Here is a 71,635-nt window from a genome sequence, read left to right as displayed (position 1 = left end):
CGAGAGTGTAAAACTGGTATACTAGCCGTGCTCACGGTCATGAGCGGCACAGATCCTCCGTCTGATTAGTGTGGTTTACCTTTGGTGATTTGGCTTGATTTTCAGTAGTCTCATGATTAATTTTGATTAATTATTATGTAACGTGGGTCTTGGTAATTCATCCACTTGTAGTAAATAGCTTTAATAAAATTTGCCAAGATTAAAAGCTAACGCAGTTGAGTCAGCTAACCTTAGAGCCTCATCATTCATGTTATACTTGTTGAGTACAAGTTGTGTACATGTTATACTTCTCTTTGGGATATCTTCGACTGCTGCTCAGTTTTAGGCGACGTGAAGGACTACATCAGTGGACTCGACAATTTCTAGGCGTTTGTCTCCCAGCTGACGTCCCTATGGCGCCCTGTTCTTCATGTATTTATTTTACGCTTCCGCATTCCTTGAACTGATTCTTGGTTCAATTGTAATAAAGATATTTATTTATAAGTTATACGCTTTTATTTCGAGATACATGTTGTGATATCTTGATGATTCTGTTGTATATATGCGTGACTTGATCCTGGCGCATATATGATTGCTCGATTTATTTTCTTATAAATCGGGTGTGATAGAATTGGTATAAGAGCCGTGTCGACTGTAGGACGAAGCCTAGATAGAAATGGTCGAGTTTAGGGAATTCCTTTCTCTTGCCTTGCTTCCGCAAAACTCAACATTCGTTTCTGCTTCTATTCCTTGAGCTCTAAACCTCGAGTTTGCTAATCCTCTCTGCATTTTCCGAGAATTAGTCTGATAGTTTTTGTAGATGTTGGCCTGCAATTTTCTGACTTCCTTATAAGTCTAGGATACCTTTGCAAAATACGCTAGAGCTCCTGTTTGTTTTAGTCGGGTGGAGTGATAAACTCGACTAACGTTTGAATATTGAGTGTTTGTGATTTTGCAAAATGTTTGATTTGGATCTTTGGTTGATTGCATAGTCTAGTAGTTAAACTTGCATATGCAAAATTGATTTTTAATGCAAACTTGAGTTAAGTAATAAAATTGAGATAGATCGTTGGGGGTTAAACCGTACACTCTTTCTCTCTACATTATCCTGCCAGAGTTCTCCTTCCAGAATCATACAATATCTATCTCTCATAAGTTTCATTCTGCTGCAAACAGATGGTTAACACCAGGAGCACCGGCACCGGTTCTGGCCAGCAGGGGCAGAACAACCAGAGTACCGACCAGCCGCTGCCGATGCCTCCACCTCTGACTCCGGAGCAGTTCTTCCAACTCCAGATGCAGATGATAGCCACTCTAAACAATATTGTTCAGGCTCTGCAGCAGATCCATGCTCAGCCACCACCTCCTCCACCGCAGCAGCCCCGCGATAGGCGCGCAGACTTTCTGAGGGGTCACCCGCCGACGTTCTCCCATGCAGCTGATCCACTCCAGGCTGACGACTGGCTTCGTTCGGTGGAGCGCCAGTTGGATGTCGCTCAGTGCGACGACAGGGAGCGAGTCCTGTACGCAGCAGGGCAGCTGCGAGGCTCAGCTCTTGATTGGTGGGAGTCCTACCCAGCTCGGGACCGTGACGCTTTCACTTGGGTCCAGTTCCGGGAGCATTTCAGGAACCACCACATCCCTGTTGGAGTGATGAAGATGAAGCACAAGGAGTTCCTTGCGCTTAAGCAGGGAGCTATGATGGTGACTGAGTACCGTGATTGTTTCCTCCAGCTCGCTCGCTATGCCCCCGCTGAGGTCGCCAATGATGGCGATAAGCAGGAGCGCTTCAGGGAGGGACTAGATGATCACCTTGAGTACGTGCTCATGAACCATCGCTTCGCCAACTTCAACCAGCTGGTTGACGCTGCCCTCAACACCGAGCGCAAACGCCGGGAGATTGAGGACAAGAAGAGGAAGATGGTTCCTGCTGCGTCTGGCAGCAATACTCGGCCTCGGTACCAGTACCAGCAGCAGCAGTAGCAGAGGCAGGTCCAGCCGTACCAGCAGCGACAGCAGTAGTACCCGCCTCGTCCTCAGCAGCAGCAGGCGAGACAGGGTCAGAGGCTTCCAGCGCCTCCGGCACACTCTGCTCCACCAGCCCCACCAGCTCCACGGCAAGAAGTGCCTACTCCTCCTACCGGGCAGCAGGCTCCAGCACTCCCATGGGTGTGCTTTCACTGTGGCGAGCAGGGACACTACGCCAACGTCTATCCCCGGAAGGCGCAGTCTGGACAGCAGGGGCGCCCAGCTCAGCCCAAGGCTCCATCTCAGGGCAGGGTGAACCACGTGATGGCCGAGTCAGCGGTCGAGGCTCCCAACGTGGTTATTGGTACGTTCATGGTCAATACTCACCCTGCTACAGTTCTTTTTGATACTGGTGCTACGCATTCGTTTATTACTCGGTCATTTGCTGAGAAACATTGTATACCGGTATCCTGCATGAGAACCCCTATGGTAGTTACTATGCCTGGAGGCAAGATCCATACCTGCTCTATCTATTCCAGGATTAGTTTGATCATAAGGGGGGTAGAGTTTTGCACCGGGCTTATCATCATTGACTCGGTGGGTATTGATGTGATCTTGGGAATGGAGACCCTTGTTAGATGGGGTGTCAAAATTGATTGTGCTCAGAGGACTGTCCATTTGTCAGCACCGGATGGACAGGAAGTCACAGCCAGTGCTTCGGAGCTGAAGCGTCCCCCCCCCCATCAGGGAAGACTTAAAAGTAATACTTTATCAGTCCCAGGAGGCTGATAACACTTTTATTACATCAGATGGTACATCACCGTACAACTCTACGCGATAATGGGCCGTGAAGCGCCACTATCGCGAGGATTACAACTAAAACCCACACTACTATACTAGCTACGAAAAGAGGGTCATCAGAGTCTTGTGCCATGCGGAACTCCAGCGGTGGCCCTAACCACAGACAAGACTGGGTGCAGGACGAAACCCTACTCGACGTCTTCAGGGAGGTAGTCTGGGTCTTCTACTGTAAAAAGTAAGAATGGGGTGAGTACAAACGTGCTCAGCAAGTCCAATCACACCCACGGAGGGGGGATGACAGAAATCAATGCACAGGACAATCCAAGGGTACGGTTATGGTTCTTTTGCGGAAAACTCGGTTGTATGCAACGGTTCGTTTAAAAACATTTTCAAAACAAGTTTTCGAGTACCAAGGAGCACATGATGTTGATCCACACAGGATCCAAGTTTTAAGCCGCTACCGGACTCCCCGTCCGCCGTAGCACACGGCACAACTGCCGGACACTTTCCAAACAACCCACACCAGTCCAACCATTCCCGGAGAGAAACACTAGTTATGTGACCACACCATAACTTACCCAATACCGTGGGCACGGCTAATCGAATAGATTTTAACTCTGCAGAGGTGTGCAACTTTACCCACAGGTGGGGTACCACAGCACGATCACCTTAGTGTCGGTGCAGATCCCAACAAAGCCATTACCCACCTTAGCTAGACCTGACTAGCCACCACGGGATCCATCAAGGGGTCATTCGACCTATCTCCGAGGTTTAACCAGGGCATAAGTCACACAGAGCTTATCCCTTCTCCTTGATCACCCGTTGCTCTCAGCTCTCCTGATGGCTATCAGACTAACTAGTGGGATTTCTGCTAAGCCGTTGCCCATACAACGGTCAAGTGGTTTGCACGACAGGAAGCTAAGTGAGATGACACATCAACTCGGTCCTTAGGGGTGACAAGATGGATATCTCCCTTCCTCGCTCTACCACACAGGTACGAGCACACCAACGGCAATTCACACAGAAATGCCATCCATCCCGTCTGACTCATCTTTCAAAACCACATTTTACCCCTTCCCACACACGCATTTTCTTTATAAAAACAGGTGGTCAAGGTATGGTTATCACGAACAAGGGTGGCTATCTTACCGTGTTTTCAACAAGCAAAACCATGCAATTTATAAAACAGGCCACTGGGTTGTGTTTATAAAAACTAGGACAGAAACATGCATCAAAGGGCAGGATTGAACTTGCCATCATCAAACCCTTGCGGGAGGTCCTGATCGAAGCACTGTCCCTCGGGCTCGGGGTCGCAGAACTGGTCCTCGTTCGCTTGATCACAGTTGGGACCTTCCTCGTTCACTCCGTGTCCTACGACGCAAACAAACAGGCACACAATCAAGCGAAAGAACTAAAAGTTTTTATCGTCGAGCTTAAATCGGAAATAATTTAGTTATGGAGATAGTGGTAACATTTTTGGGTGGTTTCTTAATGGCATGGTTGGAACTATACTAGAAAGGGTGTGGTAAAGTTTCAGGCCGACCGGAGATCGTTTGGCGCATAAAATGACGAGTTAAAGAGGGCTCGGGGGTTAAACAGGGGTCCAGGGGCTTATTCGTAATTATCTGGAGGGAGTAAGGGCCTATTTGCAAACCCTAGAAATACTCAGGGTATGCTAAAGGGTGTCGGGTATATTTAGGTTTATGTAATGGAGGGGTTTGGTTTGAAATGCTAGAAAGAGCAGGGTTTCCTTTGCAAAAGGAAGTAAATAGGGGGGTCCTCATTTTAGGGAAAAAAGGGAAAGGCCAGGGGGTCTTGTGGCAATTTGCCACCTCCTTCCTCCTCTCCCCACGGGAAACAGGGGAGGGGGTGGGAGCGCTCGGCGCCGGCCGATTCCGGCGGCCCGGAGCTCGACGGCGGCTCGGGATTGGGGGAAAAGGGAGAGGAAGAGGAGGGGATTTGATTCCCGTCCTCACCTCGGGCCAGGGCGGCGTGAGTAGGCCGGTCGACGGGAGCGGGCGGCGGCGGCTCTGGAGGTTTGGCGCGGCAGCGCTGGGAGCTCGGAAGGCGGCGGGCGGTGGCGGTGGAGGCCGTGGGGGAAGGGGAAGCGGGGCGGGGGCCTATTTATAGGCGGGATGAGGCGGTGGGGAGGCCGGAGGTAGGTGGAGACCGGCGAGCGGCGAGGGCGTGGGCGTTGAGACGTCGTTGAGCACGTGGGGGAGGGACGCGGTGCGAGCACAGGGGCGACGAGGGCGGGGCGCCAGCGGCGGGCGGCGCGGCGTGCTGTGCAGCCTCGGGTGCGTGCGCGCGCTTGGGCAGGGGCGTACGCGAGCCAGAGCGCGCGTGCGCAGGGAAGACGGGGAGCAAGGACGCGTGTGTGCGCGAGCAGTGTTGGCGGCGGGTGGCACGGCGGCTCGGGGCGGAGCGTGCACGGCCGGCCGGCGTGCGCGGCCAGCGACGGGCGGCACGGCGGGTGACGCGGCACGTGGTGCACGCGTGGGGCGCGGGTGGCCTGGCACGGGGCGCGTGCGCACGCGAGGGAAGGGGCGGCGTGGCTCGGGAGCCGGAGGCCGGGCGGTGCTCAGGAGCAGGGGAAGGGGAAAGGAGAAGGGAGGAGAAGGGAGGAGGGAAAAGAAAAAGGGGAGAAGAAATGGAAAAGGAAAAAGGGGAGAAAAGAAATGGGAAAAGAAAAATGGAAAGAAAAGGAGAAGGAGAAAGAAAAGTAAATGGGGAAAAGAAAAGGAAAGAAAATGAAAAAAGAAATGACGCGTACCGGCGGGATTCGCGGCGGTGACCGTGGCCGGTCAGCCACGCGCGCGCGACGCTCGCACGCTGCGCGAGGAGGACGAGGAGCGGGGCCGCGGCCGGATTCGGTGTCGGCTCGGGGGTTAGGGTTTCGACGAAAACGTTTTAGCGTGTGATTTTCTTAGCAAATTTTCGGGATGTCACAGGAGCCTTCTGGAATTCTTTGTCAGATGGAGGCTAGACCCACGGATGGTATTCGCGCGGTGTCCGAATTCCCGGATGTCTTTCCGGATAATTTGCCAGGTATGCCGCCTGATCGCGACATTGAGTTCTCTATTGATCTCTTGCCTGGCATAGCTCCTATTACCAAGCGGCCCTATCGTATGGCACCCGTTGAGCATGAGGAAGTTAAGAAGACTATCGACGAGTTACTAGCCAAGGGCTATATTCGTCGCAGTTTCTCTCCTTGGGCTTTTCCTGTATTGCTTGTAGAGAAGAAGGATGGCGCGAAGAGAATGTGCGTCGATTATCGGGATCTGAATGCAGTCACCATCAAGAATAAGCATCCATTGCCACGCATTGAGGATCTTTTTCATTAGCTTCAGGGTGCTTGTGTATTCTCGAAGATTGATCTGCGTTCGGGTTATCACCAGTTGAAGATTCGTCCCGAGGATATCCCGAAGACGGCATTCACCTGCAAGTATGGGCTATACGAGTATACGGTCATGTCCTTTGGCTTGACCAATGCTCCGGCTTTCTTCATGCATCTGATGAACAAGGTTTTCATGGATTATCTGGACACCTTTGTGGTGATATTCATTGATGATATCCTGATATATTCCAAGTCAGAAGCAGAGCATGAGAAACATCTGAGGCTTGTGTTGCAGAGGCTCAGAGAGCACAAGCTGTATGCCAAGCTCAGCAAGTGCGAGTTCTGGATTGACGAGGTCCCATTCCTCGGTCATGTTATCTCCAAGGGAGGTATTGCTGTGGACCCCGGGAAGGTGAAGGATGTACTGGACTGGGTGGTACCGCAGACAGTGAAGGAAGTCCGCTCTTTTCTGGGCTTAGCAGGATATTATCGGAGGTTCATTGAGAATTTCTCCAAGATTGCAAAGCCCTTGACTTTCTTGTTAGAGAAGGGTGTGGATTTCTCTTGGACTGATGAGCGCCAGAAAGCCTTCGAGGAGCTGAAGAAGAGGTTGACTACGGCGCCAGAACTTACCTTGCCAGACCAGAGCAAGAGGTTCACAGTGTATTGTGATGCTTTGAGGGATGGTCTTGGTTGCGTCCTGATGCAGGAGGGCAGAGTTATAGCTTATGCTTCACGGCAGTTGCGCCGGCACGAGCTGAATTACCCCACTCATGATCTGGAGTTAGCCGCAGTTGTGCATGCTCTGAAGATATGGAGGCATTACTTGTATGGGCAGAGGTGTGACATTTACACCGATCACAAGAGCCTCAAATACATTTTCACTCAGAGTGAGCTGAACATGCGGCAGAGAAGATGGCTAGAGTTGGTCAAAAATTATGACCTGGGGATTCACTATCATCCGGGCAAGGCCAATGTTGTAGCAGATGCCCTAAGCAGGAAGAGCTACGTCAATATGGTTGTGGCTTTTCAGATGCCTCAGGAGTTATGTGAGGAGTTTGAGCAGTTGAGCCTGGGTTTCTTGCATCACACCTCGAGTGCATCATTCGAGGCAGAACCTACTCTAGAGGCAGAGATCAGGCAGCATCAGAAAGATGATAAGAAGCTGCAGGAGATCCGCGAATTGCTCAAGATTGGCAAAGCACCCCATTTCAGAGAGGATGATCAGGGTACCTTGTGGTACAAGGGTCGCATATGTGTGCCAGATGTAGAGGATCTCAGGAAGCTGATCTTGAGTGAGGCTCATGATACGGCGTATTCCATTCATCCGGGCAGCACGAAGATGTATTATGACATCAAGGAACGATTCTGGTGGTATGGAATGAAGCATTCCGTTGCGGAGTACGTGGCTATCTGTGACACTTGTCAGTGTGTCAAGGCAGAACATCAGAGACCAGCGGGTCTATTGCAGCCATTGAAGATTCCAGAGTGGAAATGGGAGGAAATCACTATGGACTTCATTGTGGGATTGCCTCGTACTCAGAAAGGGTACAACTCCATATGGGTAGTAGTGGATCGGTTGACGAAGGTTGCCCAATTCATTCCGATGAACACTACCTACTCCGGTGCTAGACTCGCAGGGTTGTATCTCTCCAGGATCGTCTGTCTGCATGGTGTTCCAAAGAAGATCATATCTGATCGAGGATCTCAATTCACTTCACGGTTCTGGGAGCAGTTGCATGATTCGTTGGATACGAAGCTACGTTTCAGCACTGCTTATCATCCTCAGACAGATGGGCAGACAGAGAAAACCAACCAAGTGTTGGAGGATATGCTTCGAGCCTGTACTATTCAGTATGATACCAGCTGGGATAAATGCCTGTCGTATGCCGAGTTTTCATACAACAACAGCTATCAAGCCAGTCTGAAGAAATCTCCTTTTCGAGGCCCTGTATGGTCGGAAGTGCAGGACTCCGCTGTATTGGGATCAGATTGGTGAGAGGCAGGTGTTTGGTCCGGATATTGTTGAAGAGGCAGAACAGTTGGTGCAGCAGGTGCGAGAGAACCTGAGGGTCGCACAGACTCGTCAGAAGAGCTATGCGGATGTTCGTCGTCGAGACCTGACCTTTGCAGTAGGTGATCATGTGTACCTGAAGGTCTCGCCGATGAGAGGAATCCGCCGGTTTAACGTGAGAGGGAAGCTAGCCCCTAGATACATTGGTCCGTTCAAGGTGTTGGAACGGAAAGGCGAGGTGGCATATCGTTTGGAGTTACCTCCTAGCCTCTCGGGAGTGCATGATGTCTTCCATGTATCTCAGCTGAAGAAGTGCTTGAGGGTGCCAGAAGAACGAGCACCGCTGGAAGGGTTAGATGTGCAGGAAGATCTGACCTACATCGAGCATCCGGTGAAGATTCTGGAGACGTCTGAGAGAGTTACCCGAAACAAGAAGATCAAGATATGTCGTGTTCAGCGGAGTCACCACACGGAGGATGAGGCTACTTGGGAGCGAGAAGATGAGCTGAGGAAGACATATCCCGATCTCTTTGTTAGCTAGCCTATTCGAATCTCAGGACGAGATTCCTGTAAGGGGGGTAGGTTTGTAACACCCTAATGTAAATTTCCTAATTTTTAATGAATTTATTTTGGCGTAAATAAAGTTTCTAAGGTTTTCTTTGATTTATCTTGCATTTAAATTAATTTTATACCACAAGTAATTAAAATTTATTTTAGGGTCAACATGTTTGTGCATGCATGCTAGTGCATCTCTTTTGTTTTGTTTGAATGGTTAAGTTTGAATTCGAATCTCATTTGAATTCAAGTAGAAGGGAGTTAGCTTGAAAAGGAAAGAGAAGGAGATTAGGAAAAAGAAATCAGCCAGCCCACATTGGCCGCCTAGCTCCACCTGCGCCGAGGCCCAGCTCACTCCACATCGGCCGATCTCCGCTTTCCATCGGCCGATCCCCGCCTCCACATCGGCCGCCAGTTCGTCTCCATCGGCCAGCCCGAGCCGTGCCTCCTCCCCTCTCTTTCTGGCTCTCTGGCCCCACCCGTCAGCGCCTCCCTCTTCTCTCCTCTTTCTTCTTCCTCGCACACCGGCCGCCCGAGAATCCCGGCGAGCCCCGCGCCCGGCCCGCACGCCGAGGCCGTTCCGCCGCCCTACAAATAGAGGCACCTGAACCCTTGGGAACCCTAACCCTAAACCCCCCGGCGCCATTGAACCCCTAGCACCCCTGCCGCCTGCTCCGCCGCACCGCACCTCCTGCTCCGCCGCGGACCCGTTGCTCCGGTGCATCTCAGCTCCGGCCAAGGCCCGCAGTAGCTCCGCCTCGCCGCCAGGAAGCTTTCCGAAGCTTCTGCCTCGACCCCGAGCCCTGCCCGTGCCGGAATTGAACCCGAAGCCACCGCCGGTGAGATGCTCCGCCCTCACGATTCCTCACCGCTGGTAATCCCCGGACCCCCCTGACCCTCGTGGCTCCTCCGCAGGTACACCCCGAGCCGATCCGTGGAGATCAGAAGCCCGGAAGACCCCTGCAGCAGCTCTCCCCGCGAGCGCCGCTGTTTCCGCCGCTCGGCCCTCATCGCCGACCAGCTTGCGCCGCTCCTCCGATCCGTTCAGGCCCTCGGTGAGCCTCAGCATGTCACCTTGGTTTTTTTGAGCTAGATGTCGTAGACTTTTAGCCCCCTCTTAGATCGGAATGCGCGCGCCGGTGATGCACCGTCGTGCAGATCCGCCCCGCTGTCGATTCTTTCTCCCCGAGCCTTCCCGAGCCCCGCCTTAGTCCTAGGCGGTTTACCCATGTCGCACTGATCTTCCTTGACCCAAGCTCAAGTTGTTTTGATCCCCGGAGCACTGAGATCACCCAGCTCCGGTGACATGCCGCCGCGGAAACCAATCCCCGGCGACCTCCCCGTCGCCGGCCGCGTTCTTGTCAGATCGGACCGGTCCGATCCAGATCGGACCATCCGGACCCTCGCCGTGCAGGTCGGACCATCCGAACTGGAACGTGTCCGAGTTGTCAGATCTAGATCCAACTGTTCAGATTAGAAGATACCCCTTCGGCCTAGCTATTTTGTTAAAGAGCCCCTGGGTTTTCCCGAAATCAACCCGCAGTCCGGCGCCGTTCAAAAGAAATTCCATCTAGGTCCTGTTTTTAGCGCCGGAGCCCCCTGAGCTTTCTGGAAATTGAGTCTGCCGTCCATGCCCTATGTTTTTATGAGTTAGACCCTGGATCTACCCTTTAATTATGTTTAGATCCCTAGTTTTTGCCCCGAACGTCCCTGGAAGTTCTGATTTCTCGCAGAAAGGTCCCTGGACCTTGTTTTGGCCCTAGATTTAGCGTCTCAGCTCCGTTTTAGGTGATTCTCGCGCTCACGCGATCGTTGTAACGCGTAGAATAGTTCTACCATAGTTTTGTGTGCTGTTTTCATGTAATGTTGTACTGTTTCTTATCTTTTGTCCTTATTTGCATGTATGTGTATGTGCTGGACCATGTTTTAGCGTTGCGATCGTGAGTAGACGCTGAGCCTTTGGACAAGTACCAGGAGCCCCTTTCTGCAGAGCAGTTTGAGCAGCAGCAGGAGAACTTTGAGGAAGGCAAGTGTAACATGAACATCCTATCACTTTTAAATACAATTTCATACTGCATTCTAATTCTGTATGCCTATAAGGACTTCCTAGCCACCTATTATCCTTATTATAAATACCTTGGGTTGCATTTTGGTTAGTTGTGCTAGGTGCTGCGCTCTCACAAACCTCGGTCCTTTTTAATTAAATTTGATTAATGGTTATATGCAACTTAATTCTGAGAGTGGCCCTCTGTGCTGTGTGCTTGAGCGGCTCACGTCTCGTTAAAATATATTTTTGTTAGAAACATGGCTTAGAGGGCCAGCACGGTGCTTAGTGCTTGGTTGGCCACTCTCCATAAGGACCGGTTCATAGAGCGACAACCTGGGACAACCGCGCAACCACAAGACTGGAATGGGACGGTCTTGACTTACTAATTAGGTCATTTTGGTTTGGGAGTAACTTACCTGCGGGGCAAGAGGGGTGGTAAGCTTCTATGGCCCTCGCGCTACGAGGCTTGGTCTGTGCTGTGTGCTTGTACCCCCTCGAGGCTTGCTCCATAGTCGCTGATTCAGAATCCTTAGCGGTTACACCTTACCAACGTGTCCTTTGTAACGGTCTCGTAGTGTGCTTGCTAGTCATCTCACCTAAGGAAGTGTGATGAACAACTAGCGTAGCTCGCGACTTGTGGGTAAAGTTGTGCAACCTCTCGAGAGTGTAAAACTGGTATACTAGCCGTGCTCACGGTCATGAGCGGCCCAGATCCTCCATCTGATTAGTGTGGTTTTGGTGGTTTGGCTTGATTTTCAGTAGTCTCATGATTAATTTTGATTAATTATTATGTAACGTGGGTCATGGTAATTCATCCACTTGTAGTAAATAGCTTTAATAAAATTTGCCAAGATTAAAAGCTAACGCAGTTGAGTCAGCTAACCTTAGAGCCTCATCATTCGTGTTATACTTGTTGAGTACAAGTTGTGTACTCACACTTGCCTTCTCTACTCTTCTGTTCTCTTTGGGATATCTTCGACTGCTGCTCAGTACCAGGTGACGTGGAGGACTACATATCAAGAGACTTGCCATTGTGTACCGATGCAGGAAGGGTATGCAGTGGTGCAACCTACTTATGTGTGGTCCAATACGAGTCACTTCCGTCTGCCTGTGCCAGTAGGGGGGATGAGATAACAACCTTAGGTGAGGCTCTCGGTACAAGGATCCAATGGTCAAAGTACAGGATCCTTATACCACCCAGGACGAGACAGCCCAACTCTGTAACCGCATCAGGTAGCAGGGGTACAGCATTAGATGCAGGTACTGCAGCTCAGCGTCCGCAAGAGAAGGCTCAGCAGCAGCAGCAGATCAGCAAAACTACGCAGCAGCAGCAACAGCAGGAGAAGCAGGAGTCACAACAGGAGCCTCGACGACAGGAGGAGCCTAGGCAATCTCCGCCTAAGCATCAGCCACAACCGGAGCCTCTACAACAGAAGGAGGGAGAGCGCAGCCAATCTCCGTCTGAGCAGTAGTCACCACGGGAGGAGAAGCAGGCCAGGAAACCTCTGCCTAAAGATGAGCTTGTTAACGCTATTTGGACAACACAGAATCCAAAATACAAGCCTGGTGTGCCTATGTTGTCAGAAGCGGATTTAGATGCTGCTGGACCAAATTGTGCCAGGTTGCATGCTTACGTCATGGAACACAGTACGGATAAATTTGGCTTTCCAGCAAAGGTGGCTCAAGCCTACTTTCAAGGTGATGGTGATTTAATGTTAAACGTTGCATTCAATGACGTGTACGACCTTATAACCTAAGGTGCTCTGGATGTTAGCTTCTTGAGGTTGTGGACATTGTAAGTCCCTTCAAACCAAAAAATATATTTCTTTAATTTTGACCACAAAGTTCATGCATGCTAACAATTGGATTATTTGTAGGAAAATGATGCAGAATGCAGCAGAGATGCAGTGCAGTGTTGGGTTTTTGGACCCATAGGTTTTCACCGCTACAGTGATTTCTCACCAGCCTAGCACTGTAACACAAGCAATTAAAAATGTTATGAAGAACAACTATGTGGTGGGTGCCTACAACACCGGTGGCCACTAGGTAATAGTGATCATCTCTATGAAGTACAAAGAGGTTTGGTATTTAGATTCTGCTAAACTATTTCCCGATTGAAAGTTCACGGACGTCCGACATATTGTGAACTGGTCAGTATATTGTAGGTTTTGTTCACAAAAAATCAATCTCTTACTGTTTCTAATCGGTATTGCTAATCATGCAAGTCCTTTGATGCGCGCATGGAAGAAATGATGAAAGCAAATAAGAAAAAGCCAAAACCAAACCTAAACTCACGCACAGGATAGATGTTAATATAAGACTGAGGTTTTTTTATGGTCCTTTCATACCTATTTGGTTACCGCATTAACTTGTCATTTTGGTACCTTCTTGCAGTGCGCTCAACAACCATCGGGGACCTTTTTGTGTGGATTCTATGTGGCATTCAATATGCTAAAACTAGTCGGTGACATACCTATAATGACAAAGGCTGTTGTAAGTATATACTGCTCAGCCTTGTCTCTGCTCATATTCTCCATTTGATTTTAGAAACTGATTTGTACTTGTATTCTCATAATGATTGTATTTTGCAGGATTTCAAAGCTGCCCTAACAGTTTCTATAGAAGATCTAAAGCCGGTCCGAGAGATGCTGTGCGAGTTAATTCTTAAGGAGACTCTCGACCCAAAGGGCAACTTCTATAGCGCCTTCTATTTATGATGCACCGTGAGTTCATTGTAGCCAAAAACTTGAAACTTGTTGCATTCAGGGCTTTAAACTTGTTGCATGTCTGATGAGGAATGATGTGATCTTGTGTATATTCGTGATATCTACTTGCTTGTGTATATACGCGATGAGAATGTGTTTGTTATGTCTACTTGCTGGTGGCTACCAAATTCTAGCTGGTTCCAGGATGCAGCCAATGATCTGGTGGCTGCCTGGCTGGTACCAGGATGCAGCCAGAAAAAAACCTGGTTACTGTAGGGGTGGCCTACGTATAGGTAACGGGCGTTAACTAAAGCACGTTACAACAACTGATCAGAGAGTAATGGGCGGTAACTAAGCACGATACTATATGAGATCAGAGAGTAACGGGCGTTAACTAAAAAACGATACATACTGAAAGAACCGTTACAGATATGGTCCAAAGGTAACGGGCCTCGATTCAGGACCCGTTACGTGTAACATTTGTAACGGGCTTAACTTACGGACCGTTACGGATACTTCTTAAAGGTAACGGGCATTACTTACAGGCCGTTACAACTATTGACTAGTGGGCCCAGAAAGAGACGTGGAAAAATATATTTGTAACGGGCAGCATGCAAAAGACCGTTACGTTTCTTTGGTTTCTGTAACAGGCTGCGTGTCTGTGCCCGTTACCAAAGGTCCCTGTGGGCCTAGAGAAACAGCCATTTAGGATGACCGGTAACTACATCTGGTAACGGTCTTTGTTAGATGCCCGTTACAAATACGTGTTATCAATAACGGGCAATTGCCCGTTACCTTTGTTCGCTCATTTGTAACGCTAGATCGGTAACGTCGCTTTGCCCGTGACCAAAGGTCATCTATACCCGTTACCAATATACATGTTTTCACGTAATGTTTTCACGTAGTGAGTCAGAACTCAGAAGCCATATGACTACCTGACTACCTCATAATTAATTAAGAATGAGGAATACATTTGTGAATTGAGATCAAGCAGTGGAGCGCCATCGGGATATTTACCACGATGTCGACGCTGCCCTAGAGCACTGCCTCCTCCCTTCCCCTTGGCCTCGCATCCCGCTCCGCTGACTTCACCGCCCTCCTCGTAGGCCAAAGGACAGAAGGATCCCGAGCTCGCCGCGAAGGATGATGCGGCGGCAAGGGCATGGGCGTCCCCTATGTTTGAGACTAGTTCAAAGCTCCGAGCTAAATCTCCAAGACCACGAGGGAGTCAACACGAAATTGAAACCTAAGGAATTGCAAGAAGATGGATGCTTACTTGTAGTTGATCTCCATCTGGTGGAGTGACAGGAAATTGGCCATCCCCCTGCCATTTTGGCAGCACCGCCGCCGAGACTTCCACCCTCATGAGAGAGGTGCGATAGAACAAAAATATGAAAGGAGAAACGCACGGATCCAGATCAGAAGGATAAGATTGGGTGGACATAGCTGCGCTTAATCGTGATCTGGGCAAGTGTAGGGGTAGGCTTAGAGAAGAATTATTGTGTAAATCTATATCTCAATTCCATATATATCTCTATTCCACACTACATACTATAAAGATCGAAAATTTTTAAAAAAATTTCCCATCTATATTAGGTCCGCCGTACCTATCATGTTACGTTCATACAAATCGCACATGTTCGACAAGATCTGTGCTAAAATAAGAAAACTGAAGAAGGATACATCCATACAAATCGCACATGTTCGGCAAGGTCCGTGCCAAAATATTTTTTTCCGGTTACTTACCCGCCGCCCATACCTGCTTGTCAAGTCCCAGCAATCGGCGCTCACCCCCGCCCGCGGCTGCCGTTTCTTTCTCCCTCCCCTCCGCTCGCCGAGAACCTGCAGGCTGAGGCCCGGCCCACCCACCCACTCCGAAGCCATGGGCTCCTCCTACGACCCGTCCCCGTCCCCCCGGCACCGTTGCTGACGACTTCCCCTTCTACCTCTCCGACCTCGGCCCCGCCTCCCCCTCCCCTACCTCGACCTCCCGCCCACCCTGCAGCACGAGAAACCTCCGCAGCCGCAGCAGCTGCAACAGTTCCCCCAGCCCAACGGCGGGGCCGCAGCATCGCCGGAGGACATGGTCCTCCCCTTCATCTCCCGCATGTGTACCGGTGCCGTCTCCCTCGTGCGCCGCTCCACCCCGCGCTCGTCGCCGTCGACGATGTCGGCCTCGGGAGGGCCGACGATGTGGGGGATGGCGAGCAGTGGCGCCTAGCGGTAGCCGACCTCTCCCGGAGGCTCGCCGCGGCCACGCGCACGCGGGACGAGGCGCTGGAGGATATCACGTGCCTGAGGAACTCCGCCTTCCCCATCGACGCCTTCCTCCGCGCCGTCTCCACCGCGCGCGCCGTCGTGCGGAACCTCGCACGCGCTGTCCACGCACCTGCACAGCCCCACCAGCCCCAGCCCGAACCTCGAGAGCTTCCTCAACCGCGCCTTCCACGCCGACTTCGAGCTGGACACCGACGCCGAGGCCAAATTACTTTATGATCCGAACTGATTTCCCCTCCAGGTGTTTGATCCGAACTTATTTCCCCCTCCAAATTGCATACGACAATTTCGACAGATATAATCTTTGATTAGAACACTAGGGACCGGTGCGTGCTCCCGCCGTCCGCCCGCCCATTTGGCCACAGCTCCAACACCGAGGGCATGAATCTTCAGAACACTAGGGACGTCGAGATCAAGAGCACGAGCGTCGGCTGCGGTAAATCCATGCCCTGATCTTGCGAATCCCTAGCCCAAGTACATATGGGCCAGAAAGCCTGATCCTCACTGCCATTGATTTTGTAGGCGATGACTGCGTGTCGATAGAGACTGGGTGCGCAACTGTTCAGATTAAGTTATGAAGAACATTGTCTGCAACCATGCCACGGAATCAGGTGTGTGAGTAAATAATAGTACTACTAGAACCAACCGCTTGTGCTCAGATTCAGAGACAATGTTTGGGACAGTTCAGTTAATGCAGTTCAAGAAAACATATACAGTTCTGAACATGTGACCATTTAGCTTGTAGAGCATATTTATCCTCAAAATTATTATTAAAACATGTAAGTAGTATGATGATAAGATATGTGTACTGTAAGTGCAATAATAAGTTTAGCTACACATTTATCCTCTGATTTAGAATCTGAGGTTGTTTTGGTTTCACAACATGCCAAGTAGCATTGCAGTCTGAATTCTGCTTCTTCTTCTTTTGGAACGTATATGAGCTCACAGTCTCACACTGATATCATTTGGTTTCTGCAGGGAGCATGTGGGGAAATTATTTGAGTTAGGGTAACCTCTAGCATGATCAGGTAAAATTGTAGCAAATCTCTCACTCTATGATTTTAGGTGGTACCTGAGCATCTCATGCCTTATAGCCATTTTGTATGATGTCTTGTCTTTTGACTTGCTTCCATGCTAAGGTTAAATTTGTCTGTTAACCCATCCGTGAAATGTTGACGAACATATCCGGCCGTTGATCATCATATAGGAGTCGGTGCGCCAGTTAAGATTGTTGATACGTAGGTAATGTGCACAAATATTACTGAAAGATCTCAATTGCATTAAGCTTTTTGCAAAGGCTGACGATTCTTGCTACAAAAATATTGGTGGTTCAAAGGGCAAGTGTATTTCACTGAGTACAATGTCACTATGTTAAATAGCTACTGTATTATTTTGTTTTAGACTATCTTAAGATTTGGTGGCCTCAAAACTGTGAGCTTTTTCTCCATTCCATACCTTTGTCCCTTCTTTCTTCATAGAATAGTGAAAAGAGAGTCCTCTTGGGTAGGGGTGAATGGTGAAAATAGTTAGTGGGTGCTGAAATCTTGTAGCCTTGTGTGTTGGCTACAATATAATAATTTATCAAGCTACCGAAGTTAGAGTTTATTATTCCTTTTCTGCAATTTGTGAATTTCGAGCTGACCACACTCATGACTATTTTGCTATGGATTTAAAAATTCTATCTAAGAACTGAGATGACTGATTGTTAGCCGTTTTATCTCATTAAATTTGGACAAGTTTTAACAACACTAGCTTATGTACCTTCCTGTTTGTGAACATACTTGTTGATGGTTATAACCGAGAATGGTTTGTGTACGTGAACAAACTCATGCTGTTTGCTATATCGTCCTGGATAGTTTTTGAAAAAGATTTAGAGAAATGACATAACATTTCTTCAGGACAGAAGGATAGAGCACACGCCAAGTTGAAGAGCCAGTCTCAACTCCACACTATTCCTTTGGCTTGTGCTGCCTGGAACAATATGCTATTTTTGCAAAAGTTTCTTTTTTACGTGCCTTTTATTGATGTGTAGATACACCAAGAAAGGAGTTACTGTTAATTGGTGTGCTGAGCCACACATATCCTTTGCTTCCAGAATAGAATTCATCTGAATAAGACCATCGTTGGCTACAGGCTATAGACATGTCTTTTGTTTGTCTGGTAGAGAATAAATAGATAATTCCAAGGATCATGTAGATAAAGGCACAAACAAGCAAGTTATGATGCGGATGAGATACAGTGTTGTAAACAAACATTTGGATATCCCTGGATGGACGCTAACTATACTTCATTCTTGTGTATTGCAGTGTGAATTCCTTTGTACGGTAGAGTTAGTTGATGAGAATCTTGCTTACAACATTAGTGAAGAAGTTTTGCTTGTGCATCAATATGAATTTTCTTTCCTTTATAACTCCAACCATTGTTCTCTTTTCTGTAATTATTATGATGTGAGCGATGTGAGCTCATGGTAGGAAAACTTTTATAATGTTTTGCTAATTGCGATATGATGGAGAATGAGCAAGTTACTACAGGATTTGATTATTCACTATCAGGAAAGTGAGATTTTCTTTTTTTCCTCTTGAATGTGTCATGAAAGTGAATGAGTGGTCTAGTAATGATTAATGATTTTTTAAATACGTGCGTACCGCACGTACATTTTACTGTGTGCGTTGCTATGGGAAGATTTTCAAAATCATCAATTCATGTGAAACCACATACATCAATTCTTATTAACTTGTCGTAGCGCCAAAATGTTCTATTTTCTGATTCATGTGATCGTGTAAAACGAAACATGGCCAAGAACAATTTAACAAGTACTGATCGGGGTATACGCTCAATCTGGTAATCATCTTGTGCGCCTAGGACCGCGTGGCAGCTTCCCGTGCTGGTTAATCAGCTAGCCTCTCTACATGATCACATTACTACGTACATGATCGATGAAAATGTTAAAACTTGACACATGAACCCCAATGTCAAGTAGCTAATTTTTGGCTAAAACAAAATCACCTAAAATTGTAAAAATAGTTTGTATCTGGGACCAAAACCAAATGCTAAGGATATTTGCGATCGCGAAAACAAGGTAGCCATAACCAGGTTTGTATCTGGGATCAAAACCAAATGCAAAAAAAAAAAACCATAGAAAACACCAGGCTTACCATGTTCCTCTGTTTTCAGTCACTGCCGAACATATGGCATGCTAGCCCTTCAACCTATTCTGCGTGCAGCCTTGCTCCCTCCCGATGATGAGCCATAACAAACAGGGCACCACGGCAAAGTCAATGCAATGGGAAACTACTACAACATGCCGGCTGTCGGTTGGTTGGGAGGACGAGCAGAGGGCCTACGGGGAGGCAGGGGAAATGAAGCCTCACGGAGATGCAAGCCTACGCCCTACGCGTACCAAAAGTGAAAAAATATCAAATAGGGAAAAATATATTTTCGTTGGATACCGTTTGGTTTTTATCATGTTTAGACAACAAAATCATGGTTAGACGACAAAACCGCCGAAGGAAAATCAGTAGTTCGAGACAAACAAGGATGACGCCTGAGTACGTTAGTCGACGTTTAGTTTGCAAGAATCTTGCAGCAAGATTGGCTCGAAGTTTGTTTAGATTGCGTTACAATTATGGTGGAGTCCGTTTTACTTTTTTTTTAAAAATACAAAGAACAAAAACTTTTGAAAATGTTTTTCATCCAAAACAGGTTCACCGTAGCCCTCATATTAGACCCACCTATCAGGATCAAGAGAGGTAGGAGGAAGAGTACACCCATAGAAATCGCGAGCTAGAGAATGTTTTTGCCAAAACTAAAATTTTTTCCTTATCGCGCCTCCCACATACCCGCCACCGTACCACCCGCGAATCGTTTCCCTACCCCAGCTCCCTTTCTCTCCACGCATGAGAACCTCTACCGCCTTCCTTCCCCATCCGCATTGCGCCGCCCTCCTCCGCTCGTACCCGCTCGTGAGTAACGTTTCCCTTCGCGCGTGAAAACTTCCGGGCCCCTCTCCCCATCCGCATCGCGCCACCCTCCGCATCCTTGCTCCCCATCTCCACGCTCCCTTCCTCGGCGGAGAGTGAGCATACGAAACCATCAGCAGGGGAGGAAGCGGAGCAGCAGAGGTGGCGCCCAAGCAGAGGCGATGCGTTCATACCGGCTACTGCAAGTGGATGCGGCCTGCCATCAGTGGAGGACCTAGCCTTCGCCCCTAGGTGTGGACCAGATCGAATGCCCGATGCTGCAGGCCCCATCCTCATCGCGCCCGCGACTCAAAGCGCAGGAACGCGGTGCATTCCGCGCTGTTGAAGCGGTGGCTTAGGACTGCTTATGTCGGTGTTTTACCGCCACGCCCACCGAGGGATACCCCCAAGGTGGTGAGTTTGTAGGTAGGGTGTAGCCGAGATCAGGAAGTCGAAAGTGCAAGGAACATAAAGTTTAGACAGGTTCAGACCGCCGAGAGCGTAATACCCTACGTCCTATGTGGTTTGTATTGCCTTAGATGTTGATCGGGGTGATCTCCTGTTTGGAGGGGGTTCCTGCCCGCCCTTATATAGTTTGGAGGGATAGGGTTACATGGGAATCCCAACCAGATACAAGCTCAGGAGTCCTACCCGAGTACTTTTCGGGGAGTTTCCTTCTGTTCCGAGTAGTTCTACTACGTTACGAGTAGTTACAACTGGTATAGTCCGTGGGTCATGTCCCACCCCTTATCCTATAAGATGTAGGTTATGTGCGCAGTCCCGTGGACCCGAGTGTGACAAGCCCCGAGCTCTTCATAGTCGAGTACTGCAGGCTTCCGAGTACTTCTGAAGGCGTCTTCAACTTCTCCCACACTCCATCTTGAAGATGTCTTCCGAGTACTTCCTTGGTTGCATCGAGGCTATGAGGTGATCATGCCCCGAGTAATTGTCATGTCTTCTTTTATATGGGGTGCGATTAAACTCATACTCCATATGGAGTAGCCCCCGAGCCTTGGGTTGACTTGTAGAATCAGGCTGAGGGTCAATTTAGTCTTAAATCTTCTGTCCCTATCTTCCAAAAAATTTGAAAAATAAGTTGCTGATGAGACGTGTCCCTGCAGCCCCCGAACTTTGAATCCAAATCCTCAAGGTTTTGAATAAAAGATCCAAAGAATCGTGACATACAATATATGACGGTAAAGATTTGATGGTTAAGATGCGCAAATTGGTTCACAAATTCGAAAACCGCTTTTTCCGGAATGACTTCCCTAAAAAATGGTTAAAAATAACTTCTCCAAAAAGCATCCTAAATTACCGCTCAAATCAAACATTGTTCGCTGAGAGCCTTGTTGTATCCAGCCCCCGAGCTAGGAGCTAGATGAGTCGCACAAGATACACCTAGTAGTCGGTGGTGCCAGGTCCCGAGCCTAGGCATTGGCCAAGTTATCGCTGGATCTTGAACTGTCGATGAAGCCGACTAGTCGGAGTCAATTCCGACTAGTTTTGTAGGCGAGACGAGTAGTCGAAGTACCTGACGATGCATAAAACTAGTTGGGAACTAGTAAACGCAGTGTCATGGGAGTGAGGCCCTTCAGTAAACTGCACATAGTACTAGTCGTGAATCAGTAAACGGAGTAGTACTGAAAGTATAGGAGTGAGGCGCCTTCAGTAAACTTGCACGTAGTACCAGTCGTGAACCAGTAAACGGAATAGTACTGGAAGTATGAGAGCGAAGCCTCTTCAGTAACATAGAATACTAGTTGAGAATTAGAAATCTGAGCGTTACTGGAATCATAGGAGCAAGACCCCTTCAGTAAACTAAGCTTATTTAGAGAAGGGCGTCCTCATCCAAATGTAGTCCGCTTGTGCTGGTTAGGATTCTGCCGAGTAAATTGTTAGTCTCTATGGATTGATGGTACTTTTCAATTATTTGCACTTGTTTGCATCTGTGTTTGCGGTGCAGGGGGTTGACATGTTTGGAAAATGGGAGAGCTTTCTCAAGTTTAAAGCTGACATCATTGACAAGGAAACTAAAACCATGGAGATTGACTGGAATGTTACTATTAATGTGATATTGTTGTGGGTTTGTTTGGATCTTAGAAACTATTAGACTGAAGATCACTTATGACTAACAATAATGGTCTGGGCAGTCCAAACTTCTTATCAGATCTTGCTTGGTAGTATAGGAGTGCTTGATAGTAATTTCCCCTTTTCCTTTCCGATTGTTAAGGACTTAAGGTACTGGGTGAGGAACAAATGAGTAGAGATAGATGGGTGCTTCGGGTGGATGAGGCGGGACTGAGAGAAATGTGTATTTTCTGCCAGGCTTTATTTATGTTGAATACTTTACCAGAAATCAAACGGATGCTCATGATACTTTGCATGACTGTTATTATATATTGGTTTTGGAGACACAAAGCACTTGGCAAGTGCACGAGGTAACAAAAAATCACATATTCATATAGTATGTTCGTACATAATAATTTCAGCTACTTGTAGTTCTTCTTTCATACATTGAAGTGAATTTCATATATAACTGCTGTGGGTTCGCCCAATTACAGATATTTCGGACAAAGAACTTATACGAAAGCAATTGATATTCTCAGGCCCTGGTGTTTTGCTGATAATTGATGAGAAACCACTTATGTTCCACATTGAACTTCAAGGAGCAAGAGGTTGTCATGAATAATTTTTTTAATCCCCATTCCCTTCTAATGTTTGTTATGTGTGATGCATCAAAGTTGCTACAACCTACAAAGTATATGGTATGTAAAGTTAAGATACTGGTGGACTCATCTATTGTTATCAGTTAAGGTTAGACCATTTAATTGGTTAGTGAAGCCTCTGTGTTTGGTCAGTAGCTCAGGGCAGTAGTGTTAACTGTCGAGTCCGCCGCTTATTGTTTCAATTTGATTCAGAGAGTCTAGCGTAGAATTCAGAAGTCAAGATTAGTAGGAGGTTATTATAGCCAATTTTAGACTAGGCCATTATCAGTTGTTACTTTTGCCTATTTATATGCTTGAATAAACAAAAAAAATTGTAATGTTACGAGTGATGCTTTTCGACAAATTTATATGAACAAGATTACTACAGCACATTATATCAAAATTTTAATTATTATCATGTCACTTGTTTCTTCATCCTCCTGTCTCCCCATGATCCCCTCCCCATTCTTTTTTTTTTTGTCGCAGAACTGCCGCCGCGCACGCCGCATGCTGCCACCTCCTGCCCATCCTCGCGCCCTGCGCCTGCAATGCATCCACGACCACCCCTCCGCGCCCAATACGAAACGCCTGCACCACCGCAGGAGGCCGCCGCTGCCAGGAAGCCGGAGTAGCCGGCGAGGCCGGAGAGGCCGTCGCTTAAGATGAGGGCGGCGCAGTTGGCTGGCATGAACTAAACTTGCAATGGGGAGGGCCTGGCGCTAGGGCAGTTCGTCGCACTGCTCATCACCTCCACCGGCTTCGCCTCCTCCAAGCTCGCCCGCCGAGGTGCGTACCGTCCATACACGCATGCCCTGACGCTGCCCCCACGCTAGATTGGTTTAGTTCATGCCCGCCCCCACCGCTGCCGCCGCCGCCGAGTGCTCCTTACTGCTAGCAACCATAGTAGTTCCACGACAAAAGCTTGGATTTTTTTTCTTCCCTGATCCAGTTGTTTTTGGGAGGTACGAGCACTTGCATCCTGCTGCAGGAATCTACTATGTGTTGTGCCCACCATGGGTTCGATCAAATGCCTCACCAGATTGGCAAGTTGTATAACTCAGATACTGGGCAATGTGATGCCATAATTTGGTTGTCTGAGAGTCAAGTAGTTCCAGGTTTCCATGAAGTGTTTGAGGAAATGCCTGTCGAGCTGGGCTAGGATGAGAACGTGCAAGGCATGCTCGACTAGCATGGTTTACTGAAGCAGCTAGCTCTAGGCAGAGATAACTCTGTTGGTGAGGATAGGGTGTCTGCAAAGCAAAAGCAAGTGCCTATCCAATCTTAGTGGTGTGGGATGATGCTGTACAAGAGGGGCTTGATGAACTGACTTGTTTTGATGTGTTTGGGATGAAGGGATACTGCCTGACGGGGACATGCATGGTGGCTTATTGGAGCAACTAGCCATGGGCGTAGGTTACAAGGATGATGAGAAAAAAAAGCTACTGATTGAACTCAGCACAAATGAGGTGCTTACCTGTGTTGGCAGCTCGTCACTATTTTTAATTTGGAGCTTGTTGTGGAGGCTCCAGTTGTTGTGGTGGCTGCAAATCACATTCTGTTGGAAAATGCATAAGCATAGTGTGTTTGATGCAAGCCAAGTCATGAATAAAAGTTTCCCAAAAGTATGGGAAAGGAGTTCCCTGGACTGATGCAGTGATGCTACACCATCTCATCTCACAAGCTTATGAAAAACAATTATGGCATAGGAGGGAATGTCTGTTTTACTGGAAAAGAGGTTGGCACCTGCAAGCTTCATGTTGAGGGACAGCATGTTGGCACTTGGATGGAGCTGCTGAGGTTTTTGGGACATGGGCTCACTCAGAACAAAAGGAGCACTGGGAGAAAGTATTTTTTTTTAGTTTCAGATTGTAGATAGAAAGTATTTTTGTTAGTTTCAAATTGCACATTATCAGGTCTGATAGTCTGAATATATGTGCTTCCCGGGTAATTTATACGGCTTCTAATCTGAATAAATGCTTTCTTTGTAAGTGGTCTGTAAATCAAAGAATGAAGGGGGTTCGGGTGTTCCACACCTAACTACTCAAAATGATCTTTTTTTCCATTCTCTAAATCTGCTGGCTGCGATTGGTAGAGTACTTGTTCTCTTTTGAACTATGTATGTTACCAATAACCGTTTTTCACTGTTATTCCAATTGGCTGTTCCAACTTGCAATTGGGCACTTTTTGATCATGACATGAGGAAAGCATTAGAAAATAGCCTTTACAAAGTTCAATAGAAATTAAAAGTGCAAACGATTTTGGTCAATTTCCTAAATCAAACATGTATGTTCTACAGTACATCATCTTTTTTTTCATGTAGCCACTTTTCTTCCCTTGCTTTGAAAGTCACCTACATTATGGTTAAAGCAGATAGCTTACTGACTAAATCAACAATTATTCAAGCATTGCATGGAAATTAGAACAGCAGGTAGCGATTAGTATAGCAAAATCTGGAATAAAAAGATTATTGTTGTGAACTTGACACGATATACTTTGAAAATAATGACTTATTCATTCTTTTTGAAATTTTGATTAATATGTCAAGATGTAGCACGTGCGTGTCGCACGTGCACGGTTACTGGTAATTAAAATTAATGACCTGTTTGCTTTAAGATTTTATGCAGTTCTCATGGAACAGACCACAGGACCAAAACTCTATTTTCTGAACCAAATCTTGTCTCATCTAGTTGGACGATATGCTATTTTTTTTTGGGCTGAATGGAGTTCTATGAAACAGCCTTCAATTTCAAGGTCAAACATTAAACTAGAATATAAATCAGTTGAAGTGCAAGTGCTCAGTTCTTATGATTCAACCATTCTTAAGGAACTTGGGATTGTTCAACAAAGAGTGCCTTGCTTGTGGTGTAATAACATGGGAGCTAAGGTATCTTTCAAAGCATCCAATGTTTCATGCTAGAACCAAAAGTGTTGCAGTGAAAGTTGCTACCAAAATCATTGAGTAAAGATTTATTTCCTCCAAGCATTAGTAGGCTGATATCACTCTTAACTCAGTTCTTTTATGCATATGCAATCTCAACATGGGGTTTGTAAAAAGTAAAGATTCAGAGTCACAGAGAATATACATAATGGAGGGAGTACATATGTAGCAAACATCTTATCTCTTGAATAAACCCCCTAAACATCAAGTTCTATTTTTTTACCAAATACAAATAAGAAGATAGGGTCCTTAAAAGCATCACTCCCTGACAATATCACAATACAAGCCACTGAATCCTTTTTTTTTTTGCACCTAATTTCTCAACTAGCCTCTTTATCTTTTAAATAGACATCTCGATAATTCATTGCAAACAAAAGCCCTAAACCTAGCTAGGCACTACTGCTGCTTGTGCCGGCGCTACAGAGCTCGTAGTATGGTATGGCCACTGTAAGTGTCCAAAAGATGACAACATTAACACCATGGTGTGACATTACTTTTTCATAAAAAAAGGGCATAATAGAACTGAAGCAACATTAAACATCATGTGAGGCATTAACTATATGTTTTTTCCGAACAATAAATATTCAGTCTAAGATCCAAATAAATATTGCCCTCACAAACTTCTGGATTCTGTAGAAATAAGCCAACTGCTGATCTGGTAACTGTGGACTGAAAAGAATGCTATACTAAATTTTTGCAGAACCTGAATAGTGTGTTTAAGCTAAGAAGTCTTCCTTTATATTTAGTTATTTATCATGGTAACTCAGAACAATGCAATTTTAGAACAGTGTCGCTCCTTTCATTTGCATATCCTGCCACACAAAATGTTTTAATAATTTTGTCTAAAATATCCAGTGGTATTTCAGTATTTCCCCATTTCAATTGAGTAATATGCGTGGCTCACTCCATCTTACTTGCAGCTGCAAGAAACATTTGTATGGTTCAATTCAAACTCTAAACAAAAAAATCCCCGCATGTTCAGTAAGTCAGTTTGAAATAGATGTATTGATTGATGTGTATTGATATACCATGTTAAGCTTATGTGAATTTGAAGTTTACATGGCCTTTTAGCATTGGTGCAAAATTAGTTTGCATGACTTCCACAATTTTGAGAGGTAGATAGGAGACTAAATAAATACTGAGTCTAGCTCTCCGCAGCATGAACTATATTGCAGTGAGGCTATCGAAGAACATCAAGTGCTATGACCAAGAAGATATACATGATTGAACAATGACAAACAGCACACCAGCAACTGAACAAAAACTAAAACAGCACCAAGGTAGATAGAAAACAATGAAACTGCACAGAATGTGAAATTGTCAATGAACAAAAAATCAATATGTATTCGGTAACTGAAATGTACCAAGAGTCTCTCAGCCACTATAGAAGGAAGTCTTGGATAACTGGAGCTTGAGGTACAATATCAGGCTGAGTACTAGACCTTTCTCTGTGCTTATGTTTTCCTTGGCGATGTCCACTTCTACCAGAGCTCCTGTGCTTTCTCGATTCTTTGGCACCACTTTCAGGAGGATCTGTACCTTTCTCCTTGTCATGGTTTTGTTTACTTGTTACAGAATTTGAAGCAGGATGGCTTCCTAAATTCTCTATCCGCTGAAAGCTAGATTCATTAGTGCCCATTTTTTTTAGCATTGCTTCAGAATTTACATCTGAAGCCTTTTGTAAAGGTGATGCCATAGCATCTCTACCCAAGAGCACACCACGTAGAGCACCAGACAAGGGGTCTTCTTTTGGAACATTTGCAGTAGCCATCATAGAACTGAGGAAATCCTCACCATCCAATTTAACTACTTTTGGTCTGGACTTTGTGGACTTCGACTTTTTCCCAGCAAATACAGGTTCAACGGTCTTCGACTTATCATCACTAACAGTTTCATGGCTACAAGATGGTAGAGTATCACTGGCATGGGGGTAATCACTTAGCTCATCCTCAGATTTTCCTGTTGGGAGATAAAAGAGCTCATGCCTTTTGCGATGCTCAGAAAGAGAAGATGAACCAATGGACACTGCAGGCTCATCTCTTGTCTCTTCAGAGTCACGGCTGCGAGGATAAAAAAAGATTGAAGTTGACGGAGCAGTATCATCTTCACTCACAATGTCTGCGAGTTCAGCAAGATTCTCATTCAGGTCAAGACCGTCTGGAGAGGCTACTTTCATCTGTGCAGTCACAGAAACAGGACCAAGTTCTTGACAGAATACTGTCCGCATAGTTTTGACAAGCTCTTTTACCCTGCTTTGCTTGTCATCATCAGCTACCTTCTTTTCTTTCAACTCTTGAATATGTCTTAACAAATGGACAAAACCAATCAGGTTGTGTGCTCTCTCCTGGACTTCTACTTCATTACACTCAACAAGTGGACCAACTGTTGTTTCAATCAAGTTAATCATGTAAAGTATAGATTCATGTGAAAATGGGTCCTTTCGCACTGTGCTTGCCCTAATATCTTGCTCTTGAGCAGACCCAAGTGCAACCTTGCTTTCCCCAAAAACAGTTTGATCAATAGCCAACCCACCGAACACTACATCCACTTCCTTGCTTGAATCACCCAATTTCTCAACATACACACTCAAACAGAAAGTGAGCACTTTAAATACTGCATGGATGTAGACTGCTCTCACTGACATAGGCAGGAGGTTGGTCTTTGGTTGCAAGAGTGCTTCAACAAGCTCGACATGATCCTTCATGAATTCCACATACTCACCAGAAATCCATGCGGCAGCTGAAAGAACAGGGAAGAGGAAGTGGTTTCCAAGCAAAGCAGGGTCAATTAGGAGAGTTCGAGCTGAACGGACAAGCTCTGACCGTGCATCCTGTACCCGCAGTCCAACATCAACAAGCTGCCGACCAATCTCATCTCCTTGGGCACAATGTAGGCTCCTTGCCATGTCTGCGAGGAGTGAAGCATACCAATCAAAGTCCGCAACAAGCTCATACACATTACGCCCACATGCTGCTAGAACGGCCCCGAGAATGTCATTTGCGAACTCTGGGTCTGACTTAGCAGCATGACTGACCAGCATACTTGCAATGTCCAATACATTGTTTTCATCAACCATCCCCATCATGAGGTGCAATGCCTCCCGGCGAATGCTTGAGTCGGCATCACCAAGTGACCGCATAATAACATCCCGGCAATCATTCACTGTAGTTGCATAACCTGGGCCAAGCATACCAAGTGCCACAAGCCCAAGGTACCGGAGGTTGGGATCATCAGCAGCAGCAAGGAACTCCTTCACTCTTCCGATGGCAAGGCGGACAGCAGCATCATGTGCTGGCAGCGCAGTGAGCACTGTACGGACACACTCAAAGGTCAGTGACATGGCTGCAGATCGGGTCAGCAGCTGGCAGACTGGGTCGACAATTCGTGCGGCCAGGCGGGACTCTAGAGGAGCCAGCCGTGCAAACAGCTTGAGCACCTTGATGAGCTCCCAGTTGGACCGGGAAGTGGTGAGCAGGTTGTAAAGATCAGGCGCCAACGGCAGGAAAGGGGCCGCGTCAGCAGGCGGAGCTGACAGGTCACAGAACGCTGCCGCAGCCGCAGTCGACGCCCGCGGGTCAGGGGAGGCGAGACAGGCTGCCAGCGGCTTGAAGAGGACCGGCACGGCCGCGGACGGCGCGCCAGCTATGACGCGCGCTGCGGCCGCGATGGCATGTGGGCTGCCGCGGGAGAGGTGTGGCACGAGGTCGTGCGCGAGGTGAACGGCGAGGTCCGGAGCGGCGGCCGCCGCGGGGGATCCGAGGAGCTGGAGCGCAAGCGCGGAGACGTGCCGGTGGGTCGCGGCGGCGGAGGCGGAGGGGGAGAGGTCCTTGTGTAGCTGGTGCGTGGCGAGAGGGAGCAGGGATAGCGAGGCCGGGTGGAGCGAGAGCGAGGCGGCGAGGTAGGCGAGGCGCTTGTGGGGCAGGCTCGGCGAGGCGAGGAGCTCGATGGCCGGGAAAGCGAGTGGGTGGGAGGCGACAGGGGTGAAGTGGAGGGAGGAGAGGTAGGTAAGCTTCTGCAGCGCGACGGCCTTGGTGGCGGCGTCGGGGGCGCGGATCTCGCGGTGGATCTCGGACAGCGCGCGGGCGACGGCCGCGGACTCGCCGGCGGCCGACGGGTCGGCGCGGAGGGACTTGACGAGGTCGTCCAGAGAGCGCTGGAAGAGGGTGTCCACCAGAGACGGCCCCGCTGTGTGCGCCGGTGCCGGCGCCGGCTGGGCGGAGGCCATCGGCTGTGGCGGAAGGGTAAGAGGCTGGATCCGTGTGGTTCTGGGGGTAACTTGGGAACGTGCGGGCGCGGCCGAGACGAAGGGAAGACTCGGGCGTGGTGTGGCTTGGCTGTTGGGGTCTGAATGCAACCGGACGGGTTCACATGTCAGTGCCGGCATTTTCATTTCAGATTAACGAATCTGGATTATTTATGAATCAAATTTCAAATATCAACTCTATGTTCGTTTGTCTGTATAAACCAAAACGTGCAAGTTGTCTTAGATTATTATCAATACGATTGCTAAAGAATTTCATTTTCTGTTTCTTAATATTTTTCACATAATTTTGAGATTTAAAGTTCCATTTATAACATCTATTCCAGAAATTAATATTCAGATTTCCATTCTTGTCGGTGTTGCATCCGAACCAAAGATTATATGCATTCTTACTCTATACTATAAAATTCGTATGCTCCTTCTCCAAACTGTGGACGAGGACTCTCTTCACCCCGCTCCACCCGTAGGGTATCTTTGAAAAGAGCGAGTTTTTTAAATTGGGTTATTTGTTTTAGAGACGAGTGACATTCCCTGTTCCTATTTTTCATAAAGTAGAAATAACAAATGCTCAGTACAACATAAGAAAAGATCTAGACTATCCCACCTGATTCAAGCTGAGATAGCATATACCATCACGAAACAAGTTCGCCTCACAGATTTTTAGAAACTCAAATTATCCATACAGACCACCATGAAATAAATTTAGAAATAGATCTAATCGTGAGCCGCCCGAATCTGACGAACCCGACCTCACCAATGTATGGGCCGGGCTCGAGCTGAAATTTTTGACCCGCTATAACAGTTAAGTTAGGCACAGGCTAAAATTTTTGACCCGAAACTTAGAAGGTTCCGACGGGACTCGAAAATTATACATAAAAGATCAGATTTTACCCGACCACATGCCGGATTGGGCTTGGGCTGAAAAATCCAACCCGGTGGTTAGGTCGGGTTGGGTTGGGTCTGGTCAGGTCGGGCTCAGAATGCAGGAAAAAAACAACAAGTTTCTTTTGATCCGACCCGAAGTCTATTCAGAAATGACAGATAGACGCTAGTTAGAATTAATCACGATGATTGAGCACAACACATTTGTAGCTTCAGGCCCTCAAGTTCCATCTTCGTTATCTCTATCTTCCTCGTTAGCACTCGGCAGAGCGAGCAGTATGTTGAGCCAGCACCTTTATGCGCACAAGGCAAGAGGACATTGACGCCTGACGCCTCCCCGGAACTTCTCCTAGAATTACACGTCGTAGAGGCCTGACCATGGCACTTTCGTTTTAGCTGGTGATGACCAAGAAACCAGCGGCTTTGCTTGGTGGGCTCCAGACTTATCAATTTGTCCGGTAAACTACTTGGAGCTCATATAGCCCGTGCCGGATTAACCTTATTCTGAGTTGGAGCAATGAACATATTTGAAGTGGCCCATTTCGTATCAGAAAAGTTCATGTATGAACAACCGTTGATTTTACTTCGGCACTTAGCTACTCTGGGTCGGGGAGTAGGGCGGGGGGAGAATTTCTGGATACTTTTCCTTGTAGAGTGATCACAGCACGTGAAGCAACATCTTTTTATCGAAATAGTCTTTGTATTAGAGTTAGGGTTACCTAACTCGCGAATTGAGCACCAGCTTAACTTTGTGGCCGAGGATTCAAATCTGGATGGGCATATTTCACCACAAGGAATCTTATCAACTGAGCGCTCAGTTTGCTGGATAAAAGATCTTACATGCAATCAAACCAGCGAACGAATGGTTTTTTAAGTCATCCAGATGGTTTTTGTTCTTTTTTTCAACCCTAAAATACGGTGGGAACTGAACATGGTGCATGCAGACAGGAGAAAACGCAAAGCGGGCACATTGGGCACGAGATAAAATCGTGAAAAATGAGGCTAAAGTTGGGGCAGGGTGGGGGTCAAATTCAAGAATTCAAGATTGGGAGGCAGCATCTTAACCACTGGATCAAAATTGTGGTTGTGTTTGATTAGACATGTCAATGTATATATAGAATTAAAACCAGCGGTCCGACGGATTGAACCAAGTTACATTGCCTTGTATTATTTTTTAGATTTAATTTAAATTTAAATATTTCAGTGAAGTTAGAATTTAAATATAACTCCTTACTTGAACTTGTAAATACTTTACGGAAAATACTGTGCTTCACTCACTCTCTGTACGAAAGTATCCGATCCAAATATAGATTGTTTTGATTTTTCTAGATTTATAGATTTTATTATGCACCTAAGCATAGATTATATCTCTACGTAGCAAATACTATCAATCTAAAAAAATCAAAATGACCTGCATCATCTTGGAACGGACGGAGTATATCCGAAGGAACTGTATTATCCGATAGGATAGCTGGGATATTGCGCTTCTTATATTCAAATCCAACATGCAACAAAGCTATAAATTCGTCCACTATGGCTCTGAATGGCTCTGTTCGATTGTAGTCGGAAAATTCAATCGACCAAACAATGCTGCGATTATTACATTCGAATCCTATCTGACTTACGAAAATACCTGTGAATAACTATCTGGCTCTCTCCGAGCGATCGGTCGGCCAGAAAATAGGTAACATTTACACCCTACTGCCGCGGACTGCCAGAACAGAAAGTCTGGAACATGTTCGATCGATGGCGCTGCTGACAGCTTGAGACAGAGAGACATGCACACCTACTGCAGTCATTGAAATGAGAAACACCAGAGCAAAAGCAGTGGCAGCTTGTTCTACAGCAGTTTCTTTTCCAGATAACTTTACTCCAGACTTTATATTTAGTTGATTACTGACGCAGTTATAAAGTTGTAGGATTTGACAAAGATAAATGCTGGAAGAGGTAGCTACCACTAACTTGGCAGGCGTATACACAGATTTGGACATCCATCACCAATACAACTTTGCAGAAGAACCGGGAGACATGGGACAATGGAGGAATTTAAAGATGATAATACATGGCATTAAAATGCTGTACCAAAACTCCTATATGCTACAAAACTCCCAAAGAATTGGCAACCAAACAGCTCATAAGGCATGAATACAATAGGGTTCTGAAATGTACAACAAAGTGAAAACATGCCATTTCCGGCAAGACACTTCAGGCTTTCTTGTCAGATCTATTAAGGTTTAGATTAAACCACTTCTTTTTGCCAGATTTGTCTCTGCCATCTACACTACCATTCTCAGGGCTCTCAGGGATGCTATGCTCTGTGGTATACCTACTACTGCTACAACCAGCGCCAACAGGGTTTACCAAAGTTCGTTCAGTTGTGAATGAGCAATGGATATTATCCCTCTCTCTCAGCATATCATCAACCTGCAGATAGTGCAACTCTTTAGCACATTTTCAAACAATTCTTCAGATTAAAGACCAGACAGAGCATAATTTGCCGGTTATGGCAAACGCTCATATAAATGACAGTCAGACAGCCTTCTTGTTCAAGGTGTATCCTATTCAGGGTATTACACATATACGTGTTCAAGGCACACCTCTAATAAGATTTAACAAAATTAACTCTCAATAATTAGTATTTAGAAATTCATGTGATCCTATTCAGTCATGTGCAAGCATGCATCATTGACCATGCAAGCCTCATTTTAACTCCTGTGAATAAGTGGCCGGATTTGAACACAGCATGAGGCCAGGTCCAGCAACAATGAGAATGACAAAAGTGCACATAATGCAATCACAGTTTTCTTGCACACATCCAAATCACAAAAACAGCACGCATGAAAAGAATATCCAAAAGGAAAGGAAAACACATGATTGTCGAAAACATACAGGCTATACACTTCTTTATAGAATGATGTTCCTTCGAAAGAGTTAGCTACAATAAGAATAATATTAATGCAATGACACATGCCTTTACTATGAATTTATTAGTCAACATGTTACTGCATCCAGTAAAGTCATTTCAATCAGACACGTTGTCTAACAGAAATGTAGCTGTAACTATCCCTATACATTGTTTAAAACGTGATTACAAGTAGCTGACACAGAGACTATTCTACACCATTGATCTCATAAAGAACAATAAGTTTCACAATTTTTATCAGAGTTAAATAGCATAATACCTACAAGAATTATCTTTACACAAGTTTCAACCAGTTAACAGAAAGTGTAGGATACTATCCATAAAACAGTCACAGCAAGGAAAAGGGGATATTATTTCTGAGTTTCTATGCACAATAAGTTGTTATGCCTTAAGGAGGTGGCTAAACACATCAAGGAAAGTTTGAACCTTAGAAGCAGCTATATTTACCGTACCTATCTGTACTCTCGGCTTACCTATGTTTTAGTGTGATATACCCGTATAGCTTATCACTCGGACCCCTAAGCTATACCCATGCATAGCCACTCGCTACATTTACCCCTATATCTTACTTGTCTAGTTGTCATCAACTCATCACAATGTCATCATTTTGAGATAGAACATATGTACAAGAGAGGAGGAGAGGGGGTGAGGGTGTTATATGCATACCGCTTCTCTCTCTTGCGTATATCTGTTGGTGACTTCTTGAAATCGTGCCAAAGCCTGGAAGCCATATTATTCAGTTAGATCATTATTCAAACGGATAAACAAACCAAAAAGAATGATTAATAGCAAAATGAAAACATAGTTACTGACCTTTCTGTACTCAGTTTCAAATTGACGCAGATCATTTCTCTTCGCTAGAATTTTGGATTCTATTTCCTTCAGCCTCTCTGTTGTCTCTTCATAACTTTTTGCACACATTGCTTCAATCATATAGCTTGCTGGCTTGAAAAAATTATCACCTAGACAAATCAATTAGGATGGCTCAGTGCAAAGAAATGGCATCACGATACAAAGGGAGACGGCAAGAATGCAGACCATATACAGCAAATATATGAGTTCCAGGTTTGAGAGCCGACACTTCACAGGGTTGGAGACCTTCCAATCTTTTAAAGAAGGCGGCCTCAGGATCTTTGGCCATTGCCAACTGCAGTTGTAAGAAACAAATTCTCAAAATCAGTTACAATACACAGAACAACTAATAACAGACCATAGAGTTACTTACTGCATTCACTGTTGAGTCCATACGGTACACCTGGAAATGCAAGAAATACATGCCTGCAGATGTCACCTTGCCAGTCTTCTGACTATCTTCCTGAAGGTCAAAGGGAAAACTGAAGATAATATTAAAATAGAACTCTGAATGCATGTCTTCTCTAAATTCTTATCTGAAATGTACCATGAGCATACACAGAAAATATAAAGGAGACTAATTGAGAAAATATCAGTTATTCATTATCCATTCGTACTACATAACCATACCATGATCTTAGGAATACCAATGCAAAATTAGGACCAGCACTTGAAAACACGTTTCCTTATGATCACTTCCAGTAGAAACAATGTACTCCCTCCAGTTTTAAATATACGATGTTAGCACAACTTAAGAAGTTTGTCCTATTGCAATATTTTAAAAAACCAGAGGGACTACAATATACAATGAAAAGATCTCCCAGAAGGCCAAAACCAGCCTTCACCTACCTCACTAAGCAAGTAATTTCTTTTATCACACTTCCTTTTTTTTTCTCGAATACGCAGAAGAGCTAAGTATCTTTGTATTAAGAAGAAGAAATGGTCCAATTACAAAAAAAAAGCACACCTCACCTTGGACCAGAGTGAGGGTGGAGCAGAAAAACACAAAAAGGGCTGTTACAGAAAAGATAAAACGTAAGGACCAGACCACTGCCAGTGCACACCATTGGCACTACTGTCCTAAACGGCCTAGGCCCAGGGCAGCAAGCCCTTTTGCTCCTGCAGACCGCCAAAGTTATGCTTCATCCTGAAAAGCCTGCAGGGCACCTTGGAGGGTAGGAGCAGATCCATAAAAAATGCAACTATTTCGGTTCTTCCATGCTCCAAGTATATCTAGAGTATTGAAACCCTTTTTATGTTGTTTCGGTGCCCTCCTCCAGGACCTTTTCCACCAATCAGCGAATGAAGTCGACCTCCGGTTAGGGACCAGATTGCCCAGGTTCAAAGGTTGTAGAATTTGAAACCAAAATTGCCGGGCAAAGACACATGTAGTGAGGATGTGCTGAATTGTCTCATCCTCCTAGTCGCAGAGGGGATACTGATCGGGATGAGGAAGACCTCGTTTCTCCAATCGGTCGGCCCAACGATTGCAACCAAATAAAAGGTTTGCATTTCCCCGGAGCCCAAGACTTCCAGAGATGTTTCCAAGGTTCGAAAGTGATGGAATCAATGAAGGCACGATAGGCAGATTTTGTGGAGAATATGCCTGACGAATCAGGCTTCCAATGGTGCAGATCCTCTGTTGGGCTAAGAACCAAACCTGAGAGAGCGTCCCATAGTTCTAGGTACTCTGCGAGACCATGCCAGCCCAGAGCTCCTTTTATATCAGAAACCCAAGTCAGTTTATAGAGAGCTGCAGCCACTGTTCATGTCTTCCAAAATCTACTGGGGACACATTTAAGAACATTTGGGGCCAGCTACTCCAAGCTGTGACCATGTAACCAGCGGTCCGACCAAAAAGGAGTGCCTTCTCCATTGTCAATGGTGGTCACAACTGAGATGGCAAACATAGCCGAGGAGTGGGGATGCACAGGGATTTCTAGACCAGCCCAAGGGTGATCCGGTTTGGTTTTCTCAATCCAAAGCCATTGCATCTAAAGTGCCCACCCCATGGTTTCTAGGTTGATAATGCCCAGCCCACCCAACTCAAGTGGTCGCATAACTTTCTCCCAAGCCACCAAGCAGCAGCCACCATTTCTCTCTTTTCTCCCTTTCCACAAAAAGCCTCTTCTGATTTTATCAATTGCTCGGATAAACCATTTAGGGACTTTGAGAGCAACCAGCAGGTAAATTGGAATTGCAGTGAAGCACAAAACATACTAGCACGGCCTGACCAGCTAGGCTCATAAGAGAAGCTTTCCATCCTGGTAGCTTAGGCCTAGGTATATGGAAGGGAAAGAAGACATTGCAGCTCAACGTGTTGTTGACCACCTCAATATAATCAGCCTCACACTGAATCGGAATGACACAACTCTTTTGTAGATTAGTTTGCAGGCCAGAGGCTTCCCCAAAAATCTGTAGCAGTGATTTGGTTAACTGCAGATCATCATACTCAGGTCCGATAAAAAGGGCCACATCATCAGCATAAAGCGAGAGGCGCCAACCAGTGGAATGAAGAGGTCGCAGCAGACCTTCCAATTCAGCTTTGGCAAATAAGCTGTTAAGAACATCCATCACCAAAATAAAAGGCATGGGGGATTAGTGATGAGAACATCACTCATTTGGATGCACACAACACTCCTCTGCTGGACATTCAAGATCCAATCACTAGACCTCATGCACGACAATTGAATTTAAGAGGTGAACTCGTTCCTAAGCACTTCAACTTATGATTTTGAGAATAGATTGCTACCTAATGATTATATTATGATTAGGAACCAAGGAGAGGACCAGGAGATGCATGTAGAAGGGTTTGGAGGCGTGGAGGTACAGCAAGGGAGTGCAAGCCAAGTTGGAGACCCAATCCAGTCGACTTCGAGTCCACCTCGGAGTCTAGGAGCAGTCTACCTTAAATTGGACGCCCAGGCCTCATACGGAGTCGGATTTGGACGTTCTATATATGGTTGGAACCAGAATTTCATAAGGCTTCCAATGGCACTGGACCCACCTCAAAATTCCTTCTGAGTCGGTGAGAATCGTCGAAACAAGTGGACGTCCAGAATCTGTGAGGATGTAGCATCACCATCTTTTGGGCCGCTGGCCCGTGTATCGTGTTGGAGCCCGTTAGGGTTGCATCCAGGGGACTTGCATGCCCCTAACTCCTTTTTCTTCAGTAGCCGTCGCCACTTTAGGGTTTGGATTTTGCTTAGATTCAATCTGTCATCGAACAGTGTCGCCGTTCATCGGTTTGTGAGACCCCAACTTGTGAGTTTAATCATTTATCTGCAAATTGGTTGCATTCTTCCTTGTTCTTACTTGTGTTCTACGATTCGAAGGCAAGGATTAGCCTTCTTGGCGAGGTCGACCGAGCACCGCCGGTCGATAACCAGAGGAGACGTTGTGCTGCGATTGCGGGATTCAGAACGTGTTGTCCGGAAGCCGGATCGAATTGTGTAGCGACTCCACCAAATTGAGAGCTATCAGAACCTTTCAGAAGATTGGGAACCCTAGTCTACATCAAGTGGTATCCAGAGACAGGTTTACCATCAGGTTCATCTTACCCTTGTTAGATTTATTTTGCCTTCGTTCTAGAGTCCACAGAAAAGCCAAAAAAAATTTATGTCCTTCCTAAGACCGTGTTTAGCCGTTTGCATAATTCTATTTTAGAGTCCGTAGTGTTGAGTTTGTGTCCTAGTTCGTGTCTTTGTTGCTGGTTTAGTTCGTGTTTTAGTTCGGTTGTGTTTCCCTTTTCCGCTGCCATCATTTCCACATTTGTTTCCCCACCCAATTCGCATCCGATTCCGATTCAACCACCAGCAAAACCTAATTCGGAGGGTCCTCCTTAAAACGGGCATAACTTTTCACTCGGAACTCCGATTGAGGTGAATTTTTTTTCGGAAAGCTCTCGAAAAATTGCACATACGATTCCCCCGCTACGCCGGGTTCGGCGATCTCAAAAAAATTAAAAAAATCAGGAAGGCACTTGATTCGAGCTCCGGAGTTCCAACACCAGTTTTTCCAAACGCTCGCGAATTTCTACCGATCACATCTTTCATCGGTTTGAGCTGATCCTTGGTGCTGTTCCTATTCTCGTGCCACTGGTTGAGAAAAAATATCAAAAAACAAAAATTTGATTCCTACTAGTGCTACACGACAAAACAGGAGGCTTTCACCTGTTGTTTCTCATAGTGTTGCTGGATACTTGTTGCTTGTCATTGCTGTTCATCATATTCATCCTTGTGCCTTTCTTGTTGACGATACTGTTCTAAGGACACGAGTAGACAAGCAATTAAGGACTAGTAGCTTTGGACATTTATTCAGCATTACTATCTGTTATTGAATTGTGTTCCACTCACATATTTGGCCTTCGTATAGCTCCACATACAACTTCTGGACAGCAGGTTTACGATAATGTAAAGAGAGGTAGAGGTAGATCTAGACTAACTTGGGACGAGACGGTTAAGAGAGACCTTAAGGAGTGGAATATCGCTAAGGAATTAGCTATGGATAGGAGCGCTTGGAGATTAGCAATTAACGTACCTGAACCGTGACCTTTGTTACTTTTTATTTAACCCCTAACTCTTCCTTGAGTTTGTGCCCTTTTTGTGTTTCTTATTCTTGTTTTCTGTGGGTTTCATCTCTAGCCTACCCCAACTTGCTTGGGACAAAAGGCTAAGTTGTTGTTGTTGTTGTTGCTGCTGCAATCGCAGAGCACGCCTCCCAGGTATCCTTTGCCTTGCTGGTAAGATCCTCGTAAGAGCTTGGTTTCCTATTGCGGTGTTGATTGAGAGGCACCACTGTCCCTGCGTAGTAGATTATTAGGGATAACCTTCACTGTTTGTTCTTGTTCTTGTGTCTACAATGGCAGGTGACGATGGAAGTGGCACCCCCAGAGACTTTCCACGAGTGTGTGAGCCAAGATCAACTACGTGAGGCCATCGAGCAGGGGCAGCAGGTGATGACAAACACTATCACCCAGGCAATCACCGCCGCCATCAAGGACCTCAGGCTCCATGAATCCATTGAGCGCTTGGATAAACGGATATCCACTCTAACCGACAGGGTGGTTGCGTTGGAAACTCGTCCCCCACCCAATGAAGATGAGGACGTGGTCTATGATGTCCATGGTAAAACAGATGAGCAGCCACCAGAGAGCCGCGACTTCAACGTCGTCTACGCACCAACACCATAGGTATGGGTGGTATCATAACCGTGCTCCCGATGACCCTTATGCTAAGATTAAATTCAGTATACCTTCATTTTCTGGACATTATGATGCTGAGGGATATCTTGATTGGGAGATGACTGTCGAGCAGAAATTTAGTGCCCATCTTGTACCTGAACAACATAGAATTCGGCAAGCCACTAGTGAATTTAAGGATTTTGCTATCATTTGGTGGACTGGTTTAACTTCAGCGGGGCTTGCACCTACTACATGGGCAGAACTTAAGGTTGCTATGCGAGATAGATTTATTCCCCCTTCTTATCATAGGGATCTGTGTAAGAGTTTGATGCGCTTAGAACAGGGAGATAAGTCTGTACAGAACTATTATGGTGAGCTTCAAAAGGGTTTGATGCGTTGCGGCATAGTAGAGGGAACTGAGGATTTTATTTGTCGTTTTTACTCAGGTTTGCGGCGCGATATTCAGGACATAGTGGATTATAAGGAGTTCAACACCGTCAACCAGTTGTTTCAGTTGGCTATGTTTGCAGAAAAGGAGCTGCAGGGACGTGCTTTGCAGGGCACGAGCAAGGTTGGCACCACATACGCTCCGCGTTCGACACCATCATCCGGGCTGACCAGACCCTCCTCCTTTCGAGCGCCTCCTCCAACGAGCAAGCGACCAGCAGATGCCGGAGTTGCTGCACCGCCTAAACCTTCGGATTCAGATAAAAAGTCTTTCCAGGTTCGAGCAGGTGCATCCTCTGTGGCTTCTACAGGACGCACGATCGGAATTCAGTGCCACCGTTACCTTGGTTTTGGCCATGTGCGGAAGGATTGCCCAAGTCAGCGGGTATACATGGCTACAGACGATGGGTACATCAGCACCTCCGACATGGAAGATGACGCAGCAGAAGATGCTACTGCGGAGGACAGCGATGTCCTTGGTAGCGAGGACACAGCGGCTTTTAGGAGCATCATCGTGCACCGAGTACTCAGCACGCAGTTACAACAACCAGAGAAGCTTCAACGCCATAATTTATTCCAGACTTTCTTCGTCATCAACAATCGACGAGCACGTGTCATCATTGATGGAGGTAGCTGCAATAATTTGGTGAGTTCAGATTTGGTCAAGAAGTTAGGCTTGACCACACGCCCCCACCCCCATCCATGCCATCTTATGTGGTTTAATGATGCTGGAAAAGCTAAGGTAATACATACTTGCAGAGTTTCATTTTCCATTGGTTCCTATGCTAGTTCTGTTGATTGTGATGTGGTACCTATGGAAGCTTGTTCAATTTTATTGGGTCGTCCTTGGGAATTTGATAATGATGCTACACACCATGGTCGAAGTAATACATATACTTTATGCATAAAGGAAAAAAAATTACTTTGTTACCTTTGACCCCTGCTGAAATTGTACAAGCTGATAAAGAACGAGCTGCTAGTTTGAATGATACTAATTCTGAAAATCAGCAAGTTGCTAACTCTCTTTACCCACCTAAAAAGGGCAAAGAAATTAAATTAAAAGGTGGTGTCATTCTTGCCAGAAAATGTGACCTTGCTGAAATTTCTGAAGATGATGTTTGCTATGCTTTGGTGTGCATGCAGACCTTGTTTTCACTTGATAATATTGCGAACTCGATACCTCCTGTTGCCACTAACCTTTTGCAGGAGTATGAGGATATTTTTCCATCTGAGATACCACCGGGACTACCACTTATGAGAGGGATTGAGCATCAAATTGATTTGATTCCGGGTGCAACTTTGCCAAACCGTGCTACTTATAGAACCAACCCCGAGGAGACTAAGGAAATTTAGCGACAAGTCCAAGACCTTTTGGACCGCGGGTATGTACGTGAAAGCCTTAGTCTTTATGTCGTTCCTGTTCTTTTGGTTCCTAAGAAAGATGGTACTTGGCGTATGTGTGTTGATTGTAGAGCTATCAATAATATTACTATTCGGTATCGTCATCCTATTCCTAGGCTAGATGCTTGATGAGTTGTGTGGCTCTATCATTTTCACAAAAATTGACTTGCGTAGTGGCTACCACCAAATTAGAATGAAACTTGGAGATGAATGGAAAACAGATTTTAAAACCAAATTCGGGTTGTATGAGTGGTTAGTAATGCCTTTCGGTTTAACTAATGCACCTAGTACTTTCATGCGATTAATAAATGAGGTTTTGAGGGCTGTTTTGAAGAAGAATTTGAAAATGTGGGAAGAATATTTACCTCATGTGGAGTTTGCATACAATCGGGCAATACATTCTACAACCAAGGTAAGTCCTTTTCAGGTAGTGTATGGTTTCAATCCCCGTGCTCCTATTGATATTTTGCCTTTGCCTACTAGTGAAAGGATTCATAGTGATGCAAAAGAACGTGCTGATTTTATTTTGCAAATGCATGAAACAACTAAGCACAACATTGAAAAGATGAATGAAAAGTATAGAATTGCTGGTAGTAAAGATAGAAAGGAAGTTAAGCTTGAACCGGGTGATTTAGTTTGGTTGCATCTGAAAAAGGATAGATTTCCAAATTTGAGAAAGTCTAAGTTGATGCCTAGAGCTGACGGTCCTTTTAAAATAATTGAGAAGATTAATCATAATGCATATAAACTTGAGTTGCCTCCCGAGTTCGGGGTTAGTCCTACCTTTAACATTTCAGATCTGAAGCCTTACTTGGGAGAAGAAGATACGCTTGAGTCGAGGATGACTCCGATTCAAAAGGAGGAGGATGATGAGGACATCACTCATTTGGATGCACACAACACTCCTCCGCTGGACATTCAAGGTCCAATCACTAGAGCTCGTGCACGACAATTGAATTTAGAGGTGAGCTCGTTCCTAAGCACTTCAACTTATGATTTTGAGAATAGATTGCTATCTAATGATTATATTGTGATTAGGAACCAAGAAGAGGACCAGGAGATGCATGTAGAAGGGCTTGGAGGCGTGGAGATACAGCAAGGGAGTGCAAGCCAAGTTGGAGACCCAATCCAAGTCGACTTCGACTCCACCTCGGAGTCCAGGAGCAGTCTGCCTTAAATTGGACGCCCAAGCCACATACGGAGTCGGATTTGGACGTTCTATATGTGGTTGGAACCAAAATTTCATAAGGCTTCCAATGGCACCGGACCCACCTCAAAATTCCTTCTGAGTCGACGGGAATCGTCGAAACAAAGTGGACGTACAGAATCTGTCAGGGTGCAGCGTCACCATCTTTTGGGTCGCTACCCGTGTATCGTGTTGGAGCCCATTAGGGTTGTGTCCATTAGGGTTGTGTCCAGGGGACTTGCACGCCCCTAACTCCTTTTTATTCAGTAGCCGTTGCCACATTAGGGTTTAGGTTTTGCTTAGATTCAATCTGTCATCGAACAGTATCGCCGTTCATCAGTTTGTGAGACCCTAACTTGTGAGTTTAATCATTCATCTGCAAATTGGTTGCATTCTTCCTTGTTCTTGCTTATGTTCTTCGATTCGCAGGCAAGGATTAGCCTTCTTGGCGAGGTTGACCGAGCACCTCCGGTCGACAACTAGAGGAGACGTTGTGCTGCGATTGCGGGATTCAGAACGTGTTGTTCGGAAGCCGGATCGAATTGTGTTGCGACTCCACCAAATCGAGAGCTATCAGAACCTTTCGGAAGATTAGGAACCCTAGTCTACATCAATAAGGGGTCGCCTTGCCGCAGCCCCCGTTGATGGTAAATGAATTCGCCCGGTTCACTATTTAAAACCACTTAAGTAGAGGCAGATTTTAATAAGTTGGTAATGAGAGAACACCAAGAGGCACCAAATCCCAAATGTGAAAGAGTATCCACCAAGAAAGACCAAGCGACCAAATCGAAGGCTCTGGAGATGTCAAGTTTTAGAAAGAGACTTGCAATCTTGCGATGGTGTAGTACTTTGATCGTTTGTTGGACCAACATGAAGTTGTCATGGATGCAACGACCTCTGATGAAAGCACTTTGATTAGAGGCAACCATGCTGTCCAGCAGTGGAGCTAAACGATTTGCCATCATTTTGGTGACCAACTTGGCAAAGCTGTGTACTAGACTGATCGGTCTGTAGTCTTTAGCCTCCAGAGCTTCAGCCTTCTTGGGAATCAAAGTGAGATATGCTGAGTTTAATAGCTCAAGTTTCCTAGCATCTCCTTGCTGTAGTGTGAGGATAGCTGCAACAAAATCTGTCTTAATGATCGGCCAGCAGGTTTTGTAAAATTGTCCCGTGTAGCCATCCAGCCCTGGAGCTCTATCAGCGGGTAAAGATCTGATCGTGGCCCATGCTTCCTGCTCGGTGAATGGCTCATCAAGGACCGACAGGTCAAGGCCTGCTCGGTGAAAAGCTGGCAGATCCAAGGAAGTTGCTCGATGTACAGCCATGCCCAAAATCCCATCAAAATACTCAAACAGAACATCATGCTTGTCTTGTTGGGCCGTGACCACCTGGTCTTCAACCACCAATTTTGAAATAAAATTCTTGCGCTATCTGAAACTTGCCTGCTTGTGAAAGAAAGCAGTATTTGCATCTCCATCCTTTAGGTGGCGCACTCGTGACCGGAGTCTGGCAATCGTCCTCTCATGTGATGCAAGAGTAAGTGCTGTTTTAACTTACATCTTAACCAATCCTCATCAGCCGACAGAGCTCGGTGGTCTTGTGCCATTTCCAAATAGTGGAGGATGTGTCGGGCCAGTGCTAGCTGTTCCTTGATGTTTCCCGTTTGTTTTTGACTCCAAGATTGCATTTATCATACTTCCCACTACACCCAGCACATAAGAACCCACTACACCCAGCACATAAGAAATAGAAATGGAATGAAACAAAAAAGATCTTGAAACCCTAAAACAAAAGCGAAACAAGTAATCCATATGACCCCACCCGTCCATGAATGAAGACATAAGCAAAGTGAAATAATTGTCCATTATACAGTAAATTAGTTGCCATTCAAGTCAGGAAATGTTGATTTTTGTTCTTTAGCTAAATTCCCTATGTCAACCATAGTTATTAGGACCAGATCGGTGATCCAACCGCTCAAGTGCAAAGTTCGATGGCTCATTGGTCCAACTGATTAGACCGCTGGTTCAAAATGGTCTAAATAGGTTTATATTTCATACGTAACACAACTCGCAATGTGCTCTGGTGTAGGGATCTAAGTTCCAGAGTAGGACATCGGGGGTTCAAACCTTCCCCATGCCATATTTTTAACATTTATTCTTCATTCCCCCGCCCCCTCCCACCTCGGATGCTTGTCAGCTGGCATCCAGCACGCTTTTATCCAGTTTCTTATACCAAAAACCAGGCGGTTTCTAGAGAAAACCGGCGGTTCGACCGGAATATGCCCGGTTCGATTGCAAGGTGGTCTTTTAGCTCAAATGGACCAAGGAGGGCTCCAGTTCCCAATTCAACCGGTCGGACTGGCCGGTTAGGTCTGGTCCTAATAACTATGAAGTCAACTGGATCAAGGATTACATGTGTCTCAGTCGGAAAACAGTTATCATAACATTATACCACCTAGATTTAAGAAAGTATGCATATAAACATATCAATCACTAAGGTAATGATAATGATGATAGCAATTGCAGTTCCCCAAAAAGCTATATTCAAGATTTCTTTCATCAGAGCTAACTCTAGAGTTAGAGATACATGGGTAACTATAACATTCATTCAGGAAAGCCGTAAATCTATGGGAATTAAACCTACATAACCTATGGAAGATGCCATTCTATTGAAAATACTTGGTACCAATCTAACAAAGCATATTAAAAATACAGTAGCACAATTAGAAATTACCTGCAAAGCGAGTCCATAACCTCCATTAACTTCTTGCTCAAAGTAAAGAAGCTGTATATATTAAATAGATAAGAAAATTGAAGGAGACACAAAAGAAAGCAACACAGAAAGGCTCTAGTTCTAGAGCAAATGAATTTTATAAAGAAAATCAATCTCATACCTTAAATTTACTTTGTGCAGGTGAAGTGACTCTGACAACTATTCCAGAATGAGCTTGTTCTTCACTTATTGTTACACCAAAAAAATGAGCGCATTGCTTATCAACCTATAAATAAACAAGATGTTACTATATATAAGATAAAACAGAAATCACATTGTAAATATTATCACAAGAATGGTAGTATTCACCTTGCCGGTAGCTGATGTTCCAACAGGGAGTGGCCTCACTGTAACTGTGCCATTCATAGCCTCTTCCAGCACGGTGGGAGATATTGTGGTCTTGATAGGAACTCCAAGCTTGCTATAAGTGGTAAAATTTATTACAAAAGTAAAATAAGGATCTTTAATTCTAGAAATAATTATACCTGATTCTACAATTACCTAAAAAGTGCTGCAAACATTGTGTTGACAGTTCCAAGATTGGACAAATCAATCTCCATATCCATTCCTTCATTTTCTAACGCCTGATAAAAGAAATGTAACAGAAGTATCTCATACATAACTTGATCTTTCAACAAGAGATTTAGTCCAATGTTAAACAAATGAAACATAGCAATCACGTATGAAATTTACATGCCATCACATATTGAATTTACATGTCATCAAAATAACAAGAACCAATGTCAATTATCATGTCTAGTGCTACATCAAGATGCCATAATTTCAATTTAATTACAAACTGCTTATGGCCTGAATTACTAGTTTAAGAAAATTCAGTCTCCAAGCAACATGGTGCAATCATTACCAATGCATAATTTATCCAGAAATGGTAATTGTTCAGGTAAATGGTACAAGTCACCTTAGTATCAATTTGCCATTGTTGGCAAGGTAAGACACCTCCCAATCAAAGATTAGCCCACTAAATAAAAATATAGTAACAAGGTCATTTAAGACAAGACATGATATTCAAGTAACCAGATACTCCCAAATCTTACCCCAACAGTGAACAACATATAGCTGCCCATGGCCCAACCACTACCTATTTACTCTCCTCCCTACACGCTCCATTAATCTTCAGCCCTTTCTTTCATATTTGTTGCTCCTCACCTTGTCTCCATCTCCTTTCCGTCTACCAAATGGCACATAATGGAACACCTGTGGTGCTCTTCTGTAGCCCAATTTTCCCTCATTCTTGTCCTCCCCTTGGTGAGATCTACAAGATTAGAGAACAGAAGCAGGGCTTTCTTCACCAGACTAGGCTACGAACAGCTATACCTGACAACCAGTGACCGATATCTGCTAGGCTTTGCTTCCAACTTACACTATTCCAACAACTCCAATGAAATATAGAATGTCATAATAAAGGAAAGGTGGATTTATCAGAGACCACAGTTCAATTGCCATATGGAGCTAATATTTCTCGTTATGAACTTAATTACACCTAAATAGATAAAATCCACATCGCCCTGCGCTAACATTTTGTCATGTTAAAAGACAGCCTCAGCGGCTGAGTACAACTAATTCAGTTACATAAAGAATAATCAATGAACTCCTGGATGGTCATAACTTATACAAAAGAATTTTTCTCCTAAAAAAACATGGCTGAAACTCAATATATATATATATATATATATATAAGATGATTAAAGAGTTCCAGTACCCTAAGATGCTGGAGTATATCTAACAAACAAAAGATCATTGTTAAGAGTTTAATCATTTTGACACACTTAAGTTAAAACAACAGTAAAAACAAAGGGTTTAGCATCTAGCAATTTTGATCAGACAGATCCGAAAATGTGAGAAAATGCAGAAGCATTGGAGGGAATACAAAATAATTGTAGTATGGTACGGTAGATTCAACAAAGATAAAACAGCACCTCAAAACCAGCAGTATCATATTGCCTCCTTTTCTCACGATCCGACAAGATGCTATAAGAATATGCAACTTCTTTGAAGAGTTCTGATGCTTCTGGGTTGCTCGCATTCTTATCAGGATGGTACCTGTCAACAATGATAAGAATTATTATGATCATTCTAAAGTAAGGTAGGGATTCATCCACACTGTAGAGTGCAGGCATAACAAACACTACAGAAACAGCCGAAATAATTTCCCAATAAGCTGGATGCAATGGGATGGCAGTATCTGATATTTTAAAGTACCATAGAAATACCTCATAACTAAAGGAATAATCATTTTGACACAAAAGGGCAGTAACATTAAAAATCTAGGCAATGCAGAACATACACTATTCTCATGGAATGAACACTCCCAATATCCCGTTAGTATTCACTGGAGCCACCCTCCTTTCTTATGTGAAGGGTCACAGAGCGCATACACGTAGTGTGAGAGCAACCATGACTTAGAAGAAATGTGCTTGCATTTTTCCAAAAAAAAAAAAAGAAATGTGCTTAAAGATTGGTTGAGTGGCTTTAGTGCTAAGTCAATTTCTAAGGTCATCTGAAAATAGAAGTTACTTTCCTGCTGCCACCTATATTTTTTTTCTAGTCACTATGTAGTTTGTAGGATGATTGCTATTTTCTGTAATGTAAACGAGTATACATATAATTTGATAAAAAAACATCAGTTACAAGGGCAGTATCATATAATGTCAATACAGCTTGAATACCAAAAGAGTAGCTGTTACTAAGGTTTAGGACATTGAATGTAAACAAAATATCTGCACTAATTTTTGTGGCGCCTTGCTTAGCGGTATCATTTTTTGCTTGCAATTCTTTTCATGTTGTAGGTTCTAACATGATTTAAGAAAAACATAACTAGTGCACGCGACTTTTCAGGAATATCATTTATGAAGACAGAAAGTATAATATTATCGTTTACTGAAAGTGATACAGCATTTTCAACTGAAACAAACAAAAATTATTGAAGGAGGGGTCTTTCGGAACATATAGATAGAATCTATTCAACACAATAAGAATACATTATTAAAAGCTATGAAATATATACATCTGAAGCCTGAAGAAAGTTCTTTGTATTGACTTGAAAAGATTGCCATTGTTATGTTTTCCTTTGCTTTCTCATTAAGAAGCAGAGAGGAACTACACTATCATCATTTGAGTACCTCACATGAGTATTATTTCCAGAGTGATGTATCTTCATTTCAGCATTGCTAACAGCTGGATGGAAAATTTTTGAAATAATGAGATAATAGATTTTTCCCAACATTATAGCCGACATATTGATTCGCTTCGTTGACAATTACCAAATCGGAGCTAATTCATTCATTCATTCATTGCTCAAGAGTCCATTTCCGGATACCAAGACTCAAGTATAAAGTGAAGCATATGCAAATATGACATATCTAGTGTCCGATAGTATTTGCATACACAAGCCACGTGACTTCCCCTGCTGCAAGGTGCAAACAAACCCAGATAACGCATTCTGCTGAACTAATGGAGTAGCATCTTGTTTTTCCTCTCTCCCTCGTTATAAATCAACACAGCACAGCAAGACGAACAAGAGCATGGAAAAAAAGGAGGCACCGACTTGAGTGCGAGCTTGCGGTAGGCGGACTTGATCTCCTGGTCGGAGGAGTCCCGGGGCACGCTGAGCACCTCGTAGGGGTCCCGGCGCACCGCCGGCGCCGATGGCCCCTCCATCTTCCCCGACGACGCCATCCCGGAACAAAAACCCTAACAATAGATGGAACATCAAGCCGTCACAAACGGAGATGCACGGCCTCTGCCCATATCGACATGAGATCGGGGTTGGGAATGGCTCACCTCACAGGCGCGGGAGCGGGCAGATCTCGCCGCCTCCTCCCAAGGTAGGCGAGACGGCGACAGGGGCAGAACGGGGATGAGACGCCTCGAGGGAGCAAGAGCACGAGCCGCAACTTGCTGCAAGGGGAATTTTGGAACGATTTTCTGATTTTGTTTGGGCCTTCCTTCGCCTCGACCTTGGATTCGGTGCTCCTCTTCCTCCGAGGAAGGGGAAGGCGAGGTGAGCACGCAGCTTTGAGAAGCGAGGGCTCTTTTGAAAGAACTCTTTCTTTGCCGATCCGGCGATCCGGGGTCCAAGATTTAGTCCAGCTTAGATTTTGTTTTGGGTGGCGTTTTCCTTATGATGAAAACTTGTGCTGAAAAACCATAATCTTGTTCCTGTGCGAGCCGTGGACGGCCTCAACAGAACCTCCTAGTGATTTTTGGGCGAACCAAACCTCCGAGGGTTATTTAATTGCAAAGCACATAGGTCGCGTTTGATTCCGCTTAAAGGCTAATCTCAACCCATAATGTCTACAGATAGTATCTATATTGCCATATCATCAAAAATACCACCTTTAAAAACCATATTTTATAACCCATAATGTCTGGGTACGGATTCCTATTAAACTCTCTCTCTTCTCAACATCTCATATTTGTTCTCTATTTATTACAAAGACACACCTCACTTCCATTGTCTAGTGCATAAATTCTCGTTTTGACACTAGATCTCGCATGAGATCTGGTTTCTTCCCCTCTCCACTTTCTCTTATTTATTATAGTGCCATGTAAGCTAAAAAAATATATGTGGCAATATAATTAATGCTATGGAAACCATCTTAAGGATTAGGAATGCCCTAAGCAGCTTATAGGTAAAAAAGTGAAAATTCCATCCAAACAATTTGCTTATTATTCTCTTTCTACAGAAGTTGCTTAGCACAGAAGCGGAAAAATAACATGTGCAGCGGCTTGAACCCCGTGTTCCTAATAAGTGAAAATAATTAGAATTATTAAACACCTAGCTTATCAAGGCAGCGAATTCTTCCAACAACATCTTAGTAGAAAAGCTTGTTTCTTAAATAAGCGAGTTTGAAAAAAAGTCGAAACAAACGGGAGCACATTTGTAAAATACCGAAATTATTAAGATAATTAGGGAATCAATTTTAAAGGAATTATGGAATAAGAGCATCTGCAACGGATTATCAAATTCCCATCTACTAAAAGCACATGTAGGATAGTCTCCTATTATTATTGGTAATGCACTTTTTTGTCATTTCCTCCAACATATTACCAAAAGAGTAAAATGCACCAGAGATCTATCAACTTGTAATTTGTGTCACTTAGGTCCACAAACTCTAAAAGTCCATTCCTAGGTCCATAAAAACTTGTAATTTGTGTCACCTAGGTCCATACCCCTTCACCTAACCTTCATGCACTGATATCACACCAACATGAATCTATACGGTGCCCATACGCTGCTGGAGTTTCGCCAGAAGGGTTAAATTTGAGCTCCAATTTCGAATCAAGTGCATAGGGAGAGGAGAGAGGAGGGATGAAAGACTTATCTTGGAGGTTATTGATATGTATTAGGATTCAAAGAGGGCCTTACGGACTGCCATTAGTAAGTTCTGGAGATTGGATCGAGATATGACCTCGTAATATGGGTGGAGAGAAGGGGGTGATGGCTTGGGAAAGGTGGAGGAGATCACAGAGAGACTCAACAACATGTGTAACGTGGTAGGCGATATTATATCCTACATGGGGCGGTGGCTGGATATGGTGGCGCTAGGTGTTGTGATGAAAAATCTCGTGACGATGTTAGACTTGGGTTAACCTAGATTGGTTCTCGGTGAGGGATTGAAAGATATCATAGATAGCGATGTCGGAGCGACCTTTGTGAGCGCGTCTGTAGCCACCCGACTACTTATAGATGAAGTTCATGGACCTAACAAATGCGCTTTCAGAGTTTATGGACCTAAGTGACACAAATTACAAGTTTATAGATAAAAAAAAATGCACTTTTAGAGTTTATGAATCTATATTTTCAAAGTTTATGACCTAAATGATACAAATTACAAGTTGACGGACCTAAAAATACATTTTTAGAGTTTGTGGACCTAAATGACATACCCCTACAAGTTGGTGGACCTCTGGTACATTTTACTCTTACCAAAACCTCTCACCCTATATTTGCTTTTTCTTCCATCTCTCTTTCGCTTATCAGTATACGCTCTTATGATGATCAAGGTCCAATAGTTGTCATTTGTGCACAAGAAGCACATGGTGATAATAAGGACCAAACATGAGTCAAATTTGAGAAATAGAGTTTGAATTGGAAGAAAATTTGTCAAGTTGAGAATTTGAAGATTTGAAGTGAGAAATGGAGTGGAACCAGTACCAAAGAATGGAAATGATGAAAATAAATGAGGCAAGTTCAAATGCAAGTAAAAAAATAAAAATTAGAAAAATTTCCAAAGTGTGAGATCATGATCAAGTGCCTATGGGAGGCTTCCAAGTTTGAAATTGACAAAACAGTGAAGTTTTGCCCAATACAAAAGTTGCAGTAGGAACTGTACTCTTCAACATCGAGGAAAATTTGAGTGAAAACTTGAAAGTTTTGGATGTGATTTGATCAGCCAAAGTTTGAAAAAACTCCTGATTTCGGAATGAAGCTGAAAATTCTCTAAGTCCTAAAACTGTAGTAAGAAAAGCCTAACTTTAGCTAAAAATTAAGTGAGATTTTGTGTATAACAGTTCGAAAACAAGACCACTAGTAAAGTAGAATGTATGGGGAACATAGTGATGTAACATAAGATCCAAGAAAAAGTGTGCAAGGCATTTAAATTGAAGCTCAAAGATTGATAGTTCAATTTGCAACTCTGAAAAACTCTGAACTTTGGTGAATCACTGAATGCAGTGAAATTAGCAAATGTCCAGAAGGAATTTGAACTTCATGACATTTGTAGCCCTTTGTTTCCTCCACAACTTTGATTCAAAGCTCAGACATTGTTCGTGTTCAAAATTTGTCGGTCTCATGGTGGTGAAATTTTGAATAAATACCGCCCCACCCACCAGATTCATCTTCCAGATTCATCTTCTTCCTCCTGTTCTTGCTTTTGGCCAAGTTCAAGCGCTGAAGAAACTCGAGAGCAGCTCATCATCAACGATCGATTTTGAGCACCTGTTGACGGCCCTTAAATGCAAAATCTAACCGTCAACTAAAATCATGAATAAAAGAAAACACCCTTACTTACTCGAATATTTGTATCACTAACCTAGTTTCACAGATGTGTTGTCTATCAAGCCATTTCAGAGATGCAAGACCAAAATAAGAGGAAAACACGTAGATGACGCAGAAGAAGTAAATAGAAGATCCCATCTTGTGTCACACTTACAAATAGGGCCCACATGGCAGGGCAAACCGACGTACAAAGGCGACAAGCGCAAAGAATCTAGAAGAGGACCCACCAGTCAGCCAGCCACCCGAAGGGGCTAGGGGGGCCACCAGGGGGTCGGGCGAACCTAGCCTAGCTCCAGTCCAGATGCAGCTTGGCGGGAGATTCACTCTTATCCTCTTGAAGTCAATTTGCTATATTTCCAAATATACCTCCGCCGGGAACCGCCCTTGGAAGCTATGAAAGGAGGAGATGTAGGCCCTCACAAAACACACCACATTTGAAGCCTCTATTGTATGACCCGGGGCCATAGGGCTGTGTACATAATATAGTTTAAACAAGATTAAGAGATAAAGCCTGTCTTATCTCTTATTTATATTGTTTTCTACTCGTTTGAGTAGGAGATAAAGCTAGTCGGTACAGGAGGAAACTACTCGAGTTATACCCGAATACAATTCCTTGGCTGGTATTGATTAGATCCATGTAACCCTAACCTTCCGGATATATAGGGGGGCAGGGACCCCTTCAAAAATATCTCATTCTACACCCAAGGCAATACAAATCGCCACACAGGACGTAGGGTATTACGCACCTCGTGGCCCGAACCTGTCTAAGTTTTGTATTCCTTACACCTTCGAGTTTCTGATCTCGGCGTCTCCTCACCTAAACTTATCACCTTAGGCATATCCCTCGGTGGGCAGCCGGTAAAACACCAACAGCTGGCGCGCCAGGTAGGGGTGCGCAACAAAGATCCACCGGCGAACTCGATGGCATCTTTCCAGTTCACCAGGTAAGTTCCCTCTCAGGGCACGACATTTATTTTTGGCTCATGGGTTTGCATCGCAGATAGTGCAGGCAGTTTCCGTCGATTCCTCGTCGACATGAAACCAAAAACTTCTGCGGTGGGTCCCCGCAGCGACCTTGACAAGTTTGTTGATGACCTCGACGACCTGTCAAACCATGCATTCGTTGCGAGAACCGAGGTGGAGTCTGCTTCCGGCGCGACTTCATCCGGCGCTGCGGCAACCTTCCTTGGTTTGGACTCATTCCAATCTAAGGATTCGCGTAACCGATCACGACTTGGTCCACGCAATTTGGCCACTGATCTCCAGGAGGTCGATATCTCCGGGTCCCTCTCCGCATTAGAGAAGGATTTGGACTCTCTGCTCCAACTTGAAAGGCCCGAAGCCACCGCACGTCGGGGGACTTCGGGTTGTTTTGGTACCAGCGATCTGATGATCACCTCCACCCCAGAGGGGCGTTTCGTGCATTGGGAAGGCATGAAACCTTCTGATCAACTCGAGGCTGAGGATCCACTTGTAGCCCACCTCGAGCCTTTGCCTTTTCAGGAGGGCAGGCCGTTAGCCACCGTGGTGGAGGAGTCGACCGAACTAGTCGACGAGAGCTCTGAGGAGCTCATCTCCCGCCAGGTGCTGATGGCAGAAGAAGGCAAGGACGATGGTGACTTGCCCATCGATGAATTTGATGCGGTCTCTGAAGACGAAGCCACAGCCAACGCCGGTGACGAAGATGACGCCGATCGTGAGGCACGAAGGACCTCGAACAGGGCTCGCGCAGCTCGCCGAAGGAGGGTCAATGAGCGCATGCGATCCATGCATCGCGAGCTTGACGCCGAATTCGCTGCTGTAAGCGAGCGGGGCTTCCGGACTCCGATGGCCAACATCGCCAGGGTTACAGCCATACTCGAGCGCAGTAACGATCCGAACGTGCGTCAAGCACTTCGTTACGCGTAGAGGGCCTGGATTCAGCTTGATCAGCAAAACCCGGCGTCTACCCTCAGGGAGGAGCACGTGGGCGAAAGCCGAAGCCAGGCTCACAGCCGAACGGCAGGCGGCCGTCCTCGACCTCAGCGTAGCAACAACAACAACGCTCGTGGGAGTCAGGCTCCTAGCGGGAGGCAGCAGCCACCTCCAGGAGGTAACCCGCGACAGGCCAATCATCGGCCTCCTCCAGAAAGACCTGCGCCAGCATATCAATGAAGGCCGCGATGCGCGGTTCATGATCGATTCCAGGCGCAAAGTGCGCGAAGAAGTCGAGACGGAAGGTACTAATTGCAGTGACCGTTTCCTAGCTCTCTCCGCATGATTCAGCAGCTACAAGTACCCTGAGGGCTTTAAGCCGATCGGCATCACCAAGTATGATGGCAAGCAAGCTCCTCAGCAATGGCTACATTGCTACTCCACCGCCATTGAAGTAGTAGGGGGCTCCAACATCACCAAGGTCATCTACTTCCCGATGGCTTTGGACCCCACGCCGCTCACGTGGTTGGAGAGCCTGAGCAATAACTCGATCGACTCCTAGGAGCGGCTCAAGAAGGTCTTCATCGACAACTTCCAGGGGCGATCATTCGTGCAGGTACTCATCACGATCTTGCTCAGTGTAAATAGGAACGTAACAAGCTCCTACGATCCTACACACGCCGTTTCTTCAACGTCCGCGCTACCATTGCGAATATCTCGGAGGAGGACATCTTCGACTGCTTCTACAATGGCATCACCGATCCAGGCATCTACAGAGACTTCGGGCGGAACAGGCCGAAGACTGTTGCGGGACTTCATGACATGATGCACGACTGGTCCGAGCAGGAGGAGAAGATGCGGGAGCGGTTCCCGTGGCGCCAAGATGGCAATCTGAGGCGCCCTCATGACAACCGCAACGGTAAGAGCCAGCGGGACTATCCGGGTCCACCCCGAAAGCGCAAGCCAGATGATCTCATCGCGGCTGTGGATTGTCCCTCGCGAGGCAAGAAGTTGACGATGCAGGAGGAGTTTGAGAAGCTCTTGCAGAAGAAATGCCCATGGCATCCAGGTGCCAATCATGCGGCAATTGATTGTTACCACCTCCGGAGAACTTTCAGCAATTTCGGCGGTGGCAAGAAGAACAAGAAGCCCATGGACAAGGAACTCGAAGACGACGACCAAGGGGACCAAGGGCACAACCCGAAGTTCCAAAATGCTTCGAAGACCGTCAACGTCATCTTCGGGGGGGATGGAGACTTCGGTTCCAGGCAGGAACAAAAATTGCTTCTCCGGGAGATCTTGTCCATCGAGCTGGCGGCACCACGACCGCTCCGCTGGTCGGAGGTGCCCATCTCATTCTCTCGCAATGATCAGTGGACAAGCTTTTCGGAGCCCGGTAAGTTCCCCTTGGTTCTAGACCTGGTGGTGGCAGAAGTCAGGCTCACCAAGGTGCTCATCGACGGTGGGAGTGGTCTCAACCTCATCTTCGCCAGCACTTTGGGGAAAATGGGTCTGGAATTCACGGAGATGCTGGTTCCAAGCAAGTCTCCTTTTTATGGCATTGTCCTAGGTAATGCGGCGCACTCGCTTGGCATAGTGGTTCTTCCAGTCACTTTCGGCACGAGAGAGAATTACCGCACCGAGTTCATTAAATTCGAAGTTGCTAACTTCGAATCTTCTTATCATGCTATATTGGGTCGTCCGGCACTCGCCAAACTCATTGCAGTGCCGCATTATGTTTATCTGCTTATTAAGATGCTAGGACAAAGTGGGGTACTCACTCTCTGAGGCGACTTGAAGAAGTCATATGATTGCAACTAGGAGGCAATCCAATATGCTTCGACTACGCGTGTGCCAGATGCTTCAGGAGAAGTACTCGCGGCCGCGCAGCAGCTCTCCCAAGCCGGGCTGGAGATCCCTTCAAGAAAGGCCAGCAAGTCGAGCATCCAGTTGACTGGTGATGTGGCCCTCAAGTCGATCCAGCTCCAGGAGGGTGACTCATCTAAGACCGCCGTCATCGGTGCGGGCTTAGATAAAAAATAGGAACTCGCGCTCGTCCGTTTCCTTCGGGCTAATCGAGACATATTCGCGTAGAAACCAACAGATATACCAGGGGTGCCTAGGGAGCTGATCGAGCATAGTCTGAATGTACACCCAAAGGCTGTGCTCAAAAAGTAACGCCTTCGAAGATTTGCTCACGACAAGCATGAGGCCATTAGACGGGAAATAGCTAAACTCCTCGCGGCTGGCTTCATTAAAGAAGTGATTCATCCAGAGTGGATAGCTAATCCCGTCCTTGTAAGAAAAAAGAATAATGAATGGAGAATGTGTGTTGACTACACCGATCTCAACAAGTATTGCCCAAAAGATCACTTCGGGCTATCGCGCATTGATCAAGTTGTCGACTCGACGGCGGGTTGTGTACTCCTTTGTTTCCTTGATTGTTATTCAGGATATCACCAGATTACGCTCAAGGAGGAGGATCAAATCAAGACTGCGTTCATCATCCTGTTCGGGACTTACGCCTACAAAACTATGTCTTTTGGTTTGAAAAATGCAGGAGCGACTTATTAGCGTGCTATTCAAATATGCTTTGCCGATCAGCTGCATCAAAACATTGAAGCCTACGTGGATGACATGGTCATCAAGACCAGGAATCCTGATGGCCTGATTGCAGACTTGGAAGAGACGTTCAGCAGCCTACGCAGGTTTCGGTGGAAGCTCAACCCAACTAAATGCATCTTCGGAGTACCATAAGGGAAATTGCTCGGGTTCATCGTCAGCAACTGGGGAATTGAAGCTAACCCTGTGAAGATTTCGGCCATCACTGATATGGGGGCTCCGGCCACAATCAAAGATGTGCAGAAGCTCACAGGTTGTATGGCAGCCCTGAACAGGTTCTGTCAGACCCGGGGCCACGGGGCTATGTACATAACGTAGTTTAAACAGGCTTAAGAGATAAAGCCCGTCTTATCTCTTATTTACCTCATTTATCTCTTATTTAAGCCACGCACTACAATCAAGTCTCAAGCTCTAGTCGATTTTATGGCTGAGTGGAGAGAGAATCAAGTCCCGACCCCAGCCGACAAGGCAGAGCACTGGACCATGTACTTCGATGGGTCTCTTAAGCTCGACGGCGGCGGCGCTGGAGTCCTGTTTATTTCTCCACGGGGCGAACAGCTGAAGTATGTTCTCCAGATCCTTTGGGAGGTATCAAACAATGAAGCCGAGTATGAAGTCTTGCTTCATGGGCTACGTTTGGCAATATCACTAGGCATCAAGCGACTACTCGTATATGGCGATTCACTTCTTGTGGTTCAGCAAGTCAACAAAGAGTGGAACGGCAACAAGGAGATGATGGACGCTTATGTACAAGAAGTTCGCAAGCTAGAAAACAAGTTTTCCGGTCTGGAGGTTCATCATGTGTTACGGGAGCATAATGTTGGCGCAGATATACTATCCAAGCTGGGGTCTACTCGTGCACAGGTTCCAGCGGGAATCTTTGTCCAGGAGTTAAAGCAGCCATCCATCAAATCTTCACCTCAGGTAATGTCACACCCGATTTATAAAGGACATAAATCGAGCAATCATATATGCACCAGGATCAAGTCACGCATATATACAACAGAATCATCAAGATATCACAACACATATCACGAATAACATTAATATAAATCGTAAATGAATTATTTTATTACAACCGAATCAAGAATCGGTTCAAGAGTTGCGGAAGCGTAAAAGAGATACATGAAGAGTAGGGCGCCACAGGGACGTCGACTGGAGCCTAGAAGTCGTCGAAGCCGCTGACGTAGTCCTCCACGTTGCCGGGCACTGAGCAGCAGTTGAAGATATCCGAAATAGAACAGAAGAGTAGAGAGACAAGTGTGAGTACAAACTCGTACTCAACAAGTATAACACAAACTATGAGGCTCTAGGTTGGCTGACTCAACTGCATTAGCTTTTAGTCTTGGCAGATTTTATTAAAGCTATTTACTACAAGTGAATGAATTACCATAAATCCAATTGCATAATAAATTAATCAATATTAGTTAAGAACTACTGAGAACCATCCAAACCGAAACCACCCGGGGAATCTCCCTAATCAAAGGTTGATAACCCCACTAATCAAAAGGAGGATCTGGGCCGCTCATGACTGTGAGCACAGCTGATATATCAGTTTTACATTCTTGAGAGGTTGCACAACTTTACCCACAAGTCGTGAGCTACGCTAGTTGTTCGTCACACTTCCTTAGGTGTGATGGCTAGCAAGCACACTACGAGACCGTTACAAAGGATCACGTTGGTAAGGTGTAACCGCTAAGGATTCTGGATCAGCGACGATGGGGCCCACCTCCGGGGGTACAAGCACACAGCACAGACCAAGCTGGAGGAGCAGGGACCATTGAAGCTTACCACCCCTCTTGCCCACGCAGGTAAGTTACTCCCGAACCAAAATGACCTAATTAATAAGTCAAGACCGTCCCATTCCAGTCTTGTGGTTGTGCGGTTGTCCCAGGTTGTCGCTCTATGAACCGGTCCTTATGGAGAGTGGCCAACCAAGCACTAAGCACCGTGCTGGCCCCCTAAACCAAGTTTCTAACAAAAACATCTTTTAAGGAGACGTGAGCCGCTCAAGCAGACAGCACAGAGGGTCACTCTCAGGATTAAGTTGCATAAGACCATTAATCAAATTAATTAACCAGGACCAGGTGTGTTATAGCACAGCAACCTAGCACAACTAACCAAAATGCAACCCAAAGGATATATATATATATAGGATATAAAGTGGCTAGGAAATCCTTATAGGCATACAGTATTAAAATGCAGTATGAAATTGTATTAAAAGGTGATAGGAGATTTATGTTATACTTGCCTCCCTCGAAACTCTCCTGCTGCTGCTCAAACTGCTCAGAAGATGGCGGCTCCTGGTACTGGTCCAAAGGCTCCGCGTCTACTCACGATCGCAACGCCAAAACAGGGTCCAGCATATACACATACATGCAAACAAGGACAAAACATAAGAAATAGTATAACATTACATAGAAACAGCACACAAAACTATGCTAAAACTATTCTACATGTTACAACGATCGCGTGGACATAAAGAACACGTAAAACAGAGCTAAGACGCGAAATCTACGCTTGAAACAAGATCCAGGGACCTATCTGCGAGAAAAACTGGGCCACAGGGGGTTCTGGACAAAAACCAGGGACCTAAACGTAATTATAGGGTAGACACAGGGGCTAGCACATGAAAACCCGGGGCTTGGACGGCGGGCACTAAAACTGGAAAGCTTAGGGGTCTAAACGAGTAAAACAGGACTAAAACATAAATACTTTTGAACTAAAGAGTACTGCGGGTTGATTTCCCTAAAAGACAGGGGCTCTTTAGCAAGAACGCCAGGCCGAAGCGGTATCCTTTGTTTTGGATCGTCAGATCTAATGCCAACAGCTCGGATTAGATCTCTCCCGCGAAGGGGTACGCGCTCACCACGGCCGCCCGATCTAAATCGAACGGTCCGGATCTATACTTAAACGGATCTAATCCGGATCGCCCATTCTAAATCCGATGGCCCTGCCTCTCACTCAACTCGAACCGGTACGCGCGAACTTAGATGCTCGGATCTCGATCACACGGTCCAGATCAACGAGCTCCCAATCTAATCCTAGGCGTTAGCAGCGGATCGGACGGCCCAGGACAAAGGGACGCGGGGTGGCGGCGCTGGGTCGCCGGAGCTCGGCTCCCGCGGCGGCAGCTCGCCGGAGCTGGCCAATCTTGGCCCTCCGGGCTGGAATCCGGCCGGGAAACGGTTCAAGGCAGCGCGGCGCAGCATAAGTAACCCACCTAGGGTCACAGCAGGGTTTGTCGGGGCTCTGTGTGGCAAGTCCACGGGCGACGGCGGGTCCGCATGGCTCGGCCCGCCGGCGAGCGGCGTCCCAGCCTCGGGATCGACCAAGGTGCACGACATCTAATGCAAAAGAAGGAGGGGGCCGAGCTGTTGCTCACCCAGGCTCGAATAGGCCGGAAAAGCGGCGCAGGACGGCCGGAGTCGAGGACGAGCGGCGGCGCACGGACGGCGTCGGGGGAGAAGGTCGCTGAGAGCGGCCCAAGGCTCCTAACTCCACGGTGCTGCTCGGGAAGGTCCTGTGAAGGTGATGGAGAGGTCAGCAAGACCTGAGAGGTACTGGTGGCCGGCAATTGCTCGGAGGCGGCTCACCGGCGGCGACGGTTCGGGCCCAAATCCGGCGAGCGCATGGGCATGGAGAAAACTGGGATGGGCAGTGGCGGCTGAGGGAGAACGCGAGGAAGCTGTCGCGGATAATAAGGGGGGGAGGGGCGGTCCTCGGCGTGCGGGTCGCCCGGCAACGGATGCTGCGCATCCCGCGGGTCGTTGTGGTCCGACCTAATCCAAGCGCGGGCGGCTTCTAGAAAGAAGGGAGGGCTCGGGTGGCTGATCAGTGGGACCTTGCGAACGCGGGGGGGAGAGCCCCCGGGTGCGGCGGAGCGGGGCCACGGGCAGTGGCCGAGCTGCCGGCCGGCGGAGGAGGAAACAGAGGAGGGAAGGGAAAGGGGGAAGAGGATGCTGACATGGGGGCCCCAGTTGTCGGAGAGAAGAAGGAGAGGGGCGCACGTGGGCCGGGCTGGCTGTGCGTGAGAGAGGGGAAAGGGAGAGAGGGTGGAGCTCGGGCTGGGAAGGAGCTGGGCCTCGGGCGTGGCCCACGCGGGGAGGAAAGAAGAGGAGCCCGAGGGGGAAAAAAGAGAGGGGTTTTGGGCTGGGTTGGGCTGCTGCTCCCTTTCTTTCCTTTTCTTCTTTTCTTTTTCTTTTCTACACTCAAACCATTCAAACAAATCTATTTGAATTCAAATAAATTTGAATTCAAACCCTATAAACTCAACACAAGAAAAATAATGCTCCAGCATGAATGCACAAACATGTTGACCTTATAATTAATTTTACTTTCTTGTGTTATAAATTGCTTTAAATGCCACAAAGATTAAGGAAAAGCCTGGAAATTTCATTTGAGCCAAAATAAATTCATTAAAATTAGGGAAAATTACATTAGGGTGTTACAAACCTACCCCCCTTACAGGAATCTCGTCCCGAGATTCGGATAGGCTAGCTAGCAAAGAGATCGGGGTATGTCTTCCTTAGCTCATCCTCTCGCTCCCAAGTAGCTTCGTCCTCTGTGTGATGACTCCACTGAACACGGCACATCTTGATCTTCTTGTTTCTGGTAACTCTCTCGGATGTCTCGAGAATCTTCACCAGATGCTCGGTGTAAGTCAGATCTTCCTGTATATCCAACCCTTCTAACGGCGCTTGCTCTTCTGGCACCCTCAAGCACTTCTTCAGCTGAGACACGTGAAACACATGATGCACCCCTGAGAGGTTGGGAGGCAACTCCAAGCGATATGCCACTTCACCTTTCCGTTCCAACACCTTGAACGGGCCAATATATCGAGGGGCTAACTTCCCTCTCACATTAAACCTGCGGATTCCTCTCATCGGCGAGACCTTCAGATATACATGATCACCCACTGCAAAGGTCAAATCTCGGCGACGAACATCCGCGTAACTCTTCTGACGAGTCTGAGCGACCCTCAGATTCTCTCGCACCTGCTGTACCAACTGTTCTGCCTCCTCAACAATATCCGGACCAAATACCTGCCTCTCGCCAATCTGATCCCAATACAGCGGAGTCCTGCACTTCCGACCATACAGGGCCTCGAAAGGAGATTTCTTCAGACTGGCCTGATAATTGTTGTTATACAAAAACTCTGCATACAGCAGGCATTTATCCCAGCTGGTACCATACTGAATAGCGCAGGCTCGAAGCATATCCTCCAACACTTGGTTGGTTCTTTCTGTCTGCCGATCTGTCTGAGGATGATAAGCAGTGCTGAAACGCAGCTTCGTATCCAACGAATCATGCAACTGCTCCCAGAACCGTGAAGTGAACTGAGATCCTCAATCAGATATAATTTTCTTCGGAACACCATGCAGACAGACGATTCTGGAGATGTACAACTCTGCGAGTCTAGCGCCGGAGTAAGTAGTGTTCACCGGAATGAAGTGAGCAATCTTCGTCAACCGATCCACTACTACCCATATGGAGTTGTACCCTTTTTGAGTACGAGGCAATCCCACAATGAAGTCCATAGTGATCTCCTCCCATTTCCACTCTGGAATCTTCAATGGCTGCAATAGACCTGCAGGTCTCTGATGCTCTGCCTTGACACGCTGACAAGTGTCACAGATAGCCACGTACTCCGCAACGGAACGTTTCATTCCATACCACCAGAATCGTTCCTTGACATGATAATACATCTTCGTGCTGCCAGGATGAATAGAATACGCTGTATCATGAGCCTCACTCAGAATCAACTTCCTGAGATCTGCTACATCCGGCACACTTATACGACCCTTGTACCACAAGGTACCCTGATCATCCTCTCTGAAATGAGTGGCTTTGCCAATCTTGAGCAACTCACGAATCTCCTGCAGCTTCTTATCTTCCTTCTGATGCTGCCTGATCTCTGCCTCTAATGTGGGTTCTGCCTCGAATGATGCACTTGAGGTGTGATGCAAGAAACCCAGGCTCAACTGCTCAAACTCCTCACATAACTCCTGAGGCATCTGAAAAGCCACGGCCATGTTAACATAGCTCTTCCTGCTCAGAGCATTTGTCACAACATTAGCCTTGCCCGGATGATAGTGAATCTCCAGGTCATAATCCTTGACCAACTCTAGCCATCTTCGCTGCCGCATGTTCAGCTCACTCTGAGTGAAAATATACTTGAAGCTCTTGTGATCGGTGTAAATATCACACCTCTGCCCAAACAAGTAATGCCTCCATATCTTCAGAGCATACACAACTGCGGCTAACTCCAGATCATGAGTGGGATAATTTAGCTCGTGCCGGCGCAACTGCAGCGAAGCATAAGCTATCACTCCGCCTTCCTGCATCAGGACGCAACCAAGACCATCCCTCGAAGCATCACAATACACTGTGAACCTCTTGCTCTGGTCTGGCAGAGTAAGGACTGGCGCCGTAGTCAACCTCTTCTTCAGCTCCTCGAAGGCCTTCTGACGCTCATCAGTCCAAAAGAAATCCACACCCTTCTCCAGGAAGGAAGTCAAAGGCTTCGCAATCTTGGAGAAATTCTCGATGAACCTCCGATAATAACCTGCTAAGCCCAGAAAAGAGCGGACTTCCTTCACTGTCTGCGGTACAACCCAGTCAAGCACATCCTTCACCTTCCCGAGATCCACAGCAATACCTCCCTTGGAGATAACATGACCGAGGAATGGAACCTCGTCAATCCAGAACTCGCACTTGCTGAGCTTGGCGTACAGCTTGTGCTCTCTGAGCCTCTGCAACACAAGCCTCAGATGTTTCTCATGCCCTGCTTCTGACTTGGAATATATCAGGATATCATCAATGAATATCACCACAAAGGTGTCCAGATAATCCATGAAAACCTTGTTCATCAAATGCATGAAGAAAGCCGGAGCATTGGTTAAGCCAAAGGACATGACCGTATACTCGTATAGCCCATACTTGCAAGTGAATGCCATCTTCGGGATATCCTCGGAATGAATCTTCAGCTGATGATAACCCGAACGCAGATCAATCTTCGAGAACACACAAGCGCCCTGAAGCTGATCGAAGAGATCCTCAATACGCGGCAATGGATGCTTGTTCTTGATGGTGACTGCATTCAGATCCCGATAATCGACGCACATCCTCTTCGCGCCATCCTTCTTCTCTACGAGCAATACAGGAAAAGCCCAAGGAGAGAAACTGCGACGGATATAGCCCTTGGCTAGCAACTCGTCGACAGTCTTCTTAACTTCTTCATGTTCAACGGGTGCCATACGATAGGGCCTCTTAGCAATAGGAGCTGTGCCAGGCAAGAGATCAATAGAAAACTCAATGTCACGATCAGGCGGCATACCTGGCAAATCATCCGGAAAGACATCCGGGAATTCAGACACCACGCGAATACCATCCGTGGGTCTATCCTCCATCTGATGAAGAAATCCAGAAGGCTCTGTAGCTCCAACAGTGACCTCCTGACCATCCGGTGCTGATAGAAGAACAGTCCTCTGAGCACAATCTATCCGAACTCCCCACTTAGCAAGAGTCTCCATCCCGAGGATCACATCAATACCCTTGGTGTCTAGCACCATCAGATTTGCACTGAAATCTACCCCACTTATGGCCACACTGACTCTGGGACAGAAGACATGAGACCTCAACTGCCCTCCCAGTGAAGATACTAACATGCACCTCTTTAACGTGCTAGTAGGAATACCATGATGCTCAACAAAAGACTGGGTGATGAAAGAATGCGTAGCACGAGTATCAAAAGGCACTATAGTAGGATGGGTGTTGACCATAAACGTACCAATGACCACATTAGGAGCCTCGGCCGCTGACTCGGCCGTCACGTGGTTCACCCTGCCCTGAGCTGGGGCCTTGGGCGGTGCTGCACGCCCCTGCTGTCGTGCCTACGCCTTCCGAGGGCAGACGTTGGCGTAGTGCCCCGGCTCGCTGCAGTGGAAGCACACTCACGGAAGTGTAGCGGCCTGCTGCCCAGGAGGAGTGGGCACTCCCTGCCTCTGAGCTGGTGGAGCCGGAGGCGCTGGAAGCCTCTCACCCTGCCCTGCCTGTTGCTGAGGACGAGGAGGAAACTGCTACCGCTGCTGGTACTGCTGGGGCGGCCTCTGCTGCTGCTGTTGTGGATGCTGATATCGGGGACGAGTGTTGCTGCCCGATGAAGATGGAGCCATCTTCCTCTTCTTATCCTCAATCTCCCGGCGCTTACGCTCGGTGTTGAGGGTAGCATCAACCAGCTGGTTGAAGTTGTCGAAGCGGTGGTTCAGCAGCGCATACTGGATGTGATCATCTAGTCCCTCCTTGAAATACTCCTGCTTATCGCTATCACGGGCGACGTCAGCAGGGGCATAGCGGGCCAGCTGAAGGAAACGGTCACGGTACTTCGTCACCGTCATCGATCCCTAAAATAACGAACACAGATAACAAGGATGGAAATCGCTCAATATGTCAGGCTTACGAAAGAGATCAAGGATGGATCGAAGCTCAAAAGAAGTTGCAGCGAACTCCATTCAAATTTACCTGCTTAAGGGCACGGAACTCCTTCTGCTTCATCTTCATAATCCCTTCAGGAATATGGTGGCTCCTGAAGCGCTCACGGAACTGGTCCCACGTGAGAGAGTCGCGGTCCTGAGCCGGGTAGGACTCCCACCAGTCGAGAGCAGAGCCTCGCAGCTGCCCTGCTGCATACAGAACCCTCTCCCGGTCGTCGCACTGCACAACAACCAACTGGCGCTCCACCGAACGAAGCCAGTCGTCCGCCTGGAGTGGATCCGTGGCATGAGAGAAGGTCGGAGGATGACCTCTCAGGAAATCCGCACGCCGATCACGGGGCTGAGACGGCGGTGGAGGCGGTGGCTGGGCATGGATCTGCTGCAGAGCATGAACGGTGTTGTTCAGGGTCGCCATCATCTGCATCTGGAGCTGAAAGAACTGCTCCGGGGTCAGTGGTGGCGGCATCGGCAACGGCTGACCAGTACTCTGGTCGTTCTGCTCCTACTGGTCAGAACCGGAACCGGTGCGCCTGGTGTTCACCATCTGATTGCAACAACCGAAATTTTATGAGAACGAGATATTGTGCAGCTGCGGAAATGAAACTTCGGAAGGATATGACAGAGAGAAAAGGAATATAGGTTTTTCCCCCAACGTTCTAACTCAATTTTATTATTTTGTTCAAGTTGTGTTAGGGTCGATTTGCATGAGCAAGTTTAACTACTAGACTATGCAATCAACCAAAAATCCAAATCAAACATTTGCACAATAACAAGCATTCAATATTCACAACTTAGTCGAGTTTTTCACACTACTCGACTAACACACTCGTTCTAGCGCATTTTCATTGGGACAACCTAAATTTATAGCTTATAGGGTTAGACACTCAGGCCAACGTCTACGGAGACTCAAGCTATTTCTCAGAAAAGACAGGAGAGATAGCAAATCAAGGGCTTAAGACTCAAGGAATAGAAGCAGAAAATGATTTTAGAATATTTGCGGAAGCAAAGCAAAGGAAGAGAAGTTCTATACTCGTCCAGATCTATCTAGGCTTCGTCCTACAGTCGATATAGCTCTGATACCAATCCTGTCTCACCCGATTTATAAAGGACATAAATCGAGCAATCATATATGCGCCAGGATCAAGTCACGCATATATACAATAGAATCATCAAGATATCATAACACATATCATGAATAATATTAATATAAATCGTAAATGAATTATTTTATTACAACCGAATCAAGAATCGGGTTCAAGAGTTGCGGAAGCGTAAAAGAGATACATGAAGAGTAGGGCGCCACAGGGATGTCGACTGGGAGACAAACGCCTAGAAGTCGTTGAAGCCACTGACGTAGTCCTCCACGTTGCCGGGCACTGAGCAGCAGTCGAAGATATCCGAAATAGAACAGAAGAGTAGAGAGCCAAGTGTGAGTACAAACTCGTACTCAACAAGTATAACACAAACTATGAGGCTCTAGGTTGGCTGACTCAACTGCATTAGCTTTTAGTCTTGGCAGATTTTATTAAAGCTATTTACTACAAGTGAATGAATTACCATAAACCCGATTGTATAATAAATTAATCAATATTAGTTAAGAACTACTGAGAACCATCCAAACCGAAACCACCCGGGGAATCTCCCTAATCAAAGGTTGATAACCCCACTAATCAAAAGGAGGATCTGGGCCGCTCATGACTGTGAGCACAGCTGATATATCAGTTTTACACTCTCGAGAGGTTGCAAAACTTTACCCACAAGTGGTGAGCTACGCTAGTTGTTCGTCACACTTCCTTAGGTGTGATGGCTAGCAAGCACACTACGAGACCGTTACAAAGGATCACGTTGGTAAGGTGTAACCGCTAAGAATTCTGGATCACCGATGATGGGGCCCACCTCCGAGGGTACAAGCACACAGCACAGACCAAGCCGGAGGAGCAGGGACCATTGAAGCTTACCACCCCTCTTGCCCACGCAGGTAAGTTACTCCCGAACCAAAATGACCTAATTAATAAGTCAAGACCATCCCATTCCAGTCTTGTGGTTGCGCGGTTGTCCCAGGTTGTCGCTCTATGAACCGGTCCTTATGGAGAGTGGCCAACCAAGCACTAAGCACCGTGCTGACCCCCTAAACCAAGTTTCTAACAAAAACATCTTTTAAGGAGACGTGAGCCGCTCAAGCACACAGCACAGAGGGTCACTCTCAGGATTAAGTTGCATAAGACTATTAATCAAATTAATTAACCAGGACCAGGTGTGTTATAGCGCAGCAACCTAGCACAACTAACCAAAATACAACCTAAAGGATATATATATAGGATATAAAGTGGCTAGGAAATCCTTATAGGCATACAATATTAAAATGCAGTATGAAATTGTATTAAAAGGTGATAGGAGATTTATGTTATACTTGCCTCCCTCGAAACTCTCCTGCTGCTGCTCAAACTGCTCAGAAGATGGCGGCTCCTGGTACTGGTCCAAAGGCTCCGCGTCTACTCACGATCGCAACGCCAAAACAGGGTCCAGCATATACACATACATGCAAACAAGGACAAAACATAAGAAACAGTATAACATTACATAGAAATAGCACACAAAACTATTCTACGCGTTACAACGATCGCAACGCCAAAACAGGGTCCAGCATATACACATACATGCAAACAAGGACAAAACATAAGAAATAGTATAACATTACATAGAAACAGCACACAAAACTATGCTAAAACTATTCTACGTGTTACAACGATCGCGTGGACATAAAGAACACGTAAAACAGAGCTAAGACGCGAAATCTACGCTTGAAACAAGATCCAGGGACCTATCTGCGAGAAAAACTGGGCCACAGGGGGTTCTGGACAAAAACCAGGGACCTAAACGTAATTATAGGGTAGACACAGGGGCTAGCATGTGAAAACCCAGGGCTTGGACAGCGGGCACTAAAACTGGAAAGCTTAGGGGTCTAAACGAGTAATACAGGACTAAAACATAAATACTTTTGAACTAAAGAGTACTGCGGGTTGATTTCCCTAAAAGACAGGGGCTCTTTAGCAAGAACGCCAGGCCGAAGCGGTATCCTTTGTTCTGGATCATCAGATCTAATGCCAACGGCTCGGATTAGATCTCTCCCGCGAAGGGGTACGCGCTCACCACGGCCGCCCGATCTAAATCGAACGGTCCGGATCTATACTTAAACGGATCTAATCCGGATCGCCCATTCTAAATCCGACGGCCCTGCCTCTCACACAACTCGAACCGGTACACGCGAACTCAGACGCTCGGATCTCGATCACACGGTCCAAATCAAAGAGCTCCCAATCTAATCCTAGGCGTTAGCAGCGGATCGGACGTCCCGGGATAAAGGGACGCGGGGTGGCGGCGCTGGGTCACCGGAGCTCGGCTCCCGTGGCGGCAGCTCGCCGGAGCTGGCCAATCTTGGCCCTCCGGGCTGGAATCTGGCCGGGAAACGGTTCAAGGCAGCGCGGCGCAGCATAAGTAACCCACCTAGGGTCACAGCAGGGTTTGTCGGGGCTCTGTGTGGCAAGTCCACGGGCGACGGTGGGTCCACATGGCTCGGCTCGCCGGCGAGCGGCGTCCCAGCCTCGGGATCGACCAAGGTGCATGACATCTAACGCAAAAGAAGGAGGGGGCTGAGCTGTTGCTCACCCAGGCTCGAATAGGCCGGAGAAGCGGCGCAGGACGGCCGGAGTCGAGGATGAGCGGCGGCGCACGGACAGCGTCGGGGGAGAAGGTCGCTGAGAGCGGCCCAAGGCTCCTGACTCCACGGTGCTGCTCGGGAAGGTCCTGCGAAGGTGATGGAGAGGTCAGCAAGACCTGAGAGGTACTGGTGGCCGGCAATTGCTCGGAGGCGGCTCACCGGCGGCGACGGTTCGGGCCCAAATCCGGCGAGCGCATGGGCATGGAGAAAACTGGGATGGGCAGTGGCGGCTGAGGGAGAACGCGAGGAAGCTGTCGCGGATAATAAGGGGGGGGGGGGGCGGTCCTCGGCGTGCGGGTCGCCCGGCAACGGATGCCGCGCATCCCGCGGGTCGTTGCGGTCCGACCTAATCCAAGCGCGGGCGGCTTCTAGAAAGAAGGGAGGGCTCGGGTGGCTGATCAGTGGGACCTTGCGAGCGCGGGGGGGAGAGCCCCCGGGTGCGGCGGAGCGGGGCCACGGACAGTGGCCGAGCTGCCGGCCGGCGGAGGAGGAAACAGAGGAGGGAAGGGAAAGGGGGAAGAGGATGCTGACATGGGGGCCCCAGTTGTCGGAGAGAAGAAGGAGAGGGGCGCACGTGGGCCGGGCTGGCTGTGCGTGAGAGAGGGGAAAGGGAGAGAGGGTGGAGCTCGGGCTGGGAAGGAGCTGGGCCTCGGGCGTGGCCCACGCGGGGAGGAAAGAAGAGGAGCCCGAGGGGGAAAAAAGAGAGGGGTTTTGGGCTGGGTTGGGCTGCTGCTCCCTTTCTTTCCTTTTCTTCTTTTCTTTTTCTTTTCTACACTCAAACCATTCAAACAAATCTATTTGAATTCAAATAAATTTGAATTCAAACCCTATAAACTCAACACAAGAAAAATAATGCTCCAGCATGAATGCACAAACATGTTGACCTTATAATTAATTTTACTTTCTTGTGTTATAAATTGCTTTAAATGCCACAAAGATTAAGGAAAAGCCTGGAAATTTCATTTGAGCCAAAATAAATTCATTAAAATTAGGGAAAATTACATTAGGGTGTTACAGGTAACCACCGATGCGGATCCTCAACAGCCTGATCGGGAGGTTATATTGCTTGGTGAGGATTGGAGAGAGGCTTACATCAATTTCATCAGGGATCAAAGGCTACTGGCAGGGATGGATGAGGAGCGCAAAGGCAGCTCATGTCATGCGCAAAAGCAAGGGGTTCATCCTAGTCGACAGCAAGCTCTACCGACGTGGCGCTCGATCAGGCGTTCTAATGAAGTGCGTCACGAAAGAAGACAGCTACGACATACTGCAAGAGATACATGAGGGTGTTTGTGGCAACCACGCAGCTTCAAGAATGTTGGTGGGGAAAGCATACAGAGCTGGTTTCTGGTGGCCCACTGCAGTTTCCAATGCTGAGGATCTTGTGCGGAGGTGCCAAAACTGCCAATTCTTCGGCAAACAGTCTCACGTTCCAGCCCACAGTCTCATCACTGTACTGCCATCCTAGCCTTTTGCTTGTTGGAGCCTCAATATGATTGGGCCCTTCACAATGGCGCCAGGCGGCTTCACCCATGTGTTGGTGGCTATCGACAAGTTTACCAGGTGGATTGAGTACAAGCCGATAGCCAAACTCACACCAAGTTGTTGATTTCATCTCCGATATCTTGCATCGCTTCGGCTTCCTGAATACCATCATCACGGACTTGGGATCAAACTTCATGGCCAACCAGTTCTGGGAGTTCTGTGAAAATGCGGGCATCAAGATCAAAAATATCTCTATTGCACACCCAAGGGCCAATGGTCAAGTCGAGGATGGCATGATAATTGATGGCCTCAAGAAAAGACTCTATGATGAAAACAACAAGAAAGGAGGGAAGTGGATACACGAATTGCCGCATGTTGTCTGGGGGCTCCGGACTCAGCCGTCCAAAGCCACAGGACAAACCCCTTTCTTCCTCGTGTACTTTTCTGAAGCTATCTTGCTGGCCGACATCATGTGAAAATCCCCAAGGGTCGAAATGTACAATGAAGGTGAGGCGGATGAGGCAAGGCAGTTAGAGCTCGATTATGTCGAAGAGGCTCGCTGCACTGCTCTTGTTCAGTCAGCCCGATATCTCCAGGGGATCCGGCGATACCACAACCACAATGTGCGGGAACGGTCGTTCAACGTAGGTGATCTGGTCCTACGCCGCATCCAAGACAAGTCCGGCTTACACAAGCTCAACTCAAGGTGGTAAGGTCCTTTCATCATCAAGCAGGTTACAAGACCGCGGTTGTATCGACTACAATTCCCCGAGGGCCAAGATATCCTGAATTCTTGGAACATTCAGAACCTGCGCAAGTTCTACCCATGAGGAAGCGTGCGGGGATAGCTGTTCTCAGGGCGCCTAGACGCCCTTTTCCTTCCGAATCAATTTGGAGGCTTTGTGCCACAAAATTCGGAATGTAAATTCTTCTGTTAACAGACGGAGGCTCCGGCCACGTTCATGTTTTATAAATCAATTTCTTGCCATGAGTTGTGATGGAGGCTACGGCCACGTTCATTTTTTATCGACTTCGTGTTATAAAGTTTTGACGGAGGCATCGGCTACGTTCATGCTTTATATGAATCGACTTCCGTCGTGACCTTTGATGGTTGCTCGCGATGACGTTCGCATTTTTCCAACAAATTCAACCCGTTCGGTTGGTTTATACCTAACTTGTTGGATGGGCT

General features: G+C 46.5%; 2 protein-coding genes and 1 long non-coding RNA gene across 8 annotated transcripts; 1 reads left to right on the top strand and 2 right to left on the bottom strand.

Moving 5' to 3' along the window:
• The first annotated feature begins 15,194 nt into the window (after window positions 1-15,194).
• Window positions 15,195-17,973, top strand: LOC112893859. 3 transcript variants are annotated; one of them, XR_003228919.1, is made up of 5 exons: window positions 15,195-15,924; window positions 15,996-16,119; window positions 16,206-16,294; window positions 16,662-16,711; window positions 17,582-17,973. It is a non-coding gene; the product is annotated as an uncharacterized LOC112893859 (long non-coding RNA). The 3 variants fall into 3 exon arrangements; XR_003228920.1 differs by having other exon boundaries at window positions 15,200-15,924; window positions 16,004-16,119; XR_003228921.1 differs by having other exon boundaries at window positions 15,201-15,924; window positions 16,004-16,119; window positions 17,587-17,973.
• A 6,538-nt stretch (window positions 17,974-24,511) lies between these two features.
• On the bottom strand, window positions 24,512-29,630 carry LOC112893652 (AP-3 complex subunit delta). 2 transcript variants are annotated; one of them, XM_025961100.1, is made up of 2 exons: window positions 26,650-29,630; window positions 24,512-24,697 (listed from the first exon to the last, which is right to left on the bottom strand). In XM_025961100.1, exon 1 carries the CDS (start codon window positions 29,508-29,510, stop codon window positions 26,667-26,669), a length of 2,844 nt encoding a protein of 947 aa, XP_025816885.1. In that variant the 5' UTR covers window positions 29,511-29,630; the 3' UTR covers window positions 24,512-24,697; window positions 26,650-26,666. The 2 variants fall into 2 exon arrangements, with proteins under 2 accessions (XP_025816885.1, XP_025816886.1); XM_025961101.1 differs by lacking the exon at window positions 24,512-24,697 and adding an exon at window positions 25,228-25,730.
• Window positions 29,631-32,465: 2,835 nt separating this feature from the next.
• Window positions 32,466-49,289, bottom strand: LOC112892328 (chaperone protein dnaJ 15). 3 transcript variants are annotated; one of them, XM_025959497.1, is made up of 12 exons: window positions 48,993-49,289; window positions 48,757-48,902; window positions 47,129-47,252; window positions 45,693-45,775; window positions 45,501-45,612; window positions 45,313-45,417; window positions 45,153-45,203; window positions 34,577-34,666; window positions 34,390-34,498; window positions 34,165-34,313; window positions 34,018-34,071; window positions 32,466-32,852 (listed from the first exon to the last, which is right to left on the bottom strand). In XM_025959497.1, the coding sequence occupies exons 2-12, from the start codon at window positions 48,885-48,887 to the stop codon at window positions 32,634-32,636; spliced, it is 1,227 nt and encodes a 408-aa protein (XP_025815282.1). In that variant the 5' UTR covers window positions 48,888-48,902; window positions 48,993-49,289; the 3' UTR covers window positions 32,466-32,633. The 3 variants fall into 3 exon arrangements, with proteins under 3 accessions (XP_025815282.1, XP_025815283.1, XP_025815284.1); XM_025959498.1 differs by lacking the exon at window positions 48,993-49,289 and adding an exon at window positions 46,359-46,464 and having other exon boundaries at window positions 48,757-48,768; XM_025959499.1 differs by lacking the exons at window positions 48,757-48,902; window positions 48,993-49,289 and adding an exon at window positions 46,247-46,464.
• Between the last annotated feature and the right edge of the window lie 22,346 nt (window positions 49,290-71,635).

This window comes from Panicum hallii, chromosome 5 (genome assembly GCF_002211085.1).
Source record: "Panicum hallii strain FIL2 chromosome 5, PHallii_v3.1, whole genome shotgun sequence".
NCBI classification, from domain to species: Eukaryota; Viridiplantae; Streptophyta; class Magnoliopsida; order Poales; family Poaceae; genus Panicum; species Panicum hallii.
This window is presented reverse-complemented; position numbering and strand designations above follow the sequence as displayed.

Bases quoted from the DNA above. Each gene is read 5' to 3' on its own strand.
- LOC112893652 (XM_025961100.1), bottom strand. From the start codon at position 29,510: ATGGCCTCCGCCCAGCCGGCGCCGGCACCGGCGCACACAGCGGGGCCG.
- LOC112892328 (XM_025959497.1), bottom strand. From the start codon at position 48,887: ATGGCGTCGTCGGGGAAGATGGAGGGGCCATCGGCGCCGGCGGTGCGC. The intron at 47,253-48,756 runs GTCGGTGCCTCC...CATTGTTGACAG, and splicing joins TACCGCAAGCTCGCACTCAA to GTACCATCCTGATAAGAATG. The intron at 45,776-47,128 runs GTGCTGTTTTAT...TTCTTTTATCAG, and splicing joins ATGATACTGCTGGTTTTGAG to GCGTTAGAAAATGAAGGAAT.